Raw genomic sequence first — 72,089 nt, forward strand, 5'->3', positions numbered from 1 at the left:
CCAGGAAACATGGTTATGGAAACTTAACCTTTCTGAGATACGAACACGAGTTAATGCGAGGCTTAGTCGCAGAGCTTTCATTTTCATCTTGAAAGATAAAGTTACGTGATTTATTTTTCGTTTATTCGCAGGTACATATCTGCAGTCGATTTGCTTTGATCCCTCTAGTGGCGTTACTGTCGAGCGGTGATGTTAATGTGTACCATCAAACGAACAAACAAGTTCAATTGGTTCAAATGGCTCTGAGCATTATGGGACTTAACATCTGAGGTCATCGGTCCCCTACACTTAGAACTACTTAAACCTAACTAACGTAAGGACACTAGCTGTATATAATTTATGACTCACCGTCTAATTTCTTATGGTGGGTCGTATGTTGACACTTAGCCGCTGTGACTGGGTCCGGGGTCCGGAGTGACTGAAAGTAGCACCACACCGGCTCCCGTCCCCACTCACACCGTTGCCCGTGTCCTACCACGTGGAGGCGGGCTCTATTTGTTTAGATCCATTTGATATCTTTTTTTGTGCAGCATTAGAAAAACTTATAACTAGTACAAAATCAAGTGAGATATTAATAAACAAAACGAAATTAAATATTTGGGAAGAAGGAAGGAAGAGAATTGAGTAGAGAAGGGATAGGTATAATATTGCGCGTCATCTGGTTGTGGGCGGCGGCCCGGGTCTTGGAATGACCCTCAAGACGCTGGCCGTCGCTCACCATGCCTTTAACATCTACCATCCTAAAAACTAACTTAACTAGAAGAGATTAGGGTACGTTAAAGCTAGAAACTGAGACTAAGACCTCCATGTCCAGCCTGCTAAACTATTTACGATATACAATAGAGAGATAACTGATTTTGTGCTTGGCTCAAAGTTGCTAATGAAAGGGTACTTGTGGTAAGCGTAATAAGGTGATGACGCTAACGGTTTGTGTTGAGCCTACAGGGGTCCTAGTAGAGTACATCAGGCGCAAGCACCTCCCGGCCTCGCCGACAACACGACCTGAACGGTGGTTTTCCCCGATCTAACATAGGTATCCGTCGGGTTGGGCTCAAAAGTGAGGGACTACAATTAAGATCCTTCCATCCACACTGTACGTTGCCTCTTAACGGAAGGCGTAGGTCCCTTGAAGAGGTACCTAGCTTTAAGCTCTTATTGGAGATGCTGTTAACTATTTACATATAAGGTGCAATCTGTTTTTAGGATTGTGTGTGATTTGTGCACCTCTTGTCGGTTGTTCCACTCTGTTCTTTGAAGTTGACTTGGTTGACACTATGGATCATCCGCGCGGGACGCTTCAGTATCTGTGTTGGTGGCCTGCTCTGTATCTGTTTCTTCTTCATCACTCGTGGTGCTAATCATATCTGTGTCCCCCTGGGCATCGTGATGTCTGTCTGGACCGACTTGCCAACGGTAGGGTCTGTTGCGCAAGTATTCTATTTGTTGGATCTTCGAGATTTCGTCAGTTAGTTTGTTGAGTTCAGTCCACCTTTCCGGGTCGCGTATTATGGCATGTAGTTCGTTCTGTGTGTTCAGGCGATTTATGTGTACTGTGTGTCTTATGTTCGTGCGTTGTCCGCATGTTCAGGGGAACCTTCTTCCCCGCATGTGCATCTATAAGTCTGCTGCAGACTCACGCGGTACAGGTGCGTGGGATAAGGGCCATGTCCTGTGATGAAATGTACCATGCCGCGGCTGGGATCGATATGTTTTAGTTTTACCCGGATGTCAGGGAAGAAGTTGTATATACGGCGGCCCTTGTCGCTGTTGGCCCACTCGCTCTGCCAGGTATCCACTCGCCATGTTCTGAGTTGGCGTGTTGTCTCAATCGGTACACCAGTGATCTGCCGAACTTGAGTTGGCGTGTTGTCTCAATCGGTACACCAGTGATCTGCCGAACTTGGTCTATTCTCCCCATCCTAAGCCAGTACATTGCTGCGCGGTACCTGAAGATTCCCATGACGACACACAGTGCGTCATTTGATGTTGTGTTGAATGCCCCTGTTAGTCGAAGTAGAACACTTCTTTGGCCTCGACGTACAATGGTTCTGTTGGTTGAGAGATTTAATCTGTGGGCCCACGTACTGGCAGCAAAGCATAGTACTGACTGGAAGAGAGCGCAATGATATGTTCGTGTCACTGACAGGGGTAGTCTGAATTGTTCCGAATTTAGCCTAGCCAGTTTGTGTAGTATCTTTTCTGCTTTGTTTGTGCATATTCGCATGTGTTCGTGGAAGTTCAATCGTTCATCAATGTATACTCCTAGATGACTGCTAGTCTTTTTATGTTTGTGTCCCCGATTTTGACTACTGGGTTCCTGCGCAGGATACCCTTTAGCAATGTATAAGTTGTTTTGTTTCCTGCTATCTTTAATTTATTATCTGTGCACCATTGGGTTATTGTCTGAAGTGTTCCATTGGCTCTTTCTTCTAGCTGGGCACGGTTGTTTGCTGAAACTACGACGAGTAGATCATTAGCATAAGCGACAACTCCATCTGTCAAGATGTGCTCCTCTAGTAGCTGTAGGAGCGGTTCTATAACTATGTCCCAGAAGATGGGGCCGCAGATCGACCCTTGTGGACAGCCTTTAATTCGTTTAATCACTTTCTGGTTGTCCATTTGCCAAACGGCCGTTCTGTCTTTGCAATAGTCCATGAAACTATTATACAGAGACTCCGGTACCTGCAGGTGTCTGAGCCTCTTGAACAAGGCTGGCCACCAGAGGTTGTCGAAGGCACCTGAAATGTCTATCATAATTGCAAGTGTGTATTTGGAGGGTGTGTCGTGTACTATTTGGAGTGCTCTGTTAATTGCGTCGTCTCTAGATTTCCCTTACCTGAAGCCGTATTGGTGTGGTGTCAGTCCCCGTAGTGTTTGGTGTGCTTGTAGTCTTTTGAAGAGTAGTTTTTCTTGTACTTTACCGATTGTATTGATAAGGCAAATCGGTCTGTATGACTTGGGGTCTGATGGGTCTTTGTCTGGAGCCTTTTTGATGATAACCGCCTTCGAGGCCTTCCACACTGCAGGCACACGGCCCATCCTTAATGCATCGTTTAACAACGTTGTGAGTAACGGGGTGATCTGCGGTGCAATTTGTTTCAGTACCTCAGAGTGGATACCATCCGGTCCAGGCGGCTTTTTGTTTTTGAGTTCTGAGATCGCTGTCGCCACTTCTTCCTGCGCAAATGGACATGTGACGGTTGGTGTGCTGTATACTGTGTCTACTTAGCGTCTCAGTGCTGCATGTTGTGGTGTGTCTGTGTCTGCGATGTCGTCAGGCAGGAGTTTGCTCAGCAGGAACTCCGCTGTGCATCTCCAGCCCTTAGTCATCTCACCATCCTCCTGTCGCAGCGTTCCGAGAACCAGTGGGCTCTTAATTTTCTCTGTCACGATTTTGTATGGTTCCCCCCAAATGTTTAGTTGTGTTTGTGCTGCTACATGGCTATTCCAATGGTCTTTCCTGGTCTTATTCAGCTCAAGTTCATATTTGTCCTTGTCAGTCTGTTGAATGAGTGAGGTGATGGTGGGCAAGTTCGTATCGTGGTGGATAACTGCTTGAGACGAACCAAGGCGCGGCGTCCATAATCCTGTGAATCTTGTTCTGTGGGATATGAATCTTTTTAATTGTATATCTACTGACATTCCCGAGACTTCACAACCATATAACAATGGGAAGAACGGCCGTCTTCCACATGAGTAATTTTCCACTGGTGGCAGTCGATTAGCTTTTAGCAATGGGTAAATGTTATAAATACTACGCGAACCTCGATTACACACATTCAATATGCGGGAGTACCACAGTAGTTCAGAATCAAATTTTAGGCCGAAATATTTGACGCTGTTACACCAGGGGAGGCCCCAATCCTCAGTGATTTGTCGATTGGGCAGTGTCCTCCTGGTTGTAACATGAGTGCACTACATTGGGCTGAATTTACTTTCATTTTCCAAATGTTTCACCATTGTGTTACCTCCCCTAGATGCCTCTGGAGGTGGAAAAAGGTTTGGGTGGATGGAGTAAATTGCATTGTCATCCGCTTTGGGTTGTCATTTGTTAATATAAAGGATAAGCCCCAATACCGAGCCTTGAGGAACTGCTGCTCCAGTTTCTTAAGACTGCTCTTATATCTTAAGCTTACATAGAACTTCCAACTACCTAAGAAGGAAGCCAGGGTTTTGGCGATATGTACAGGACACTCGTGTTGGAGGAGCTTGTACAAGAGGCCGTCATGTCAGACACAATCGAAGGCTATTTTATCTAGAGGAAGACACCCATCCTGTGTGCGACTGCCTTTGCCTTACATATTTGCTCAATTACACGGGTGGCTTGGGATATGGTGCCAAGTCCCGCTCGAAAACCACGCTGTTCGGAAATGGTTATACGTCGGTCAGTAAGGAAAGCTTGGAGTGATTTAAGGGTTAAGCGTCGTAGTATTTTACTTTCGAAACTTTGGAGTAAAATAGGACGGTAGTTTTGTGGAAAAAGGGGTTTTTAGTTAGGTATGGGAATGAAAATAATTTCGGCTATTTTCCAGGAGGATGGGCATGGTGATCGTCCGCAACATCGGCTCCCCTACTGCGCTATGGGCTTCCGAATCATAACACAGTACTATTCGAATATTTTTATGATTTAACATAACCAAACGTTGTGGATTTATACCACTACCTTAATACCATAAAGTAATTAGTTAAGCGAAAGAGAGAACATCCATAAACTCCCATAGTACTTGAAAATGGAAATAAATTTCCGAAATGCGTCTTACTATGCATGGAAGATGGAAAAAAAAGAAAAACTAAGAAACCTGTGTAATATGTCACTGTTTGAATCATTTTGACACAATTGCAGGTTTTCAAAACGTAACATTGATAACGAATGAAATTAAACCACAATTTACCTCTAATTTTCGTATTAGGCATTCAGCAATAATCTCTCTCCCTCTCTCTGGAAGATGAAGTGTGTGCTGCAGCAGAGCAGTGAAGAGCTGCGCCCTTGTCCACTGGAGAGGAGACGAGAGGCGGAAGTAATGCGACTCGGTGCTGTGTTGTGGTGTGGTGGGGCCATTACTGTGCAGGGCGACGGGGTGGGGGGGGGAATCCCCCCAGGCGGCGCTGCTAACGAGCGGCGCGCTGATTGGCGGTGGCTGCTCTGCCGGGCACAAAGGGCGCCGATCGACCCGACAACCCACCTGCGCCCGTCTCAGCCTCTCTGTAAAAGCCTATGTAACAATGCGGCGTGCCGACGCTGGCAGCAAGTTTCCTGTGCTCCTTACAGCCGCGCAGTATCTCAAACGTTACATGTTTTTTTTAATGAATGCTTAGGGTCTTTTCTCTCGGAAACCGCAGCTTAGATACATATTATATAATAACTGAAGTTGAAGAGGGGGGGGGGACGGGAGGGAAAGGAAAGGGACTATTGATGTCAGCTGCATGAAAGATGGAATCAGCGACGACAAGTGAAAATGTGTGACGGACCAGGATTCGAACCCGGAATCTTTTGCTTACTAGGCGCTCGCGCGCCCAGAGAGACACCTCTCTCTCTCTCTCTCTCTCTCTCTCTCTCTCTCTCTCTCTCTCTCTCCCAATCATTGTGCTGCAAAAGGTAACTTACATTCTTCTCCTTTTTCTTCACCTTCATCTTTTCCCGGTTCTCTACGGGGTCGGCATCATTATACGGGGTTTGACAGCGGTAGGGATTGTCGGTGGCGGAATGCCCTTTCTTCTGACGAACCATTCCCCACCCGCCGGGAGGAATACGAAATGTATGTACCCAGTACGTCTGCTGCTAGATGAAATCTCATGTTCAAGTGTGAGAACGTTTCCTGAATGTTTGCGTAGCTTGTATCGGAGCCGGGAAGAAGGTATCAGCCCTTTATTCAGTTAGATGAATGCGAGAGACCATCTAGAAACTACATCCAGGCTGGCCGGCTTTCTTGCCCTCGAAGTTTGTGCGCGAGGCGGATTTGACCCGGAAGCGACATGTGAACGCGCTCGGCTATCCGAAAGCGCCAGGAGGTTCCGTTTATTATGCCTTATCTTATAGTGTCGTCCTGTGCCATTCGCGGATTAGACGTATGAATAATGACTGTTTGTAAGCTTTTGTGCGATCTGGTGTCTGCGTAATTTTATCTGCGCGATATCTACAGGACATAATGTGTTTGCCGGCCGAGGTGGCCGAGCGGTTCTAGGCACTTCACTCCGGAACCGCGCGACTGCTACGGTCGCAGGTTCGAATCGTGTGATGTCCTTAGGTTAGTTAGGATTAAGTAGTTCTAAGTTCTAGGGGACCGATGACCTCAGATGTTTAAGTCCCATAGTGCTCAGAGCCATTTGAACCATTTATGAACATAATGTGTTTCCTCCTGAAGAGTGTTAGTAATATATGTCCTGAAGTATAGTTGTTGGCCGGCCGAAGTGGTGCGGTTAAAGGCGCTGCAGTCTGGAACCGCAAGACCGCTACGGTCGCAGGTTCGAATCCTGCCTCGGGCATGGATGTTTGTGATGTCCTTAGGTTAGTTAGGTTTAAGTAGTTCTAAGTTCTAGGGGACTAATGACCTCAGCAGTTGAGTACCATAGTGCTCAGAGCCATTATAGTTGTTGGATATTTTTTTCCAAGCAAATCTGTCGAGGCATATGGCATCTTTCGTCCAGTGTCCGAAAGTTGGGATAATGTTCTTTTATATTCTTTATTTTTAAGACACTTTTACATGTGGTTTCCACGCTGCATTAATCGTTTTTTCAACCAGTCAGTGGTCATAATGGCTGTCAGTAGATAACAGGAGAGATAAAGAATCGTTATCCAATGTATGAAATCTCCCCAGTAATCTGGCAACGACAAAAAAGAATAAATAAAATCATGCCTAAAAGAATTTGCTGCAAACGATTTCGTTTACCGTGTCAACAATACCGTAGGCAACAGTAGGTATAGGTCAAGGTTTTTTGGGTGGAGATAGATCCCGTGAGTGTATGGAAACTGATTTCACTCCTACGAAACCGCTTGTAACAAATACCTTTAGGAATGATGTTATTTATTCTTTTCTCTCATTACCTAGCAGGTTTTATACATGGTATAATGATTCTTTGTTTCCTATGTTTATCTGTCGACAGTCTTACAAGATCACCAATCGCTGGTCGAAATCGGTTACTGTAGTGTTTAATTCAGAAGGATGTATAGGTTGCAGTAGTTACTCGGAGATGCAGCTTGCACAAGATACAGTAGCATGGGAGCTGCATCAAACCAGTCTGTGGACTGAAAACAACAACAACAGTGTCTAATTGTCATGCGATTGCACCGCAGAAAAAAATTGAACAAAGTTGACCATAATTAATCGTAATTAGATTTAAAAACAGCCGACCAGTTGCACAGGATAAAGTAATCTTTACCTAGGTTTCGATAAGTTTAAACCTATCTTCTTCAGAAGTCGGCACTATTATATTAACATGGAATAACACGTCGTTGCCTACTCCCCTTACTTCGTTCTTTTTCCCCTTGCCGGAAGATGTCGAAGCACCAAGAGTGCCGTCCACATTTACAAGTGTTTTGTAAACAAGCAATCGTCGTCGCCGACGATAACAACGTTATTCGTTGTTATTCCATGTTAATATAATAGTGCCGACTTCTGAAGAAGATAGGTTTAAACTTATCGAAACCTAGGTAAAGATTACTTTATCCTGTGCAACTGGTCGGCTGTTTTTAAATCTAATTACGTGGAACCGTTGCTGTTACGCAGCTATGTTTAAAATAATGAACATAATTAATCGCTTAATCTTCCTGAGCCGTATACCAGTTGCAGACTTTTGTAATATTTGTCTCGCATTTCAAAAACTTCACCGTTGACCGCCAATAGTAGCTGATATAAATTTCTTTATTGCACAACCGGTTTCAGTCCACAAACCAACTGGTACCATAAAATATTTACAAGAGCTTGTTAGGCGATGTAACATCCATGGCGTCAAAGATATATAAAATCCATTATTCGACTCTGTTTTCTGACGGCATTGATTTTATAGTGAACTGTCTGCTGTTGTAAATATTTTGTTATACCTCATGAAACCTTCCCGTCTCCTCTATATATCCTTTGTTAGGCATCCTTCCCTTCTACAATAACCTATGAAACCTCCCCTTAGGATTTCTCTTACTTAATAATAACAAATGAAATCTTCCCTTTGAAATTATTTCTCTTTCTCAATATTAATAAGTGCAATCTTCGCATAAAAATTTAAATGCTACTTATTAAAAGTGATTTGCTGATTATTTCGACGAAACAGAGAATGTGTCGTCCTCGTGGCCCTCGGTCGTTACCTGCAGTAACCCAAAACTGTTCCTTATCATTTTTACTGTTACTGGATCGCCATCTGACTGCTACATTGAACTGCGACATGAATATACTTACTCTGTTTTACTATACTCTACTAGTTGCTGATGGGCTGTCATAATAAGTGGCTGTATTTATTACCAAAGCTAACGGTATTCTTTAATTAATTTGACTGAAGTTACATAATTCATAGGTAAACTTTTTCTTGACAGCAATAAAATTTTGCAAAGTTTTACGTTGATGGTTTTTGGGATGGATTATAATCAGTAATGCAATATTGCTGGCAAAAATTAATTATATTCTGAAAACCATTCTTCTAATATTTACTGTTGGTAATGAAATGATTTTACAAACGTTCAAATGGGACTTACTTTTTACAATAATCTTACAACTAGCATTGCGCAAACATACCTTCAGATGTCTTGAGTTTCTCAAAAAAATAATTCAATAATATTAATTCCTCTTATGATAATGGTTAGGTGATGTCTCTGTACATCCGTTTATAATCTCCTGTAAATCACAGCTAGTGGCTGGCAGGCACACCGCTCCTCTCAACCTCTCGCTTCAGACCTGCTACCGACTCGCTCCGCATCTCGCTTACTACTGACGTCCACGAACGCTAAAGTGCGGTCTCACCCTCCAACAATGCTTTCTGGTGCAGACAATCCCTGCTACCATTACAAAATGTATCAGTGCGCGGTCTTTCCCACTCTTTTCTTAAAACGTATCCGTACGCGGTTACTTTTGTGCAGACATTCCCTGCTACCAGAATTATTTCCAAAGTGACATATTAATTATACCTACTTAATCCTATTAATAAAATATAAACATCTTTCATAAATTGTGGTTTGACAATAGACAAAATAAATGTACACATCTTACACTCGTAATGGCTTGTCGACCGAAATTGGTTGTTTAGTAAAGAAATCCTTTTCAGCAGTTCTTGGCAGTGAATCATGATGCGTTATAAATATTTACGAGGTTTGGGACACCACTTTTTTAAAATGAATTTCTCTAGCGTTCCCTCGCCACAGAAACGAGCCTGTTACCGACACTACGCTCATCTGCGGTCGAAGTGCCCAGTTTTCCGATCTGCCCATACACTAGGGCAGTACTCAAGAATGCGCCTTAAAAGTGTTTCGCATGGCTTTCTCATTCAAACTGCAGCTTACCAGTATCCTACCGATAAATTATAGTCTCTCATTTGCTTCACCTGTAATACGTCCTAAGTAATTGTTAGACTTCGTGTCTCGAAACACTGTTATTCCTAAGTATTTTTATGACATGACTGACTATGGTTGTGACTTATTAATCCGGTAGTTGAACTATACGTTTCGTGGAGCGCATTTGGAAATAGAAAGTGGAAATTTGTAAAACTTATGAGAGATAAGATTACGTTATCCTGGACGGTAAGTTTTTAGTGGAAGTAAACAGTTCATTGTCGCATACATTCATCCGTCCTCTGAGTAAAATGGAGACTGACAAGGAGAAAGGGTGTGAGGGAAGGGTTTTAAGTAGCTAGTTCAAGCAATAAGGGATCCTCGTCCGAATTTTCTACCGTCAAACATCTGCACCTTCCTACGCAGTATACGCTGCAAACACTGTGACATGCATGGTAAAGGATACAACGTGATGGGGTTCCGTCACATATAGTTTCAAACGAAACGTGGTCTCTGTGCGGGCTGTAATTGATTAATTTTTTCACAGTCCCTAGGCGAGTGGCACATTCCAGGATCGTCTAACTGCAAGCGTCTGTAAATTCCGTATGTTCAACATTTCCGTGACGATCTCATGTGAGTCAATCCTGCACCCTTTTGCGCAGCCCTCCTCTGTATACGTTCAGTATCCCGTGTTAAGTCCAGTTTGGTACGCACCCCACTCACGTGAGGAATATTCAAAGATGGATCGCGCAAGTGATTTGTTAAGTCTCTTTTGTAGACTGATTACGTTTTTTCAGTATCCTCTCACAAAATTGAAGTTTACCATTTGCCTTACTTACAAAGTTTTATACTCAACCATTTGTTTGAATTGAGTCATATCACAATACGGTCTTTCGTTTTGTGATGTGCATAATTTTACATTTCTGTAGGTTTAAAGAAGTTGCCTATCTTTGCACTATTCCGAAATATTATCAAGATCTGAGTGAATATTTCTCCAGCTCTTTTAGGAAGGTATTTGATTGTAGTTTACTGCATCATTTGCGAAAAGTCCGAGTTGCAGTTAATGTTGCCAGCAAGATCGTTAATATAAACCATGAACAAGGAGGACCCCAACACACTTGCTTTGGGCACGCCTTTAGTTACTTCATCATCCTGCATCACAGGGTCCCAGGTTAGATTCCCGGCCGGGTTAAGAATTTTCTGCGCCCTTATACTGGGTGTTTTTGTTGTTCTCATCATTTCATCATCATTCATGAAAGTGGCGCGATTGAGCTGAGTACAGACTGGGAATTTGTACGGGCGCTGATGACGGCGCAGTTCGCCCCACAAACCAATCATCATCATCATCATCATCATCATCATCATCATCACTATCAGTTACTTCATCTGTAGATTCCCCGTCAAAGATAACATACTGCGTCGTTCCTCCCAATTTTGTTTGAGACCCCTTAGAATCGGAATCTACTAGAAGGTGTTAGTGAGTTAGCGACTCAGCTGCTTTTCGGAAATAAAGGAATATTGTCATCTACTTGATTCTCTTGATACGTGGCTTTCTGGGTGTCACGTGAGAAGAGAGCAAGTTGGGTTTTACAGGTCATTGTTTCAAGATCAATTACAGTACCGTATAACAAAGGCAATCTGTAGGAGAAAAAATACAACAAAGGAATCTGCAGAACGTGGCTCATTCCACAGCACTGAGACAAACACTGTTCGTGCATGCAAAAAAAGTGCAGAGACATGCCTCTGTAGCCTAGAGTCTTGATTAAATGGGTAACAAATCATTAAACATAGCAAATTTATTAAGACAGTGGTAGACTGTATTTCCTGAGGAACACTTTTTTAATTACATTGTTTTAATTAATAAGGATGTGATTTATAATAAAAACGACGTATAATGAAGTTTTGGTCAGTATTAATCAGGTGGTGCTAAGTAATACAGGGTAAACGTTAGTAAACCGACAAACTGCAGAGGAGGATTCTTCACTGGCAATGAACGAAAGAAGTTCCTATGAACGTATGTCCGGAAATGAAATGTTGCCACGGTAGATGACGATGACGAATGATAGTTCCTCTAACCACGTGCACTGTGTTCCTTGTCTGCTGCAGGCTGTGCGATTGATGTAAGAGTACAGTAACCTGCAGAATGGTCCAGTATCAAGCCGGGATGGCGTTTGTGTACGACCTAAAACACGAAAACGATCGAGAGGCTACACGGCTAAACAAAAACAACTACCCTCACAGACACCAACCACATCGCACATTATTTCAAGCCGTTTTTGGGCGTTTGTGATCAAATGGTTCAAATGGCTCTGAGCATTATCGGACTTAACATCTGAGATCATCAGTCCCCTAGAACTTAGAACTACTTAAACCTAACTAACCTAAGGACATCACACACATCCATGCCCGAGGCAGGATTCGAACCTGCGACCGTAGCAGTCGCGCGGTTTCGATCTGAAGACAATACATCACTTAGTTAAAAACTGGTTTTCTAGAGATACTACTAAAATACTAGCGCCTCAAAAAAGCCAGGAGGCAATTTAGATTTTTTCATGTGTTCTGTAATTGAATACAATATGTAACTAAGTACAATGTACATTTCACAATATTAAATCGTTAATCTGTGACAAAGGTACAGGTTGTAATTGTAAAAGTAATTTATAACTAAAGTACAAGCAGTATAGTTGTAATATTAATTTATTAATGTTCTGTGACGGCGAGGTATGAATGAGTTTACCTCTGCAGCATGAAATACACTCCTGGAAATGGAAAAAAGAACACATTGACACCGGTGTGTCAGACCCACCATACTTGCTCCGGACACTGCGAGAGGGCTGTACAAGCAATGATCACACGCACGGCACAGCGGACACACCAGGAACCGCGGTGTTGGCCGTCGAATGGCGCTAGCTGCGCAGCATTTGTGCACCGCCGCCGTCAGTGTCAGCCAGTTTGCCGTGGCATGCGGAGCTCCATCGCAGTCTTTAACACTGGTAGCATGCCGCGACAGTGTGGACGTGAACCGTATGTGCAGTTGACGGACTTTGAGCGAGGGCGTATAGTGGGCATGCGGGAGGCCGGGTGGACGTACCGCCGAATTGCTCAACACGTGGGGCGTGAGGTCTCCACAGTACATCGATGTTGTCGCCAGTGGTCGGCGGAAGGTGCACGTGCCCGTCGACCTGGGACCGGACCGCAGCGACGCACGGATGCACGCCAAGACCGTAGGATCCTACGCAGTGCCGTAGGGGACCGCACCGCCACTTCCCAGCAAATTAGGGACACTGTTGCTCCTGGGGTATCGGCGAGGACCATTCGCAACCGTCTCCATGAAGCTGGGCTACGGTCCCGCACACCGTTAGGCCGTCTTCCGCTCACGCCCCAACATCGTGCAGCCCGCCTCCAGTGGTGTCGCGACAGGCGTGAATGGAGGGACGAATGGAGACGTGTCGTCTTCAGCGATGAGAGTCGCTTCTGCCTTGGTGCCAATGATGGTCGTATGCGTGTTTGGCGCCGTGCAGGTGAGCACCACAATCAGGACTGCATACGACCGAGGCACGCAGGGCCAACACCCGGCATTATGGTGTGGGGAGCGATCTCCTACACTGGCCGTACACCACTGGTGATCGTCGGGGGGACACTGAATAGTGCACGGTACATCCAAACCGCCTCGAACCCATCGTTCTACCATTCCTAGACCGGCTAGGGAACTTGCTGTTCCAACAGGACAATGCACGTCCGCATGTATCCCGTGCCACCCAACGTGCTCTAGAGGGTGTAAGTCAACTACCCTGGCCAGCAAGATCTCCGGATCTGTCCCCCATTGAGCATGTTTGGGACTGGATGAAGCGTCGTCTCACGCGGTCTGCACGTCCAGCACGAACGCTGGTCCAACTGAGGCGCCAGGTGGAAATGGCATGGCAAGCCGTTCCACAGGACTACATCCAGCATCTCTACGATCGTCTCCATGGGAGAATAGCAGCCTGCATTGCTGCGAAAGGTGGATATACACTGTACTAGTGCCGACATTGTGCATGCTCTGTTGCCTGTGTCTATGTGCCTGTGGTTCTGTCAGTGTGATCATGTGATGTATCTGACCCCTGGAATGTGTCAATAAAGTTTCCCCTTCCTGGGACAATGAATTCACGGTGTTCTTATTTCAATTTCCAGGAGTGTATATATCTCTTTCTCGCTACGCGAACGGGGGAAGGAAAAGAGCGACGCAGAACTTTTTCTCGGCTGGCTTTGTAGCGGGTTTAAAGTTAGCTTTTTAATAGCCTCGCAAAATGTGGCGATTAAGGAAAGCATGTTTCTCATTTTCGATAAAAGGGCTGAGTTACACTGCTGCAGAAAAGTTCCTCTTCGTCTACTTAAATTGGGCCAATTACGAAGTTAATCTCGATGGAGCGCTATTGAAGCTTCCACGACCTACAGAAGAGCAGGCAACTTAAATTGGTTAACGGTAGTTTCTGAGTCCTTGCGCCCTGTAGCACTCAATTCCAGCTCGTTAACCCACGAGACTGTCAGATGTAACACTACTTGTCCAAAAGTTATCTTTTTTTTTTGGTTTTCTTTGCCCTTTTCGTCGATTACTTGTTTTCACATTGTTAAATAAACATGTTTTCGGTTTATTAAGAATTTAGATTACCTGACTGAAACGTAAACTTGAGATGGCTGTAAAAAAAATTAACAAACTCTAGAAGTCCATACCTGAGAGGGCTCAGTACTGGCAGCGTTCACAGTTTATTGTAGTGCAGAAACTGGAACACTGCAATAATTTTATTGCATTCCCAGTGTTTTATGAGTTGGGAGCATAGAGCTGAGGTCTCGGATCAGTAAGGGTATACGGTTCAAAACGTACGTCGAGAATCATAAAACCAAATAAACTGTCCAAAGTTGGAATAAAAGCAATGATAATTACAATACCTTGTCCATGGCATGAACAGTCCGATGAGCACAGAATGTGAACTGAGAATAAGCCAAAGATTGGCGAAAGTATTGAGGAGCAGCAGAAATGAGATAAGCGATAATTTTAATATAAGAAATACGTATTATGTGAGGTAGGACAAATTAATCTATTTTGAAAGCAGAATACCACATGGCGAAATAAGAAGAATACAAGAAATATTAGCACAAGGAAAGAGGGTATTCCTCGTAAAAAAAAAAGCTTATTAATATCATAAATAAGCCTTAATTTGAGAAAGAAATTTGTGAGAATGTACATACTAAGACAAAAGAAACTAAGCACGTCGAAGGAATTATCCGAATGGGACGGAAATCGGTGGTTGTGACGTACGTGTGCAGACGAACAAATGATAAAAGTTTCAGAAAAACTGGATGATTTATTCAAGGGAAAGAGCTTGAAAGTGAGCAAGTAAATAACACGTTGGCGAACATCTGGCTGTTGTGCAAGCAGGTTTTCGTCGTGACATTGATTGACAGAGATTTGTTCGATGTCCTCCTGAATGATATCGTACAAAATTGCCCAATTTTCGCGGTAGATCGTCAAAATCCCGAGCTGGTTGGAGGGTGTTGCCTATAATGCTCCAAACGTAAGCAATTGTGGAGACATCCGGCGACCTTGCTGGCCGAGGTAGGGTTCTGAAAGCACGACGACAAGCATTAGAAACTCTCCCCGCGTGCGGGCGGGCATTATCTTGTTGAAATGTGCGCCCAGGATGGCTTGCCATTTTTTTTTCTATTTATTTACACGTCTCTCTTATAGGACCAAATTGAGGAGCAAATCTCAAAGGTCACGGAACGTGTCACTACATGAAATTACAACATAAAAGTAATAACAGATAAAAATAAAACGTTGATGAACCCAATGAAAGTCAAGTCTAAGTTTAAGTAAACGCAATCAACAATAAAACATAAGAATCAGCATAATTTTTCAAGGAAATCCTCAACAGAATAGAAGGAGTAACAGATCTTACGCTCCTGCTCCTTTCTCAACTTATCTCTGCTACAGATTCTGCATTTCCAGGAGAGGATCTCGCTAGGAGGCCCCTGGCTTCCCCACAGCATTCCCCCCAATTGAAAATACTTTGAAGAAATCCCACACCCTAACTCACTACTCACACAGATACGACAGAGCTCACACTTCTCACTCATATTAAAAGTTTACCGTTGCTGAAACAAAACTATACGTCTACATTACCTAAGTTCAGTTACACCAGTAGAACTATTTATAGAGCTAACAATAGCGGTCTCCAAATTCTCTCTCTACTAAGAAAGCATCAACTTTTATTAAAACTACTAAACCACAACTAATAGCAATACCAACGAAACTTCACAAAATGTTTTAGCTAAAACCAAAAATTCAAGCGGCCACTGGAACACCCAACAAAGTTAAAACAGCGAATGAAAATTTTACTGAAATATTTCACTAGAAACGATAAGGAACGTCAGCTAAAAACTAAAGCACGAAATTTACTAATCGACTTCAACGCACGTTTTTTCTCCAACGCCAGCGATACAGCAGTCGCAGTGTCAAAATTGTGCGGTGAATCTAAACGTTGCAGTTTCTGTTGATAGCGCCGGTTACGTCAGCATTTTCCCTCACATGTGTCCGCCCAATGCTAAGACCCATCTTGTCATTTAGATTTTTGTTCACTATTTTCAGCAACTGTTTTTGAAGAATGCCGGTGTGAAGAAATAGCGCACTAGTTAAGTTAAAAATGGTTTTAACGCAACTTTTGTGATATTTCTTCACATCGGAAATCTTGTTATTTTATTCACAGCGCCATCCCACAGTGCACTCGGACTGTTGTTTTTGTGTCACATACACTTATTTTATTCACAGCGCCATCCCACAGTGCAATCGGACTGTTGTTTTTGTGTCACATACACTTGCTTCACACAGTTAAAGAAAAGACTGGACATGATGAAAGCTCAGAGAGTAGTATCACTCCTTCACATAGCGAAAGTAAAACTACATTCTACTACTATTTCAAAAGAATAACTTCAAATATTTACTGAAAATTGTGAAAAACATAACATAAAATAAAAATATCGTTCTCGATACTATCATTTTGATATCGATATGTCTGGAAAAAATATCGCTGGTTCATATAGATCTCTTTTGGAAGAAACATCGATTTTGGCAAACTGGATTCAGCACTGTGTAACTCTATAATCGCTCACAACTCACGTAAAAGTCCTTCATAAAACGTGTCACATTTTTGAAATTTGTGGGCTTTGTAAAGCACACACCTGTTGCATTACACTGTTACTGTTCTGTTATCTTTCTATGAATTAACTAAATTGCAGGTGAAATTGTAGTTGGTGAAATGAAGAAAAGTTAAGTCAAGCTGAATTCTGTTCGGTAATCAAAATGTTTGTTTGAGCTTTAACGACAGAGTGATTCACATGGTTGATTTTCCAGAGTTATTCAACGAACGCGAATGTTGGAAACGTCTCCAAGTACACTAATTCCTGCAGAAAAACTAAGAGTCCTTAAAAGTTTCGCCTGAAGAATTTCAAACATTTATATCGCTACTGGCACGCCACCACATCACTCGTCTTTGCTCACAGATCTCTCAAAGTCAGCTGACCGTAGCGAACATGGGCGCTACTCTTCAATGGCCTGAATTTTTTGTTCCAAAAACTACCGAAATTACACGTGTAGTTCTTATTACTATAGAGACTACATATTTAAACACTTGACACTATTCGTACTACCACACTCTTTACTTTGAGGTGGTGAAAATGGCAGTTTGATAGTTTTTTTCCGGCAAATTTAACATAATGTCTCTTGTTTGCGTGGGAACATATCGCTACGTCAGATATTACATACTGAGCCATGGGGCCATTGAGTTGTTAGACTGTTCTGGCTGGTGCCACTGGCTCAGGCGTAGTATCGACTATCCCGCTTGCGGTCCAATTGCTATATCTATGAGGATGAGTTGGTACCTGTCCTTGAAATGTCTTTGCTTGCCGAGTTATATATGTGGTTCGCTGGCCCAAAAATGGGTCACGAAGTCTGCGGATTGGCGGTAGCGTCGCGACAAGAGGTGGTCACGAGATCCGAGCGGCCGATGCAACGAACTGCGCAAGGAAGGCTTGTACAGAGCGAAGATAACCGGAGTACTTCACCGGGGTCAGCGTCGACTATAAGGAGCAGGCCGACATTCCGTCGGTTGGTTGGCAACATACGTGTTGGACGACCGCTCGTGGCCTGCTGCTCTCTTCTACGTGTCTTTCATCGACACCACTCAGTAACCGCTGCGACGCACCGTGGATCCATGGAACTGCTTGCTGATAAAGTGCAGTAACATTCTGTAGCCCTCGTAGTGATTTGCCATTGTCTACCTGCCCTCATTAATTTCTAGCGTACCCGACCCTCAAGAGTTTTACTCGGTCGGCTCTTTGGTCGTAAATATAGGCCGTAGTATTGTACTAAAACACTAGTTGTCGTTTGAAAATTTGTCCCGCTGTTAAATTGCCTTTCCTTTCTGGTTTGTACCCGATCATTAATTTCTAATGAATCAGGTCTTGGTCGTAAATACAGCCGGAACAATTGTACTAAGGCACGTTAAACAAAAGAGGGGCTTTGTGGTTAGATTTAGATGTTAACCGGTTCAATACTTCGATTGTAATTGTATTTCTCAGTCATTAGTTACAATCTGAGCAACGTGTCGTACTAAGCTGTTCGTTGCTGTGTTTGATAGACAGGGTCATTATTGGTGTATTTTAGCTGGATCTTGTGGTTCTGCCGAGTGAGTTCTATTGTAATAAGTGTTCTGACCTAATGGTTTTAAGACGTTCCTTCAGAGCGGTCTTAATAACTGACAATCAGTTTAAGTTTCAAAATATTAACAGCCAACTGTCACCAGGGCTTTAGTCAAAATAAAATTGTTAGAAGGGACGGCTTGGGATCCAGTCGAACCGTGGTTGCCGATTGAAATTAAGAGGTTAGTTGGTTTGAAGTAAGCCTTAGCATTGTCATTTGGTTTCCTAATCTGTTTAACCTTTAAGCACACGTGTGCATCTGAACCCCGAACCGTTCGACATACAGCTTTGAAATTAAAAGTTAAGTCATCTGTTTTGAATAGTTGAATCACTCTTGTCATCAGTGGTGCTTACATAGTTTTCATGTGTCGCACAACGGCATTTAATAAGACAGACTGTGTCCAGCGCGGTAGTAACCACCGCTGTTTCACCCGATAACGGGCGGGCTGCAGGTTCGGCAATCTTGTAATCACTGTCATATTGTTTGCTATTTTGCAATACAGCACTTCAGATTTCTTTTGCAAAAGCTTATTCAACTTGGTGATTAAGGTCAAAAGAATTTTGCAGATTTTTCATTTTGTTAAAGAAAATCTTATGGTTATATATTGTTAAATAAACAGGTTGTGTGAAAAGAAAGTTATTTTGGTGGATCTTCCCTTCCACGTTTTCCATAATTCCAGTAAGTACCACGTCGCACATACATGTCGCCGAGCAGTCCCCTATGTGATATCTGGTGTACCAGAACGATAGTTAATCCGGTGTACGAATTAGACTCGTTCTTGCAAGCTAGCTCTGTACTCGTTAGGAGCAGATTGATGTCAGCAAATCAGCTTTCTCGAGCAGTTCCGCAGCGCGCCGTGTACCAGGTAAGCGGTCGATCCTGAATCGGTGTCGTCCGCCTCCGCATGGCACGTAGTGATGCGGCGTCTGCTGTGTTCTTGTGGCGTCTGCCTTTCAGCGCCGTGCCCAACCGTTGTGTAAGCGCGACAGTAATCTCACGCGGCGAAAGCGAGCTGGCTCGGTCTGTCTTTTTGTCCGTGAGAACGAGGCCGTCGCGATTAAAGTCAGTTCTTCTGGAAACACAAGAGCTCTGCTCACTCCCTGGACACCTCGGTAGCTTGTAGTGTAATTTGAGGCACCAGGGCGTTTCACCGTACTCTGTTACACTATGAGTAATGCTCAGCGACCAGCTGTTTTCTCCAGTGATTGCGTGTTTTCGTTCTGAAAGATGAGAGAAGAATAATGCGAATGCAGTAACTGAGTGGTACTATTAATTCAAATCAAACATCCAAAGTAACAGTAAACTGTTTTCCTGCTATTTTCCTTAAGGTAGCTGATTAGCACATTTGCAAATACGCACTTGTTATGGAGCGCCTAACGAATAATATTTATTAGGGTTATGTTACAAAATGTAACTTCGGTACAGTTTGTTGTGTGACTGTCAGAAGTCGAAAACCTAACGCAATGATATCTAACTTAGCTGTGTCTTGGCAGCCTACGACATCACTGGTAGTAATGGTTGCAGACACTCTTTTACAGTCGTTGTTCTCCATAAATAGCGACTACTACGACGGAAGACAGTCTTCAGAGTATCGTACTGAGGTGACTGCAGGCACTGGAGTGAACTGTCCGACGACTGGTTGGTAATTGGCCGAGAGCCCGCGACGCGTAGTGTTTCGAGCCTGGCGGCAGAAGAATATCCACGTCCGTCCCTACAAAGCGGAAGCAATGTAGCCCGCAGTTGACTGCCACCAGAGGGCACCCAATTGTAGCTTGCAATACAGCTGTGTTTGAAATAACTACGTCGAAGAGTGAGAAACAGCGTGCTGTAATCCACCTTCGAATTCGGGTAGTTCTTGCACATATGGAGCACGTTCTCCCTGACAATGACAATGCCAGGCCACCCAGCAGCGCTGCGACATCGACAATCCGATGCCTTGGGTTCGCCGTCGTCCGTCATCCCCCATACACTCCCGAACTGGCGCATTCTGATTTTTCATCTGTTCCCAAAACGTAAAGAACAGCTTCGGGGACTTCGCTTTGATAGTGATGAAGCGGTGCAAGCAGAGGCTAGCTAGTGGGTCCGTCAACAAAGTCAAACATTCCACAGTGACGGTATCAACAAACTGGTCTCTCGTTGACAGTACTATGTTTCGAAATAAATATGTAGACATGAAGCATGATGATGATGATGATGAAGACGACACAACACCACCCAGTCTTCCCGAGGCAGGAAAAATCCCTGACCCCGCCGGGAATCAAAGATGTAGAGTATCAATAAAGTTCGTTTTATTTAAAAAGTTTTGAAGAAGAAACATCTGCCGATCCCTCTGTTTCCAGCTGCTGATTAGAGTTATGTAAGCGTGCAAATAATTTCTCAGAAAAGTGCAGGCTTCTTGTTGCTGACCATGAACGCTTGCCTACGATGTATCTAAGATATTAGAGTTTTTGATCGATTTCTCTATCTTATGCGTGGCTATGACCAGACAAGCGCAGAGTTTCCACACACTGTCTCCTATACAAATTTATCCACGTATGCAGTTCTTCGTGTCTCTGCTCGACGTTATCGCTTTTCTGGAGGGGAAAGAAAGCACAGCAGAAAAACACGCTTCCATTACAACAAAATTTTTTTTTTTTTTTTTTTTCCTCACTCCATGGCTCAGCCAGTTTCTCTAGGTCGTTTTCAGTTCAGTAGCAAGAATCCTTGACTGATGTGCCCCACAGTGTCAGAGAACGGAATCACATGACCATCTTCAAAAGGCAGGTAACGGTCTTTCTTCTAAAACAAGAACGATGTTTACACTTCATTCTGAACGTGTTCTTTCCACCATTACAAGTAAGTCCCGTCCTTTCCCACCAGACCTTTCTCAGTTCCTAAGATCCGTACTGGGGGCAGTTCACCTAACTTACTCATTTTTTCTGAAAAAGAAAGAAATTTGTTAACGGCTAACATGCGTTCAAGTGTTACGTCTTCCATGAAGTTAATTGCCCGGAGCGTAGCCTTGTACAGAAGTGAAAAGTTAAAGATAAGCAGTTCACCCAAGAAGAGAATAAAAGCTTGTTGAATGTGATAATCCAGAAGAATTCTGAAGATTAAATGAGTATATCAAAAACAATTTAATCGTGGCATAACTAAAGCCCGGCCTAAGTTGATACGACACATCTTGAGGCATCAAGGAATCGTCGATTTGGTATTTACCTGATACTGATGTAGAGTGCAGTAGTTGTGCAGAGCCTTCAGCGCAGGATAGACTAGGGCTGAGAGCTGCATAAAACCAGCGTTCTTTCGGCAGACGAAGACAGGAAAAGTAACAGCTTTATAGAATAAAATCCGCTTCAGTTGCCAATGATTAGTTTAATTTATTCCACGACCCGTTTCGAAGCTTAAAGCATCATCTTCAGATGCCACCAAATGATTATGGGAACATACAGTGATATAATTATTCGGACACTCATTAATGACTATCCTTTTGCGACACACTGTCTATATGGTCCCAAGAAAATTGTGTGTACATAAACTAGTTGTATCGCTTCTCGACAGTCAACACCATGTAAAATGTTTACTTTTTGGTAACATTCGAAGGTTGTTAACGAGCGTCAGCAATGTTATTCGGACACGCTCAGTTGTCCTGCAGAGGACGTGTGTAGAGCAGCCACTGGCAGTGTGAACGTCAGCGAAGTAGTTCGCTCTTTACAGCTAAAGTAACGATGGGCCGCAGAGGAAGAGAGCACATTCAAGCAGCGGCAGCTAGTAATTTTTCGCCATACTAGAGGTAAAAGTTGTCGCAAAATAAATGAAAGGTTATAACTGAAGCAAAGTACAGTTTCCAATATAATCAGAAGATTCCGGGAGGAAGATAGGATTGACAGTCGACAGCATAAGGGACGTCTAAGAGGGTTTTCTATGGAGAAGAATGTTATATCAACAGGAAAACTAAAAAGTACCACAATTTAAGTGCTCCAAAACTCACTATTGAGAGTGCCAAAGACACCGGAAAGGTAGTGCATCCCGAAACAATGAGGAGAGTGCTCAGAAGAGGTGTAACTTCCACGGCTATATTGCCAGGCAGAAGCCCTTGAAAAGTAAAATAAATCAAAGAAAGAGAATGCTGTTTGCCAAAGAGCGTGTTAGAGACGACCAATATGTAATGGAATGATGTTATATTTGTTGTCGAGAGTAAATTTAAAATACTTCAATCTGATGGGAGCATAACGGTTTGGCGGCGACCTAATACTGACCTGCAAGGGAAATCTCAAAGCAGCTGTGAATTATGGCGGTGGACGTGTAATGGTATGGGGCTGCATTTTGGCGAGTGGAGTTAGGTTGATACTGAGGGTAAAATGGACCAATTTCAGTACCTCAGAATACTGAGGGACAATTCGCAAAAGAGCCCCGAAACATGGGGATGGAAACAAATTTTAAATTTTACCAAGGTAAACCGAAATATATGGCCTGGAATGCGAGGAAATGGTTATTTTGTAACTGTCGAAAGGTGCTACATCCGCTCCGTCAGTCATCAGACCTCAGTGACAGATCTTTAGGACAAACTAGATACATAAATAATCTAGAGAATAGCTGAAAAACAGACTCAAGAAAAATGACAGAAAATATCTCCCTTGTACACGCCGAAATAAGAGCAGAGTATTCCAAGTAGTCTCATTAAAGTAGTCATAATTAAAAGAGTGCCTATCAGCTGCTAACTTACGGAACATAACTAGAAATAAAAATGTCGGAATAATTTTGTGCAATGTTGGTTTTGTTTTTGATTGTGTTTATTAATTCTTATGTTTGAATGTCCATAGTACTTCTAAAGAACACCACAAGTGCAGTTCTTTTATCCCTTACAGGAACTTGTATTTATTCTATATCAGTGCTTTATTATTACTGGGCTCACTAATACGCAGGGAAATGTAATATATCACGTGTGCCGAATAATCATGTGAGTCACAGTAAATGTGTAGCGGTCGGGCCGTTCAGTCACTTGGGATCACAACCACGTCAGACAAACGCATGGGACATCTTCTACTTCTGTAGTCCTGTCTTCCTCAATTGCGTGTAATATTACGGTATATTGATTATTTTTACTTATGGACCGTCTGACAGCAACTGAATAAAACACAATTTTAGTGCCATACGCGTTTCGCCTTTATTTTCTGCAAGGCATCATCAGTGGCCTAGAATATGTACATATGTTAGCTATTTAATTTACATTTTTGTCACAGTGCCTATAGGTTATAAACAGTTCTGGTGGTTGGTATTTCCTATTAAGTAGTAATGTTTTGAACTGTACTTACAGGTTGCGTGGACAATTTCTTACATATTACGCTCCTGTTGCATTTTTGGTGGTGTTCTTCTTCTTATGAATGCCAATTTGCTGTTTTTTCCCGCATTCCACAGCACTATGAACTGAACTCTTGTTTCAATGCAATGTTTTGGTTTCTGTTGCCGACTGTCAATCGTTTTTGCCAAAGATCGAATGTTATTGCCAAAATTTCGAGTGTAATTATTGAAGTATCTATGATCTGTTCGTGTGTGCATTTGTGTGTGTGCGCTTGTGTGCGTGCTTTTTTCTCTCTCTCTCTCTCTCTCTCTCTCTCTCTGTGTGTGTGTGTGTGTGTGTGTGTGTGTGTGTGTGTGTGTGTGTGTGTGTGTGTGTGTCCAGATGGTGTGGGAGGAATTTTTTTTTATTTTATGTTGTTGTTGTGGTCTTCAGTACTGAGACTGGTTTGATGCAGCTCTCCATGCTACTCTATCCTGTGCAAGCATCTTCATCTCCCAGTACCTACTGCAACCTACATCCTTCTGAATCTGCTTAGTGTATTCACCTCTTGGTCTCCCTCTACAATTTTTACCCTCCACGCTGCCCTCCAGTATTAAATTGGTGATCCCTGGATGTCTCAGAATATGTCCTGCCAACCGATCTCTTCTTCTAGTCGTGCCACAAACACCTCTTCTCCCCAATTCTATTCAATACCTCCTCATTAGTTATGTGATCTACCCATCTAATCTTCAGCATTCTTCTGCAGCACCACATTTCGAAGGCTTTCTATTCTCTTCTTGTCTAAACTATTTATCGTCCATGTTTCACTTCCATACATGGCTACACTCCATACAAATACTTTCAGAAACGACTTCCTGACACTTAAATCAATACTCGATGTTAACAAATTTCTCTTCTTATTTTATGTTATCATTTCCTTTATTAAGTGTAGTAGGGAGCCTGTGCTGATGTGTGTTTGTTCATCTATCACATGTTTGTTTTCTGCTATGGCTTTCTGGATGTGAAAGTTTTCTTGCGTTTGTATAAGATGTTTGTCATGGTTGCTTATTCTCATTATTTTCATTTCTTGTTCCATGTTTGTAGGATGATTGTTATGGTGTTTTAAATGCTCTGCAAATGTGGAATGGTTTGTTTCAAACTTCGTGCATGTCATGCCTATGTATACTGCATATGCCTATGTATACTGCATCACAACTTTGACATTCAAGTTCATATATTACTGATTGTTGGAATTTGTCCCTCTTGGTAGCTGGCTGGCTTAGGTGTGATTGGAGTCATTGGAGTGTAGGACGTACAACCTCAGTGCCGGCTTAGACAGCAGGACACGGACGTTACTAGTTGCTGATCTTGCGCTCCCGTGCGTATATTTCACGTGGTGACTGAATAGCCCGACCGCCACACATTTATTTATGTTCCAACAATTATTTGATGGCACCTGAAGATCAAGCTTGAAGCTTCGAAACCCGGTCGTAGAATAAATTAAGAAAATCACTGGCAACTGAAGCGGATTTTTGTTGTATAAAGGTATACCTTAGTTGATGTTCACCTGATCAAATATTTTGTCACAACAAAGGCGCTCTATATCGTAAATTACTTTTGTACCATTGAGCTTATGGAATTACATTTTCCTGGAGACATATTGAGCTTCAGTATTAACTTCGATGAGGATAGAAGCTGAAGTAATCCTATTGCAATATCGGAGAACCTCGGCAATACTGACGATTTAAGAAAGGGAAAATCAAGGTGGGCTGAGGTGTGAACTGAAGTTTGTGTTAGAGAGGTCACTGGACTAGGGTAGTCCGTGAAGTTGTGAGTTAGCCACAATGCCAGGAGTCCTGGGTTCAAGTCCCGATATTGGCACAGATTTTATTTCATTACTTCAGCTTTCAGCCTTATGAGTTTTGTACATCAACAAATATATTTTGCGTATTCTAATGTCGCTGATGCTGCTGCTGCTGTGGTTGTTACTGTTATTTCTTAGTGAGTACTGTTACTGTTTTTCTAAATTACCTTAGATACATCCAGATGTTGTTTCAGTATTGTAATTCTTTAGGTTACTGCGGTGTAAAAAGAACTGTGTACATAAGAGCATGATGTAAGAGAGAAGCAGATGACCATAATTTGATCAAGGAGCATAAATAAAAAGTACAATGTTGGTGCGGTACAGGTTTTTTCCCGCCACGTGAGACTAACTGCTGCTATGAGACAAGACGTGTGTGTGTGTGTGTGTGTGTGTGTGTGTGTGTGTGTTTGTTTGAGAGAGAGATACGCTCCATGACAATACGGTCACTGTTGCCCTCGCTGAATGCACCGTCTGATGCTCTGTTTGTTTGCTTGTTGCAGGTGAGTGTGACGCCACGCAGTGTGCCTACTCGCTGCCCTGGTAAGCCACAACTGCGCTTCATTCACCTTACGCCTGACGTAACGCGCTAGCTCTGCCCTTGTTTGTGATTCACAACCTCACGAATAATCACTTTGTGGCTCCGCGAGTTTCACAGTTGCAACCTAGCCTTATTGCCGTCGCTTGGAAGTTGTTGTTTCACATGTTACATCTCATTCTTGGTGATTACTCAACTCAGGCACATTGCTGAACTGTACCAATTTGTCGACTAATAGCCAAGACAATGTCAGCCGCGTGACTGATTCAAAGCTTTTTTTTTTGTCATTTCCAGGCAGCATTTTACATCCTCTCTCCGTGGGTCATCGACAGTTATTTTCGTGTCCAAATAGCAAAACTCTGAGGCAAGCTACAGCCCACCTCGGCAAGGGGTGGGGCTCTTTCAGTACGCGGCTGTAATAGGACAGTGTCGCTACAGGACTTCGTAACCATCACTCTACAGTGTACGGTGACTTTAGGATTAAAGCAGACGGAATCGCATGAAACTACGTTGCGTTGTAAACATTTGTACGAGTTAGTCGTTTCAGAAGCAACGCTAAGAGTTACTTACTGCTTATTGTCCACTCCACTGTTCGAAAAAAAAAAAAGGTTGCAACTTTTCGGTTTTTTAGCCATATGCATACTTAAATTATATTCTAAACTAAGTCTGACATGTAACTTAAAAACCAAAAATAGTCAGTCAGTCAGTCATAGGGAGTCCATGGTTTATTACAAAACACTGTAGAATTGATTCCACATTAATATGACTACGCGGCAGATAATAAGGATTTCGTGTGAATCGCGCAGGGTACTTGGGGTGGCAGCATCATTTCTCACCTTTGCTATTCCATTCCTGAATGGTGTGCGGGCAGACCAACTGTTGGTAAGTTTGCCATGTATTCCCTTTACTCTGAGTTTTGCCATCATAGCCATCACGCGGTGAGTGTGTGTGTGTGTGTGGGGGGGGGGGGGGGCTGAAATCCCGAGAGAGTGATGCCCCTCTTGTAGCATCTGCCCCTGCAGTTTGATGGAGCATCTTCATTGCGCTCCCGTGATTACTAAACGAACCCATGACATAACGAGGCGCTCGTGTATGGTTATGTTTCCTGTGATTTATCGCCATTGGTTAGAGCTAGAAATACAGAGGTCTTTGCAATTATTTCCCCGCATTCCGTTATAATTATGAGTGTGTCATCAGGGTCAACTACCAGTCGCTGCAGCTCTATGTGGGTCACCGCTAAAGTCTTCTGGTGTTGCAACTTCACAATAGACACCATCATCCGCGAACACTCGTGGAAGTTCGAAGAGTATCCAATAGATGATGTACTTTCCTAGGATATTTTCACAGTTTCTTACATACCTCAAGGTTTCCCCACTTTAAGAACGACGTGCTGTGTTCTGTATACTAAGAAGTCAATGATCCATTCAAAAACTAGGTCAGGTATACTATAGTATCGTATTTTGCTCGTTAGGCGCAATCCGGAACTGCCATGAATGCTTTTGGGCACTGAGGGAACGCAGCATTGTGCTGGGCTCAGAGTTCTGCTGCTGTCAGGGCTCACAGGCGACAAGAGCGAATTGAGTTTCGCAGAAGTCTATGTTTGTGGAATCCATGTTGATTCGGCACACTAGATCGAAATGGTCTAGGAACCCCCTTAAAATAGTGGTCGACGAATTTAATAAATCGTCCAAATATCTCAGCGCAGAAGGGCTGGAGTACGCTGTGAAATGGAATGATGAGGGTACTTTTGCCTCAGGAGGAGTAAACAGCTACGGTACGCGAGAATTATAAGCGGGTCCTGACTAAGCATCGGAGTCTTGAAAGGGAACAAATGTTTACTCGCGGGGAATGCGCCGACTCACTGCAGGCACTCACAACACGCCTCTCGCTCCGTACGTCGCAACTGAATAGCGGCGCGCGAGTTTTTCTTAATGGTACGCCGTCGTTACCTCTGGAAACCTCACGAGGGCTTCTTTTAGTTCCATTTTCGTGGATGCAGTTGCCTAAGTGCAAGTTCTGTCCACATGTTGCCTACAGTTATGAGTTTAGTGTGAGAACATTTCTTTTCATTCACCTTGGCAATGAGCAACTGTTGTTTATGCTGCAGGAAATACCGGGTGGTTATAATAAAGTTCAATTACACACAGATGTCCAATATGGGACGTTATTATCGCAAGGCAGCAAATCTTTCTAGATATTTCAGTGCGTTAACGCCAACCGATTTACACTGGAAAAAAGCAGTTCTAGTTTTCAGAATGAGATTTTCACTCTGCAGGGGAGTGCGCGCTGATATGAAACTTGGAAGTTTGGAAAGTAGGAGACGAGGTACTGGCAAAAGTAAAGCTGAGAGGACGAGGCGTGAGTCGTGCTTGGGTAGCTCAGATGGTAGAGCACTTGCCCGCGAAAGTCAAAGGTCCCGAGTTCGAGTCTCGGTCTGGCACACAGGTTTAATCTGCCAGGAAGTTTCAGTTCTGGTTTTGGTCACCAGGTGCAAATCTGGCTATGTGAATGCAGTAAAGATACATAGAAATGTTCCCGTATGTAATGGATTAGAAAAGGTCAAACAAGTGAGAAAGGCATAATGTTGACGTTATTATTAACCACTGCTTACACAATTTGTTCAATATGAACTCCGCAGACGTCAACAAGATGCTGTACAGTGCCAGAATTGCACCTGGTGGCCAAAATTGGAACGAATTTTTTTCCAGCATAAACTGATTCCGCATTAAAATCTTAGCATATCCATCAAGTTTCGCTGTCGGACGATAATCACAGCACTCCGCGAGTAGCTGAGCTTTAATCATACCTACCCGGTATAAGTCCATCTTACGGATGCTGGCGTCCATTGAGCACCGTTGCGAGTGAGATTGTTGCAGATAGGTTAAACGTATATCATTTATTAAAACAATATTATCAGTTGCGGCTGCAGCAGTCACGGGCCCTCCGCAGCTGCAGCATAGAAGCAAATAGGATACAGGACTTCGTTGCAGATCGAACTCAAGAACGTCATTCTGTGTATCAAGGAGAGGTCTACTTTTAAAAATTCCGAGAACGTAGGTTCCCGGAAGTTTCGGGCAATATATTACTTCCTCCCACATGCCGCTCGTGAAATGACCAATACGAGAAAATCAGAGGAATTGCAGCTCAGCTAATGCGAAGTATTACCGGCAGTTACTCTAATAGCGTTCCATTAGCGAACGGAAGAGCAAAAGGGAAGTGTTAAAGTGGTCCAGAAATACGCACCGCAACAGACCATAATGTGACTGAGCGAGGTGGCGCAGTGGTTAGCACACAGGACTCGCATTCGGGAGGATGACGGTTCAAACACGCGTCCAGCCACCCAAATTTCCATGATTTCTGTAAATCGTTCCAGGCAAATGCCAGGATGGTTCCTTTGAAAGGACACGTTTCATTTTCTTCCCTATCCTTGACACCGTCCGAGGTTGTGTTCAGATTCTAATGACCTCGATATCGAAGGGGCGTTATACCCAATCTTCCTTCCTTCCTTGCTGTATTGTGGCTTGCGAAATGAACGTGTGGATGTAAATGTAAGAAGAAGAGTGTATTACAGTCGCACCAAAAGTATCGGCACACGTGCGTATTTATCGTTGCTGGTTACAAACGCTGCATCCTCCGGTACACAGCACACGTACGTGCTACCCTCACATACTAGACATTAAAATTCTGCCCACAGTGCCTACCATTAACAAAGAATTGCAATGTTAAGGGCAAACATGTATCTCCTCTGCACACAAAAAGTATTGGCACAGATCGTGGCTTCTCGGTATATTGCTGGGTTTTCAGGCACCGGAACGCCATCTGCTCACGCAATAGACACTGCGTGTTGTTGACGGCCCAGTCGCTAGTATTTTGTTGTACTGCGCGATAGTGGTCAGCATGGCGCCGCAGAAGAAGGAACATTCAGTGCCGTCGCGTGAGAAGTGGTATTGCTCCATTCACAAGGGAGAAGCTATTGACAAATCTGAGCAGAGGTGTCTGTCAGCTACACCACGGTACGAGCCATCATTCATAAATATAAAGAGACTGGAACAACAGTGAATAAGTATCGTCCTGGACGTCCAAAAGTGCTTACAACCCGAGAGCGTCGCCCTATCATCGCATTTGCTCGGAAGGAACCTGCTACAAGTGCACCAACTATTGCTGAGGTTGTTCAGACAATGTCCGACAAGACGGTTAGTGTTCAAACTGTACGAAATGTGTTAAATGAGGCTGACCTGCATGGACGTTCTCCCAGGAAAAAGCCATACATTTTGAAATTAACCGGCAGAAACGCCTGCAGCTTGCCAAGGACTACATCAGCAAGCCGATGGAGATTTGGAACACGGTGACATTTAGCGACGAATCGAAGTTCAATGTTTTCGGATTTGATGCCAGAAAGAAAGTTTGGCGCGAGCCGAATATGCACCTCGACATCAAACACATGCATCCCACAGTCAAACACGGTGGGGGCATATCATGGTCTGGGGCTGTATAGCGGCGTTCGGCGTTGGAAATCTAGCTGTAAATCACGGTACAATGGATCATATGAGATACATCGCCCCTTATTGGGGTGTTTCATTTCCAGCAAGACAACGACCCAAAACATACCGCCATGAAAACCCGTTAGTGGTTACTGTACGATGCCCCCAGAAGGGTTCTAACACCACCTCAGAGCCCTGATTTGTGTGTGTGAAATCTTATGGGACTTAACTGCTAAGGTCATCAGTCCCTAAGCTTACACACTACTTAACCTAAATTATCCCAAGGACACACACACACATACACACACACACACACACACACACACACACACACACACACACACACACACACACGAGGGAGGACTCGAACCTCCGCCGGGATCAGCCGCACAGTCCATGACTGCAGCGCCTGAGACCGCTCGGCTAATCCCGCGCGGCTGCCCTGATTTGAACCCCATTGAGAACCTGTGGGCTCATCTTGACACACAAGTCAGAAAAAGGCGTCCATCCGGTAAAAACGACTTAGAGAAAGTGCTCCTGGAGGAATGGTCGAAAATTACCCCTGATACCACAGCATTCCTAGGCGTTTTCGTGCTGTTATGGATGCACACTAGCTATTAGAAGGTGAACATCAATGAAGAATACGAACCCATTTTTAAGTAATTGTAAGTCTCGAGGACTGATGACCTCCGATGTTAAGTCCCATAGTGCTTAGAGCCATTGTGAACGAAAATACTGTCCGATTCATACGCGTGTGCCAATACTTCTTTGGATGCAGAAGAGCGATGTTTATTTTCGTAACACTGTATGTTACTTTACGGACAGGTGATTTAGACATATTTGTAACCTATGTAACGTAAGGTGGCAAGTGTCTGAGTTCTGTTCTGAAATATATGTTTCGTTTAACATACGACCACTAAAATGTAACTGTCCCAATACTTTTAGGTGCGATTGTATGTCCTATACTTGAATGCTGCTCAAGTGTATGTATTATGCCCATGAGGAGAGCGTAAATTCCAAATATAAAATGTCACCCAGCCAAACATCCAGTGAGAAAGCCTACATTAACTAGTATAAGTTATACGGTTCGGGCCGTATTCACACAGCCACAGCAGTTGGAAAGCACGATATTGTTTTACAGGGCTGTACATTTACGTGCAGTATTTCACACGGCCTTCTGATTGGCCCTGTTTGGCGGCTGCAGGACTCTGTTCAGTGACAGGCGGAGCGTGGTAAATCTCTTGCCTCGTGCTGAGGCACAGGTGCGCGCCAGATGTGGCGCCGGTTGCCATGGAGACAGTCCCAGGGGCCAGGGGGAGACCGACGCTCCCCAGGTCTGTCTCGCCCTCCGCAAATTGCACAACCTGCTGCGCGCTTCCACCCTCCCAACCCAGGGCAGCCATCTTCTCCCCAGGCTCACAGCTTCCTGCTAGCCGCCAAACGCGCACCTTATGTCACGCACTTGTTACGGCAGGTGGACCCTTTGTGTTGGGGCATTGGAGCGTCAGTGGTAAGGCTGTTAACTGGGTCATACAACATATTCTCTTTCACATCATTTTCTCTGTGACATGGCGCTTTTTAACTTATCGAAGGTTGGGACGTCAATAGTTGCGACACTGCCTGGGACCCCTCACACGCGCCGTATTGCGCAGTATTGCCGATTTGAGCAATACATTGAAGGAGATTGGAGAGCTTTAAAAACAGCCGCTCGCTCAATATATTGTGAAATATATATTGTACTATGTAAAGATAGTATTGCTCAATAAACGGCAGTTTCTGTTGAGACTGAGAGAAACTCAGTTCGCTCCGAACGAATTTCGCGAAGAACTGAAAATGTAAGAGACAGATAGGGATTGTGTTGGAGAGCTTATATTAAATCACCATGCGACTCCAGAATGAAATTTTCGCTCTGCAGCGGAGTGTGCGCTGATATGAAACTTCCTGGCAGATGAAAACAATGTGCCGGACCGAGACTCGAACTCCGGTCCTTTGCCTTTCGCGGGAAAGTGCTCTACCATTTTTTTAACATTTTCATTTTGTTCGCTTTTGTTCGTTGCATCTGCTCGAGGCGGACGTCGTAAGACATCCGCTGAAGTTCGATGTTGATCGTTTTTTATTACAGAGGGCAGCTAACCTCCTACCGAACACGCTGAGCTACCGATCCAGCTTTTAGAAATTTTTGGAAATTTCTGGTAAGGACTAGGGGACCCTAGGATTGCGCACTACTTAATCTAACTTACCCTAAGGACAACACACACACACACACACACACACACACACACACACACACACACACACACACACACATGCCCGAGGGAGGACTCGAACCTCAGTCGGGGAGAGCCGCGCGAACCATGACAAGACGCCTTAGACCGCACGGCGTTAAAATTTTACAGTTCAGGCGAGTTTTGAACTCACGACCCCCCCATGCAACAGTCTAGTATCATAACCGCTACACCACAGTGACTGCTGCCATCTGAGCTACCCAAGCACGACTCACGACCCGTCCTCACAGCTTCAATTCTGCCAGTACCTCGTCCCCTACTTTCCACCATGCGATACTTCGAGAAATGAATTTCCTGAAAGTTTAAGAAACGCCAGATACCTCATCGTCCACAACAGCAGAGGACGCTGTAGACCATGTTGACATGATAGTAAGCAGAAATGTTTATTTTACTTGTAGCATTGTCAGAACTGGCAAATAAGATCTGGTTAGCTGTTCAGTGAGCATACCTGTTGTTGTTTTTCGATAATTATCATACCACGGGACGTGCAGGATGACGCAAAAAGTCCGTTAACATTTGAAAATTCAATGCGTCAGTGAATAATGCAGGTGGAGAGATAAAATTGACATACATGCCTGAAATGACAAGATTTTTTTTTTAAACCAAACAAGTGCACAAAATGACTAACAGATGACGCTTCATATTCTACAAAAGCAAAAAGCAATAATTAGTGTAACAATTGATTTTTTAGCAAAGACTATGTTGTTTACAACAAATGCTTATCATATCGGCCGTCTTTCATGAACAGTACCTGTAGTCGAGGGGCAATGTTGTGAACAGCACTGCACAGCATATGGGTAGGTATGGTGAAAAACCACCGTCGCACCTTGTGTTTTTGCATCCTTAATGAGGTCGGACGATCGCGGTCGACTTGCGACTTCAGGTAACTCATTAACCAATAATCACACGATTTGAGGCCTGGGGACACGGGAAGCAAAGGGTGGCGGAAGTGGCAGCTTCAGCACGTGATCCTCAACAACGGATGTGCGCAGTAGATTTTTCACAAATGTAGCAATATGGGGTGGAGTGCCATCGTGCGTAAGTCGTGCCTTCCAGCAAGAGTTTATCAGCCAGGCTAGGGATGATGCGCTTTTGTAAGATACCGGAATACCTCGCACTCCGCCACATCACTCCAGCGCAATCTGTTAGCCATTATTTGCACTCGTTTTTGGTTTCAGTAAAACGCCATGTCATTTTACTTGTCATTTTAGGCATGTCTGTCAGTATTACTTCTCTACCTACATTATTCCGTGAAATAGTGCATTTTCAAATGTTAACGGACTTCAGAGTCACCCTGTTTATAAGAGCATGTAAGTTTTCAATAGGTAATCAGTAAATATTTGTTTTATTTCATTTGAAACTGTAGTTGTAGTACTAATATACCCAGAAAGCAGCACATGTACGCGATAAATTACCCAGTTCACATCTTTAATTTGTAATTGGTTGTTACTGTGGTTTAGGACTCTAAACCGCAGTGAATAAACCCCTCGTCCACAGATACGTTTACTGGAAGCTTTTCAGGCTTCGTCCGTACTGCATAATTTCTGTTTGTGTTTTGCAAAGTAAGCAATTTGTTCGCAGTACATCCATCGTCGAACGCAGACACGTTCGCAACTGAGAGTTCTAATTGACGCGTCCCAGGCATAAATGTTCTGCAATAATATTGTGCTTTTCTTGACCTTCTACTTACGTGCGCAGTATATTGGCGCAATATTATTTCGCAGTAAATATTGAACGTTTGAGGGCCCTTTCAAGGACACAACGCAAAGCAGTGAAATGATGCAGGTTGTACTGGTCAGTGATTGACGCCAAACGATTTGTGAGTTGACACGATGGACAAGATTAGTGCATACGATTGTACCACACATGCTGAAGGATCGCCTCGGCATGATAAAAACCGTCACGATGAGTTCCACACGACTCGACTGAAATGCAGAAATGGCTGCGACAGGACTTTGCTCTTAGCTACTTGGGATGCTGTGAACACGAAGGACAGACTGTCTTACACCGCTTGCGATAGATGAGACATGGACGAAAAAGTACTAACCACGCCTGAGACGGCAGTCAAACGAATTGCGTCCTTATACGCCACCACGACAATCGAAGGTTCCGTCAGACCCCAGCAACGTCACGGATACGGCGATTCTCGTGTACGACGTAATGAAATGGAACACCGACAACCTTGCGTTATATGTTATTTATTATATGGCTACCAGTTACGGTGATTCACTGCTCCATCTCAGGCTTAACTGACGCTGAGGTGTTAACTCCAATTGTATATACGATCCAATCTGGCCAACACCTGTGAAATGGTTCCTGTAGGCTGTGTAGTTGATAGCTGAAGACACAACATCGTTGTTGCAGTCTACGGAAACCAGTTAATGGACGTTGGCCGCTGATGAGATCGTATATACGATTGGAGTTAACAACTCGGCGTCAGTTAAGCCTGAGATGATGTACTCAATCACCGAAACTGGTAGCCATATAATACATAACATGAAGAACGCGGCTGTACGTGTTCCATTTTATTCCATAAAGTGAACGACCGAAGTCTCTCAAGCCTTCAGTCAGAAGGATGGACATACAAAAAATGTAACGGTATTATCCTAACGCACAACCGTTTTGCTTCGACAGAACATCAATGTGCTGTGTTGCTATTCATTTTTGGAACACAACCCGAGATCAGATGTGTGAAAGAAAAGACGACGGATTTTGAAGGACTATGCTCGGGCGCATACAGCACGAACTGTGACTGATTTGTTCGATCGATAGGGCTTGGGAAGTGCAGTACCAGTCACTGCACTCTCAGAGACTTAAGCTTTTGTCTCTTCGACTTTATTTCTGAGATGAAGGGACCATTCCGTGACATTTGCTTAGGAACTGTTACGGAAATTCGTCGGAAAATTGACTGCTCCGTTTGAACAATAAACAAAACTGGCGCTGCTTAAAGTAGCCTAAGGTTTTGATTTTATCCATTATGGATATGAGAGGTCGTGTTTCAGGGTGGTTACAGGTAAAGCAGGTGACAGTCACGGAACTTCGCAGGAAATATTTGTTGTCTATAAAAAGTTGGTTCCGTGCTTCTGATTGTTCGCTTACACAACCACGTAGATGCGTCGGCGACGTGACACTTTTTTAAACTTAACTCTTGCTTGCTTGCGAGTTGAGGGTGTGGAACTGAATGCACGATAGATTTTTTTACAAGTTTTTGTCCCGTGTGTATTGGTCTAGGTACGATAGTACATTGGTGCAAAGTAGTGTTCGAATGGAACATAAAATTTATAAAGTTTGCTGCATGAGATTATGAAATGTTAGTAGAAATTATTTCGTGTGACTATGTGACATACAGGGCTTGAGTTTGAACTCTTCTTGTTAATCAAATATTCACATGTTTAGTGGCAAATTGGACACTGCGTTCAGCAAATAGCAGTCGTCACCAGTAAGTGAAGAAGACTCAAATACTATCCTATCACGTTTCGTGATAAGTTGTGAAACAGCTTAGCGAGCACCTATAATTTCGAACGTAACTAAATCTATTAACTTAAATTGGAAGGAACACACAGAAAACGTTGTGGGGAAGGCTAACTAAAGACTAAGTTTTATTGGCAGGATATTTAGAAAATGTAACAGATCAACTAAGGAGACTGCATACACTACGCTTGTCCGTCCTCTTTTAGAATACTGCTGCGCGGTGTGGGATCTTTACTAGATAGGACTGACGCAGTACATCGAAAAAGTTCAAAGAAGGGAAGTATGTTTTGTATATCGCGAAATATGGGAGAGACTGTCACAGAAATGATACAGGATTTGGGCTGGACATCATTAAAAGAAAGGCGTTTTTCGTTGCGACGGAATCGTCTCACGAAATTTCAATCACCAGCTTTCTCCTCCTAATGCGAAAATATTTTGTTGACACCGGCCTACATAGGGAGAAACGATCACCACCATAAAATATGGGAAATCAGCACTCGTACGGAAAGATGCAGGTGTTCGTTCTTTCGGCGCGCTATACGAGATTGGAATAATAGAGAATTGTGAAGGTGATTCGATGAACCCTCTGCCAGGCACTTAAATGTGATTTTCAGAGTATTCGTGTAGCTGTAGGTGAACTAAATCGAAAGTCTTCACTGTGCCACGACCTAGTTGCAAACGCTTTTTACTTTGACCAAAAACAGAGAGAGAGAGAGAGAGAGAGAGAGAGAGAGAGAGAGAGAGAGAGAGAGAGAGATCTTCCTTCGACGTGTCCGAAAGACAACTCGTGCTCTGATATCTTAACCCATCACAGTGTCCTGGCTTCCGTCTGATTGCAACTTAATCATTTGTGACGCCAGACGCTACAAATACACGATATTACTATCAAGCCAGTAGGCCGATTTAAAATTAAAATAAACTTTACTAGATGGCCGTTAATGCGTTGGTCATTTTGATATACAGCATAACTACGTTAAGTTAGCTAAATTCTTACTTCAGAATTGATAAACTTAATACTTATAATTTTGCGTCATTTCGGTTAACGACCTTTACTTCTGTAAAAATCATCCTGGAAATATAATACATTATTTCATATTTTTTTTCTTCATTGCCTTTGGTCTGCTGCTAACTAAACTTTTATTTGCTACTTAACTATTCAGGATAATGAGCGTTAACAGAAACTTTTCTCCACGTAATAAGTCCGGTAGAAGCAGATTTAAATCATTGTTGGTTTCATATTAACGTTACGCACAATGGGCGCGATAAAAGTGGCTTGGAAAATACTTACAATAAGAGTGACGCTGGACTGGCTCTTTGCAAATAGTGGAGAGTTTATTCGCTACAGAGCCTGTTTAGGCCCATTTTATCACGAAGTTTTGCGTTGCCGACTTTCTGGCAAACAGTTCGGCGCACATTTTCCACGGATTGTGTTTCGCATAACGCTCCATAATGAGCGCGTGCAGTTTTATCGTGAGCACCACTTTTTGTTGCGTTCAACTAGTCGCCGAACACGTGTCCTCCTCTCACTCATTCAAACGTAACGACACAGCGGAATACAGGACAGAGCGTGCGGGAGACGAACATGCGCAGACAGATGACAGCAACTGACTGGTGCAGCCAAATGAGCGATTCCAGCATCTTCTGGGATGGCCAGTTCTCCTGTTCATTAAAAACGGTCGGTTCTGCGCCGGTATTACAAATTTTTGCTGGGCCAGCTTCGTTTTGCCCACCTTGTATATCACTGTTGAGAAGGTAAGTGTGCCGTGAAGTTAGTTTTAGTGTGTGCTGCTTGTCACAGGGAAACACTCACACCTGCCAGGCAGATAACTGAGCAGGAACACCTCTTCAGTTTGCTAACTCCCCCCCACCCCCACCCCCTCCCCTCATTTTCCCCATCGCCCGGATCTCATTCCCTTTGAAAGCATGTAGCCTGTTTGTCATCGCTGAGCTCATCTGTTGAACTTTCCATGCTGAAACCACAACTACCTTGAAAGTGTAACACTTCGAAACATGTTGCAGTATTATAATACACTACTGGCCATTAAAATTGCTACACCACGAAGATGAAGTGCTACAGACGCGAAATTTAACCGACAGGAAGAACATGCTGTGATGTGCAAATGATCAGGTTCTCAGAGCATTCACGCAAGGTTAGCGCCGGTGGCGACACCTACAACGTGCTGACAAGAGGAAAGTTTCCAACCGATTTCTCATACACAAACAGTAGTTGACCGGCGTTGCCTGGTGAAACGCTGTTGTGATGCTTCGTGTAAGGAGGAGAAATGCCTACCATCGCGTTTCCGACTGATAAAGGTCGGATTGTAGCGTATCGCGATTGCGGTTTATCGTATCGCGACATTGCTGCTCGCGTTGGTCGAGATCCAATGACTGTTAGCAGAATATGGAATCGGTGGGTTCATGAGGGTAATACGGAACGCCGTGCTGGATCCCAACGGCCTCGTATCACTAGCAGTCGAGATGACAGGCATCTTATCCGCATGGCTGTAACGGATCGTGCAGCCACATCTCGATCCCTGAGTCAACAGATGGGGACGTTTGCAAGACGACAACCATCTGCACGAACAGTTCGACGACGTTTGCAGCAGCATGGACTATCAGCTCGGAGACCATGGGTACGGTTACCCTTGACGCTGCATCGTAGACAGGAGCGCCTGCGATGGTGCACTGAACGACGAACCTGGGTGCACGAATGGCTAAACGTCATTTTTTCGGATGAATCCAGGTTCTGTTTACAGCATCATGATGGTCACATCCGTGTTTGGCGACATCGCGGTGAACGCACATTGGAAGCGTGTATTTGTCATTTCCATACTGGCGTATCACCCGGCGTGATGGTATGGGGTGCCATTGGTTACACGTCTCGGTCACCTTTTGTTCACATTGACGTCACTTTGAACAGTGGACGCTACATTTCAGATGTGTTACGATCCGTGGCTCTACCCTTCATTCGATCCGTGCTAAACCCTACATTTCAGCAGGATAACGCACGACAGCATGTTGCAGCTCCTGTACGGGCCTTTCTGGATATAGAAAATGTTCGACTGTGGCCCTGGCCAGCACATTCTCCAGATCTCTCACCAACTGAAAACGTCTGGTCAATGGTGACCGAGCAACTGGCTCGTCACAATACGCCAATCACTACTCTTGATGAACTGTGCTATCGTGTTGAAGCTGCATGGGCAACTGTACCTGTACCCACCATCCAAGCGCTGTTTGACTCAATGCCCAGGCGTATGAAGGCCGTTATTACAGCCAGAGGTGGTTGATTTCTCAGGGTCTATGCACCCAAACTGCGTGAAAATGTAATCACGTGTCAGTTCTAGTATAATATATTCGTCCAATGAATACCCGTTTATCATCTGCATTTCTTCTTGGTGTAGCAATTTTTATGGCCAGTAGTGTAATTAAAGCGGGTTGACCAGTAATGTGTGACTGATGGTTGCCTCTGAACACCTGTAATAAACAGTTGCAATTGCCCGCCTCGACACAGCTTGTAGCTATGCGCAGAGTCGAGATGTAAGCAGGGAACACTCGCCCTCTCCGCCACCCGTGTGGTACGTTACGATATGATGCGCTACCGCGCTTCGTCAGTGTACAGGCACGCCGGTGTGTGTGACGCACGGCCAGTGTACTGGATAAAGCGCTGCAGTGCCGCGCCGACCCCCACGCTTCCGGGCCCAAAGCGGGACACTCGTCACGGCAGGAATGTGTGCCGGCGCCGCCCACGTCACAGCCAGCTGGACGCAGAAGGACCTTCCCTGCTCTGGTCACCTCGCGGCGCCTCCTGCTGTTACGGCCTTCCGACGTAACAACTGTCGCGCTCTTACGCTTCATCGCAAGGAATACGTTAATAAGGCCTGGCCGGGCAGAACGCGGCCTGTGGCCTTGAGCCGCGACGGCCAGGCCCAGTTACTGAAGTGCTCTTTTACTGCATAGGGTCGGTCAGTGAGAGAGCGATTTGAACGCGTCGGCACCCCGCCTGCAGCAACGGACGGTGCCAGGTTGTCACAAAATTCGTCGCTGTGGCCGGTGGCTGTCTGCATAGTAATGGATTAGCTTTTAAGGTAATTTTACAAAAACTTCCGGTTACTCTCTTAGAGTCTGTTGATCGTTAATTAGGTACTTGTTGTATGTTAACCGGGGACCTAGAAACGACGGAGAGGCTTCGTCCCCGCCGCTGCCGCAGTGGTCCACAACCCCACGACGACTACCGCAGTCCACTTCACCCCTCCGCCGCGCCACACCGAACCCAGGGTTATTGTGCGGTTCGGCCCCCGGTGGACCCCCCAGGGAACGTCTCACACCAGACGAGTGTATCCCCTAAGTTTGCGTGGTAGAGTAATGGTGGTGTACGCTTACGTGGAGAACTTGTTTGCGCAGCAATCAGCCAACGTACTGTGGCTGAGGCGGAATAAGGGCAACCAGCCCGCATTCGCCGAGGCAGATGGAAAACCGCCTAAAAACCATCCACAGACTCGCCGGCTCACCGGACCTCGACACAAGTCCGCCGGGCGGATTCGTGCCGGGGACCAGGTGCTCCTTCCCGCTCCGGAAAGACATGCGTTAGACCGATCGGCTAACCGGGAGGGATTAATTAGATATTCACTATTTGTGTCGGAAATGACACCACGCTTGCAGCGGGAATCATGTTCTCACAAATTCCGTTCGTGTAGATGTGTGTACGCCGGGGTGCATGCAATTGATGTAAACAATCGAATGCGAGCAAGAATAACTGGGTGTTGGCTGTTGATTATTCGTTTGTTTAGTTATAGTGGCTCTGAGCGCTATGGGCTTTAACATCTGAGGTCATCAGTCCCCTAGAACTTAGAACTACTTGAACCTAACTAACCTAAGGACATCACACACATCCATGCCCGAGGCAGGATTCGAACCTGCGACCGTAGCAGCTGCGCGGTTCCGAACTGAAGGGCCTAGAACCGCTCGGTCACAGCGGCCGGCCGTTTATTGAGTTGGCATTAACTGCTACTTACTGGATGGAGTAGGAAACTAAATCGTGGATTCGGATAACAGTCTAAAGAGAAGCCTAGTAGTACCACATCTGTAAAAAGTAAAGCCCGGGGTCTAGTCAAAACGTGGCTAGACATGAAATCAGAAGACTCATTCTGCGATGCGGTATTTGTTGGGGAATAGGTTTTATCAAATTTGTTTACTGAATATAATACCCCTTCGAAGTGAAACGTGGACGATAAATAGTTTAGACAAGAAGAGAATAGAAGCTTTCGAAATGTGGTGCTACAGAAGAATGCTGAAGATTAGATTGGTAGATCACGTAACTAATGAGGAGGTATTGAGTAGAATTGGGGAGAAGAGAAATTTGTGGCACAACTTGACTAGAAGAAGGGATCGCTTGGTAGAACATATTCTGAGGCATCAAGGGATCACCAATGTAGTATTGGAGGGCAGCGTGGATGGTAAAAATCGTAGAGGGAGACCAAGAGATGAATACACTAAACAGATTCAGAAGGATGTAGGTTGCAGTAGGTACCGGGAGATGAAGAAGCTTGCACAGAATAGGGTAGCATGGAGGTCTGCATCAAACCAGACTCTGGACTGAGGAAACCACCACCACCACCACCACCATCAACAACAACAACAACAACAACACCTCCCCCTATACCCTAAATTGTTACAGTCAGTCGATTTGTTTTCTGTGGGTACAGACATTTTTTCTCCTAAATGGGCTTCGCTCTCGGATGAATACGTCAACATGTTGCTATTCATGGAGGAAAATAAGCACTTTGTCAGATACTATCTGATTCTCCTGTATTTTGATTCTCCCGTGATTTAACACGGATAACTAAAAAATTATAAAACTAACTGATTAAATGATTTGTTGTTTGTTTATCTACGATGTGCTACCTGAACTTTCCAACCAAACCATTTTCATTGAAGCGATGGTAGAACTTGCTCATTGTACTACACCGACAGCATAAAGTTTACAGTTGAAAGTTAACAATCAACTTCAATGCCCAATGAAACTCTTATGAAAGTTTAACGAAGTTAACATTTTCTGTCACGGATTAAAAATTAGGAGGAAAACATTTTTTATTAACTTTGCACGGCTGTGGCTTGTGTGCCCCTGCTGACCCATTTAAGTTCAGTTTTCTCATACTGACGGCTGCTCGTGGGAGCGAGATACGTTGTTTCGCACTCCACTTGCTAGCTAATAATAAGAATTCAGCCGCTTCCACATTGTGGCAGCTGACACACCAACAGCAGTCGCTTCGCAACTCCTATAACCCCAGTCAACGGAGGAAAAATAAGGGGGAAAATTTGAGTACTCCCAAATTTTTGCACAGTGCTAGGACGGAGTACCACGTACAACATACTAAAAATCCTGGGTTTGAGCGATGGTGTGGTGGGTCGTTTACAGGTCACGTTTTTATGTTTCTCTCTGGAAAAACTCGTTAAACCCCGACTTCTAGCGAAAATGTTGAACAGTACACAATTAAAATACATTAAACTTCCTACAGAAAGATACTGTACATCTTTTCTCCAGCGCTAATCGCAGTTACTAAAAATGTTGTTTTAGCGTTATGAAACTAATGTTATCTTTAAATTAAGTGTCTTAAGAACAAATATTAAGTGTGTGTGTGTATCAAGTCTATGTGCAGTAGAGCCTTATTATGGGGTAAATTTTGTTCGTTCGGTGTAACAGGGTGAAAAGGAGGGGGTGGGGGGTGAGGTTAGGTAGTCAGATGGTGTTCATGCACTACGCTCCTTCATAAGTCAGCAAACTGAAGGTCGACCAAGTGATTGCCCACTACGTCACAAAAAGGAATTGCAGTGTGTTTCAAAAGTTTACCTACCTCCGTAGCGCACCTTATGAATCACTGGCGACGCAGCGTGTAGACATGCCGTGGGTGGGAGGCAATGCTTTAACAGTACGTGAAATAAAATTAATGTAAGATAGGCATATGGACAGAATTTACGTAAATCTCTGCGCACTGTTGTCCACCGCTAGAGGGGAAATTCTCAGTTGGTGTTCTTACGGAAAAGGCAACTTCCTCCATCACAAGCGCGGCCTGATTTTCAGTTCATTTACTGTCTAGTAAGTACTTTTTTGCAATTATGTGATCTTATATGTAAAATACGTTCCTGTAAACAATCACTGAGAAGTGTTTAATTTTGGACTATGACGTTGTGAGTGACCTACGTAGTATTGGTGGGAAAAGTGTTGGATTGGTGTATCTAGCACCTTGCTGCTGTCTATCGTTGACGGTGTATTGTAAAGCCGTGTAATTGTTATAGTCACTTGGAGATTAATTACTGATTGACCAGAAAGTTAATATAGTTCTCTCACCAGTGGGAGGACTGCCCCTGGAACATTGCGAAACACCAAAATACTTAGGCGTCACCTTGGATAGAGCACTCACCTATAAAAAGTACTGCATGAACACTAAACACAAAGTAGCCGCGAGAAACAACATTGTGCGCAAACTAACGGGCACTACATGGGGGGGGGGGGGCACAGCCTGTAATAGTGAGAACCACAGCTCTTGCTTTGTGCTATTAACAGCGGAGTATGCGTGCCCAGTGTGGTACAATTCTAGCCACGCCAAGCAAGTGGAGATACCGCTTAATGAATCCTGCCGCATCATCACAGGCTGTCTGAGACCAACCCCGACTGATGAACTGTACTGCCTGGCAGACGTGGCCCCACCAGATATTAGAAGGAAAGTAGCGGCCAGGAAGGAAAAGACAAAGGCGTTGACCTCACCAGCCCACCCGCTGTACAAATACCAGCCAGCCCGCCGTCGGTTAAAATCTAGAAAAAGCTTCCTGCACACAGCAGAAAACATCGTCGGGATACCGCAGCAAGTGAGGCTGGCAATGTGGCGTGAAGAAAACGCGCACATTGCGGAATGGTTAGTCGCAAACGAAGAACTCCCTCCCGGCCATATGGAAAGACCGACGACATGGAAATCTCTTAATAGGCTGCGCTCTGGTGTCACACGATCCAAAGAGAATATTCGCAAATGGGGCCTCTCAAATGAACCGGCGCTGAGTGACTGTGGACACACTCAAACCACCATCCACCTCACGCAGTGTTTGCAGTGCCCAAGCACCTGCACCATGAAGGATTTGATGAATGCCACCCCGCAAGCGCTGGACGTGGCCAGGTTCTGGTCCAAGATTTCATAAAATAAAAAACAACTTGACCCTGCTTATATATCTGTATACTTTAATACTCTTTTTGTATTTGTTATATACTTGATATGTATGTGTTAATTATTCTGATTTTATGTACGATGCTTCTGACACGATCAAATAATAAATACCAGTGCGATAATGGTGAACTGCATAAATCTTTCCCATTCAGAAACAGTTGGCACCCAGTAGGATGGGCTGCTGTTACCGCACATCTGGGATGTACCTTCCAAAATGGTTGTGGATATATCTGACGGAATGGGGCTGGCCATGTTCAAGTCTAGGGCAGTAATTTTCCGTAAAGCATTGCTCGACTTAAAATATGTGAAGTTCCAGAACTCCTACGTGACATCTTTTCGTTGTAGAGGGAGACGATTTAAGCTTCTCGTCAGAGATTGGCAGAACTGAGGCTTGTGTCATGCATCTGATATGCTGTGAAAATTATTGAATACAGTGACAGTGAAGACAATAAATGGACGTTTTAGAATATATATTGGTAGCATGAGACACTTGGGTCAGGCTCTTAAGTGACGTAGTCAGTTGACAGCTCCAGCTGTTTATTATTTTCACACAGCAGAGCACTTACAAACGGCCATAAATATTCAAGTAATAATCTGAAAATAAATCCATCGTATAAAAACGAGGTTAGTGAAGATATTCCGTCTACTCACATAAGAGAACTGGACGGGAAATCATGTCGATATATGGTCTATCTGTAAACTGAAAAGCAATTAGTGCTCGTGATGGGGGAAATTGCCTTTCCCGGAAGAACGCTCCAGCTGCCGTGAAGTTCGACTGAGAATCAATTTCCCCTATAGTAGTGCAGAACAGTGCACAGAGATTTACGTAGATTCTGTCCACAAGGGTTTCTCGCGTTAGTGTTATTAGTAACTCATACCTTCATTCCACGTAGCGTGAACGCGTTTTGTGGAAATTAAACTTGCCGGGCGTGTGTGCACACAGTGCCATAGGGCGAGCTGCGGAAGGTCGGTGTAAATTTGTGAAGCTCTATGTAGCTGCTTTTTGCGACGTAGCGATTAGTGGAGAATCAACTGCCCGATCTTAAGTTTGCAGACGTATGAAGGAGGGAAGTAGGTGAACAGGATCCATCGACCTACATTGTCTCTGTTTCCATCCAACACAGACTCCTTCTCCCACGCCCACCTCCACCCTGTTAAATCCACGTAACACAATTTATCCCTTAATGTGTCTTTTTAAAATACCTCTTTTAAGGGTAGACATTAATTTCACACCGATGAAACAATTTTTTTAAGAATCTGCGATTTTTTCCATCCCTTAGTCGTAGAAGAGTCACCCAGTATATGATTTTTTTCCTAATAACTCGCGAAAAGACCATGAAGGTAAAATTAGAGAGAGATTCGAGCTCGCACAGAGGCTTACAAAAAATTGTTTTTCCCGCGGGACACTGCGGAAGGGAACAGTAAAGGGAGGAAGTACACTGCGTACCCCCCGCCGCTCACTATAAGATAGCCTCCGAAGTAATAGATGAAGCTGATTTAATAGCCAAGCTTTAACCAGTAAACTACCTAGAAAATTCGCGTTCAATGTAACTAATCATGGATAGGAATTTAAAATTTGCCAATTTTGTCTGTTCAACAGAAAAAACTACCTTTAGGTAATTTAATTAGTAACTGCAGTCTTTAGCATGACGTTTATTAGCTGGAGAAAGTTAGGAGTAGTCACACACACACACACACACACACACACACACACACACACACACACGCACGCACGCACACGTCGCTGATGGGCTGTCGTTTTTTGGCCATAGCTTCACAAGCTTTCTTTTACGACCTATGTCATTAGGAAAATATTGCTTGATTCGACATCCCATACCCTGCTCTGACCTTAACGTCAGGTAGTGTCTCCACCTTGTACACGCCGCGTGCCACTTCGCTCCGCTGTGCGTGACGGAGCGCACTGGACAGATTGCTTCACTGAAACTGCACTAGACTTGCCGTATATGCGACCATCAAACACAACGCTCTTACTGCCAACCAACGGCTACCCAAGCCGGTCTTCGAATGCTTCCTGTAGGAACGCTGTGCGTTGTGGTGCTCAATGTTGTTCTCCGTTGTAACGAGCATTGTCTTGTCGATGGTTCACAGGGCTCCGGACGGCGCTGGTGTAGCGGCGCTCCCGCCGTAGGGATGGGAAAAACTGGCCGGTAAAACTCATACCGGTGTCTCAGTTCTACATAACTGATATTTCTCGGTATTTGTGCGATGTCGATTATAACTTTTTCTTCCTAATGACCGGGCAAAGGAGGAGTATATCAATTAGTCATAGCAGTGGAGCCAACATTTTTTATATTTAAATAATTATTAAAGCGAATAAAACATTAGATGGTTATAGCAAATGGGAAAAGCTGTCAGTTATTTCAATAATAGTCCCAGATGTTAGAAACGAGCAAGAAACAAATGACATTAGACTCGGTACTGGACTGTTGAGATAGAAATGTACCTGTTGTCCTTTACTATACAGTAGCTATGATCTTTCCGTTTTTTGGAGAAGGAAGGTGTATGCCATCCTTGTAATTTGCAGCCCAAAAATATTTATCGTTGGTGAGAAGTTCTGTGGCTTCTGAAGGATTGTGTCCTCTTCGAATGATATTTTTTTCTCAAAGGGGTAAATTTAGAGAGCAAAACTTTGCGGAACGAGTATTTATCAACACATTAGACAATAAATATTGACCAGTGGATTAATTCGTTATTGAAATTTTAACTATTATGAAATAATTGAGCCTGATAAATATTATGTTTTGCCTACCATCTAAACTGGTCATTCGAATTTTTTGAGAGCATTTTCAGTTTTGTCATAAGTAATAATTGTAGTCAAATTCCTGTACGAAAGCAAACAAAAATATTGATCTGTGTATGTGTTTTCATTCAAACTAATGGAAGTACACGAATGGCTACAGTAATAGAGTAAAAATTTTACAATTCATTTATTATCTATAATAGAAATATAAAGTAGCTGATCGGGCCTCTGTGTACATATGTACCTTTATTTGTTTGCAGCCCTTCGAAATGGGCAAATTAACACGAAAAACAAAGTTCTCCAACCTAAGCTTTCATCCTTTATCATTTTATTGTATTAAACCGGGGACCTAGAAACGATGGAGAGCCTTCGTCCCGCCATAGCCCTTCAGTGGTTCACAACCCCACAACAGGCGACAGCAGTCCACCCACCCCACTGCCGCCCCACACCGAACCCAGGGTCATTGTGCGGTTCGGCCTCTAGTAGAACACCCCCACCCCCCTCAAAGATCGTCTCATACGACACGAGTGTAACCCAAAATGTTGGCCTGGTAGAGTAGTTACGATATACGCATATGTGGAAACTGTGCTTACGCAGCAATCGCCGACACGATGTAGCTGAGGCGGAATAAGGGGAACCAGTCCGCATTCGCCGAGGCAGATGGAAAACCGCCTTGAAAGTTATCCACAGGCTGGCCGGCACACCGGACCTCGACACATCCTTTAACATTGTTAAAAAGTTCTGTGATCCTGCATTACAACATGATTATTGAGCATACTTTCAAAAAATTATACTCAATTGGAGAACAATAGTTATTTCATGTGTTATTCAACCCTTCATTACTTTTCGAGAAAAGCATTGAACAGCATACAGTCCAAATTTTTACTTATATATTTTGAGTCTGGGTATGCTGAAATGTATAATGAAAAAGTGTGAGAGACAGAATGTTTGTCTTTTTTTCTGTTTCTACGGTAATTACCGGAAATACTGCAACAAGATTCCCATAATCAATTATTTCACAAACCAGTTATTTTGAGCGGCCAGGTTAAACCGGAGATAAAAAAACCGTACAACCGGAAACCAATTGCCTTCGGCAGTAATCGTCATCCCTATCCCCCTGATTCCGACATTTGCCCGGAGTAGTTTTGGGAACTCACGGATAAATTAAATCTGGGTAGGCCATGTTGTTGTGGTATTTAGTCTAGAGATTGGTTGGATGCAGCTCTCCATGCTATAACCTGTGCAAGCTACTCCACCTCCGAGTAACTAGTGCAACGTACCTCCTTCTGAATCTGTTTAGTGTATTCATGTCTCCCTCTACGATTTTTACCCTCCGCGCTTCCCTCCAATACTAAACTGATGATCCTTTGATGCCTCACAACATCTCCTAAGTACCGATCCCTCCTTCGAGTCAAGTTCTGCCACAAATTTCTCTTCTCCCCAATTCTGTTCAGTACCTCCTCGTTAGTTACGTGATCTACCCGTCTCATCTTCAGCATCCTTCTGAAGCACCACATTTCGAAGGCTTCTATTCTCTTCTTGTCTAAACTATTTATCGTTCATGTTTCACTTCCATATATGACCACACTCCATACAAATACTTTCTCAAAAGACTTCCTGACGCTTAAATCTGTACTCGATGTTAACAAATTTCTCTTCTTCAGAAACGCTTTCCTTGCCATTGCCAGTCTACATTTTACATCCTCTCTAATTCTACCATCGTCAGATATTTTACTCCCCCAACAGCAGAACTCATCTACTACCTTGTAAGTGTCTTATTTCTTATTCTAATTCACTCAGGATCACCTGATTTAATTCGAGTGCATTCCATTTATCCTCGTTTTGCTTTTGTTGATGTTCATCTTATATCCTCCTTTCAAGACACTATCCGTTCGGTTCAACTGTTCTTCTAGGTCTTTTGATGTCTGACAGAATTACAGTGTCATCGGCAAACCTTAAAATTTTTATTTATTGTCCATGGATTTTAATTCCTGTTCCAAATTATTCTTTCACTTCCTTTACTGCTTGCTCGATATACAGATTGAATAACACTGGGGATAGGCTACAACCTTGTCTCACTCCCTTCCCAGCCACTGCTTCCCTTTCAGGCACCTTTATAACTGCCATCTGGTTTCTGTACAAATTATAAATAGCCTTTCGCTCCCTGTATTTGACCCTTGCCACCTTCAGAATTTGAAAGAGTATTCAGGTCAACATTGTCAAAAGCTTTCTCTAAGTCTCTAAATGCGAGAAACGTAGGTTTGCCTTTCCTTAATCTCTCTTCTTTGCGAAGTCGTAGGGTCAGTATTGCCTCACGTGTTCCACCTGATCCAAACTGATCTTCCCCGAGGTCGGCTTCTACCAGTTTTTCCATTCGTCGGTAAAGAATTCGTGTTACTATTTTGCAGCCGTGACTTATTAAAGTGATAGTTCGGTAATTTTCACATCTGTCAACACCTGCTTTCTTTGGGAATGGAACTGTTATATTCTTCTTGAAGTCTGAGGCTATTTTGACTGTCTCGTATATCTTGCTCACCAGTCGGTAGACTTTTGTGAGGACTGGCTCTCCCGAGACTATCAGAAGTTCTAAAGTAATGTTGTCTACTCCCGGGGCCTGGTTTCGACTTAGTCTTTCAGTGCCCTGTCAAATTCTTCACCCGCAGTATCGCATGTACCATCTCATCTTCACCTACGTCCTCTTCCATTTCCGTAATATTACCCTCAAGTGTATCGCCCTTATATAGACACGCTATATACTCCTTCCACCTTTCTGCCTTCCCTTCATTGCCTAGGACTGGTTTTCCGTCTGAGCTCTTGATATTCATATCAGTGGTTCTCTTTTCTCCAAAGGTCTCTTTAATTTTCCTGTAGGCAGTATGTATCTTGCCCCCTAGTGATATATGCCTCTACATCCTTACATTTGTCATCTAGCCGTTTTGCACTTCCTGTCGATCTCATTTTTGAGACGTTTGTAATCCTTTTTGCGTGCTCTATTTACTGAATTTTTATACTTTCTCCTTTCATCAGTTAAATTCAACATCTCTTCTGTTACCCAAGGATTTCTGTTAACCATCGTCTTGTTACCTAATTGATCCTCTCCAGTTTGTCAAACGCTGCGCCGCCTCCTCGACGTAGAAGAACGTAGGTAGTAACAATAGCCAGGTCGTCATGTAACATTTGTACCGCCATGAAATCAAAATAAAATAACAAAATAGACATTAAGAAGACACAAAAGTACGATTTCAATTACTCTTATCAGGAGGAGCGCAACATAAATAGACTGACGGGAAAAAAAAGTCGCTCCACAAAGGAGGAGTTTTGCGAAATAAACGAAAGTTGGTAGACGTTTTTCTACATCTGAAAGATGATGCGTGTTAAATTTCGGCGCCAATCGCATAAGAGTGGCGTTAGTAGCGTCACTATGAGGGTGCCAATCACCTTTGCTTTAAATACGCACTGTAAAGGTCCTGAGCGTTAGTTATCTTAGAGATTGGGCGTGGTGACTTGATGTTAGTGAAGAAAGTCTTTAAGACGACAGAGACGCCATTATCAAAAACTCACTGAATTTGAACGAGGTCGTTTACTAGGGCTAGAGAAGATAGATGTTCCTCTGCGATACTGGGGAAAGACCTGGCAGGAATGTAGCCACTGTACATCGTTGTTGGCAGCGGTGGTCACGATAATGTACGGTCGGACTGCCTTTGGGAAGACCATCGTATGGCTCTGGTGCACCGTACTGCATCTGTAGCAGCAATCTGAGCAGCAGTGAGCACCACAGTGACACAACGAACTGTTACAAATTGGTTACTTAAAGGAGAACAACGAGCCAGACGCCCTGTACCACGCATTCCACTGACCCCAAGCCACCTCCATTTGCAACTTACGTGGTGTCAGACTAGAGCTCATTGTAGGGTAGGGTGGAGGTCTCTGGCGTTTCCTAAGAAAGCTAGTTGTGCCTCGGTGACATCTGCGTGTTCTAGACAATGAACCTGCACTCCTTTGTTCTTGCAGCCCAGTCGTATTCCACCCAGTCCTTTCATTCCTTGTCGCCACTCTTTGATCACTTTATCGAGGGCACAAAGAGCGAAGGGGAGAGTCCGTCTCCCTGCCTCACCCCAGTTTCGATCTTAAAGGCCTCAGACAGCTTTCCTCTGAACTTGACTTTGACTGTTGTGTTGCTTAGGGTCTGTTTAACCGGTTTACTGGATTATCTATCCAAACTCATCTCCTCTAAAATTTGGAACAGTGTGTGTCTGTCTACAGAATAATAGGCTTTTATGAAGTCTGTTAATGTAAGCTCCTCTGTTTTTGATGAGCAATTATCAGTTTTAGATTCAGGATCTGTTCTGCGCATGATCTCTCCTTTCTGAAGCCCACTTCGTACTCATCAAATTGTGGATTTACTTGTTCTTCCACTCTGTTTAGAAGTGCTTTTGTGAATACTTCATAGGTCACAGGTATTAAAGAAATTTCCCTGTAGTTCCCAAGTTCCGCCTTCTCGCTTTTCTTGTCTATAGGATATATTAGTGCCGATGTCCAACCTTCTGGAAGCTGCTCTACTTCCCAGATTTTTCGTTTAACTTGTGATAGTTCTAGGAACACATTCTCGTTCTCATACTTTAAGAGTCCTGCCATGATCCTGTTTTCCGCAGGTGTTTTTTATTTTTCAAGGTTCTTATAATGTTCTTAACCTCTTCTACAGTTGGTGGTTCCGAGTTAGTGTTTGGTTCTTCCTCATTGTAATTGAATGTATCGGATGGTGGTTTATAATTCAGCAGGTCTTCAAAGTATTCCGCCAAGATCTGACTGTTTTCCATGTCTCCATACACTATCTTTCCCTCCTTTTCTTAAAGCTGAGGTTTGGAGGATCATGTTTACTTAAGTTGGTCTTCAATGTTCTCTGTAAGTCTCGCGTGGTGTCCTTCCGGCGGCTACAATCATTATGAAATACTTGAAATCTTATCTCAGCTGCAAATGCGAAAAACCATCAACTGTATAAGGGAATGACGACAGTGAAAATTTGTGCCGAGTCCCCGAACTCGGATTTCCCGCTTTATGCAAGCGATCCCCTTAACTGCTTTAGCTATCCGTGTACGGTTTACGGCCAGACGCAAACTTCCATAATCGTCGTTCTGTGTCACAACCTCGATTAGTATACACATTATGTAATTCTCGTACAGGGGAGGACATTTTAAGTGAAGTCGGTGCCTAGTATCGACGGATAAATGCGAAATTGCAGTGCCTATATTAAGAAGATCGATGCAAGGTTCTTTCAGACATGCATTTTCGCTGTCGTTATTCCGTCATACAGCACGAGTCGTACAGCCGCTTGATGATGGTGGAGTTGTTTGGTGCATCCCTACCATACTTTTCTGTGGAGGCATTCTGAGTCGTAGCACAACTGGAACGTTTCACGTACTTCGTTGCAATGAATGCTGTAATGATCAACCCATTCCTTCCTATTAAACAAGATTCATACCTGCAACAAAAAGAAATATTCTTCCGTAGAGCTGCGTCATCTTTTGAAGTCATTACTTCTATACAGAACAGAGTTTCTGACAGGAGTACATATTTGCTGAGTCAGTTCCAGCTTGTTATCCAGTGGACCAGTAGGCTGCACACAGTGCTACGGTGAGCTCGGATTCCGGCTGGTTTTCGCGCTGTCTGCAGAGCAGGCAGCGGAATCGTGTCTTCCGCCCCCACCCAAGCCGTCACCCCTTCCCTGCTTATTAAATTCCGCCTCCGTTTCTGCGCAACTGCGTCTGGCATTCCCCAGACAGGGGGAGACATACCTTTCCGTTCCCTCTATAGGAATGCCCGGCGTCTCGACCCAACACGAAAATCATCTGCAGACAACAAAATCTCGTAACGGAAATATTCAGTTTCCGTGGTGTAACCCCTCCCTCCCACCGTTCTCTCTCTCCCTCTCTCTCTCTCTCCCTCTATTTCTCTCTCTCTCTCTCTCTCTCTCTCTCTCTCTCATTTGTGACGTCAATATTCGTCGTTATCCTACTTTTTGTACGATTTCCGTGATATTTACGAGCATGGAGTCATTCTGCCACATATGAAATTTTTCAGAATAATAGGAGCTACAGAATATTCAGGGAGACGACACCCAGCAACAAACACTGTGCAAAAAACCTGTATTTCATTGCCAGAATTGGATTCGGACTACCGTGCCCGCCTTCGCTTGGCTACACTGGTTGTATTACACTGTCAGTATCTTAGCATATGTAAAAATACACTCCTGGAAATGGAAAAAAGAACACATTGACACTGGTGTGTCAGACCCACCATACTTGCTCCGGGCACTGCGAGAGGGCTGTACAAGCAATGATCACACGCACGGCACAGCGGACACACCAGGAACCGCGCTGTTGGCCGTCGAATGGCGCTAGCTGCGCAGCATTTGTGCACCACCGCCGTCAGTGTCAGCCAGTTTGCCGTGGCATACGGAGCTCCATCGCAGTCTTTAACACTGGTAGCATGCCGCGACAGCGTGGACGTGAACCGTATGTGCAGTTGACGGACTTTGAGCGAGGGCGTATAGTGGGCATGCGGGAGGCCGGATGGACGTACCGCCGAATTGCTCAACACGTGGGGCGTGAGGTCTCCACAGTACATCGATGTTGTCGCCAGTGGTCGGCGGAAGGTGCACGTGCCCGTCGACCTGGGACCGGACCGCAGCGACGCACGGATGCACGCCAAGACCGTAGGATCCTACGCAGTGCCGTAGGGGACTGCACCGCCACTTCCCAGCAAATTAGGGACACTGTTGCTCCTGGGGTATCGGCGAGGACCATTCGCAACCGTCTCCATGAAGCTGGGCTACGGTCCCGCACACCGTTAGGCCGTCTTCCGCTCACGCCCCAACATCGTGCAGCCCGCCTCCAGTGGTGTCGCGACAGGCGTGAATGGAGGGACGAATGGAGACGTGTCGTCTTCAGCGATGAGAGTCGCTTCTGCCTTGGTGCCAATGATGGTCGTATGCGTGTTTGGCGCCATGCAGGTGAGCGCCACAATCAGGACTGCATACGACCGAGGCACACAGGGCCAACACCCGGCATCATGGTGTGGAGAGCGATCTCCTACACTGGCCGTACACCACTGGTGATCGTCGAGGGGACACTGAATAGTGCACGGTACATCCAAACCTCATCGAACCCATCGTTCTACCATTCCTAGACCGGCAAGGGAACTTGCTGTTCCAACAGGACAATGCACGTCCGCATGTATCCCGTGCCACCCAACGTGCTCTAGAAGGTGTAAGTCAACTACCCTGGCCAGCAAGATCTCCGGATCTGTCCCCCAATGAGCATGTTTGGGACTGGATGAAGCGTCGTCTCACGCGGTCTGCACGTCCAGCACGAACGCTGGTCCAACTGAGGCGCCAGGTGGAAATGGCATGGCAAGCCGTTCCACAGGACTACATCCAGCATCTCTACGATCGTCTCCATGGGAGAATAGCAGCCTGCATTGCTGCGAAAGGTGGATATACACTGTACTAGTGCCGACATTGTGCATGCTCTGTTGCCTGTGTCTATGTGCCTGTGGTTCTGTCAGTGTGATCATGTGATGTATCTGACCCCAGGAATGTGTCAATAAAGTTTCCCCTTCCTGGGACAATGAATTCACGGTGTTCTTATTTCAATTTCCAGGAGTGTATGCTAATGTGCATGCAGTTAAAATCACGTGATGTTAGAGTTGTGCACTGTCAGTTTTGTTTTTTCTTCTTTTTTTTCCCCTGTAAACTGATGGTGGAGGGGAATGGGATGAAGGGAAGGGGAAGTGAAGCAATCGATGATATCAGCGGCAATGAGTAAAAATGTGTGCCAGACCAGGACTCGAACCCGGGATCTGCTGCTTTCTAGGAAATTGCGTTAACCACTGCGCCATCCGGACACAGTGTTCCCCGCACATGCGCGTAGTACTTCGGCACGCTCCCCGGCCGACTCACGTTCCCAGCCAGCGCCACATGTCCGTAGTCCCTGTCCATGTCCTCCATGCTAGCTAATTTTAGATTCCCGCCGGAAGTCGATCGCAGAAGTGTATCAGCACTGAAGGTGGTGTATTCAGTGCCTATAGAGGCGAATCAATTTTATGAATTAATGGACTGACGCATCCATATACAGGGTGGCGCACGAAATGAGTTAGCATTTTGTTTTTGAATATAAACTTTGTCAATACAATCGGAAAGGAACATGTACTACAATGAAGAGCCGTCCATGGAGATTTGTGCTAACTCAGCACATGCTCAGTATGTCCACCATTGCGCTTCCTAACTTCCTTCAAACGAACACTGAAGTTAGTGATTATCCTACGGCACATGTCTTCCGTAATTTCACTGCAAGCTTGAAGAATAAGTCTTCTAAGCTCCATTAAATCACGTGGGCGTTTCGGGAAAATTTTTTCCTTTAGGTACCCCCAAAGAAAAAAGTCACATGGATTGAGGTCTGGACTATTGGGGGCGCCAATTTTGTCCGTCATTGAAGCGACCTGGAAACCTGAGTGAAATGATCCGCATGTCGAAATGCTCGTGTATAAACTCCAACACAGTGGCCTTGCTCCATCTTGCATGAACCACTGCTTGTTGAAGGGCAAGACAGTAGCAACAAGCTGTGGAATTTAATGGAGCTCGGAAGACTTACTCTTCAGACTTGCAGTGAAATTACGGAAGACATGTGCCGCAGGGTAATCACTAACTTCAGTGTTCGTTTGAAGGAAGTTAGGAAACGCAGTGGTGGACATATTGAGCATGTGCTCAGTTAGAACAAATCTCCATGAACGGCTCTTCATTGTAGTATATGTTCCTTTCAGATAGTATTGACAATAAAGTTTATATTCAAAAACAAAATGCTAACACATTTCGTGCGCCACCCTGTAATTTTTCCCGAAAGAACAGACACCATACATTCATATGATTTTTTTTTTCTCATCATTTGTTCTTTTGAATTATTGGACTAAGCGGGAAACATTTAAACGTAAAAAACTTTCGCAGAGTGGGCATTCGACTGTGGCACACCAACACCTGAAAACAGCAGGAGCGATAGACCGGTGCTTTACAAATAGTCTTTTTGTTTACAAGGAATTAAACCTACCTTTTATGTGCTGCGAAATGAAATGTTTAAGAGGGTTTCTTTTGGAGAGGGGTGGGGTGGAGAGATTATTTCGTGGACTGACTTCCAGTGTGTTTTTGACATATCATCATAGAAACTTAGAGCATCGGTAATGGTAATGGAATAATATTGATAACATAACACTAATAGAAGCTGTTTACTAAAACATCTAAAGCTTCCGTGAACTATTTAATGGTACTGGTGTCAGTCGACAGTTTTTTGTAACATTAAAGATTTCTGACCATCTCTACATGCAGCTAAATAAATTCGGGTTGCGTTTAGCAGATGATTTTTTTCATCAGCTGACTAAGGCATCTTCAGGATAGTGAATTACATACCCATTTTCACTTCAATGCAGGGTTTTTAATTCCCATATTTTTTTAAATACACGTGCCGAGGATGGATAAAATACTTTTCTGTATTGTGTCATTGTGCCATTGACAAACAGCTGTGGCCCTGGTACAATCTTACTAAACCATAGGTTTTATCACTTAACAACGTGTGTTTGTCTTGTTATCTCTGTTTTGGTTTATGTTGCCAACTAATATATACTAATATTTACCCCAGTAGTTAGATTTTGTTTACTTGGGTTTTGTCATTCAGTTGCTTGCTATTGCCATGCTATTGAATACGACACTTGTCTTACATTGGCAGGACATATTTATTGTGACTATTTGTTCTGTCTGCTGTTCATTCCTACATAATACACTGCATAGCACTATAAAGCAGTCATCGGTGTTACTGTCAGTCATTCATAAACTTCGGGATGGTTAAGTATATCAAAGCAGATCACTTTAGAAAAAGGCGATGTCTCAGAAATTGACATTTAGGTACATAGGCAGTGTGTGTGTGTGTGTGTGTGTGTGTGTGTGTGTGTGTGTGTGTGTGTTGTTTGTTTTTTGTTTTTTGCGCACGCGAAATCAACATGTGATTGCGGTTTTTTCACTTTACATGTGAGCTTGACATCTGTGATAGTTCTGTTCGTGCCAGCTATGGTGGTGTTGAAACCGTTCTGGACGCCATGACATGTTGCTTTTTCCCCTCACGGATATGTTCAGTACAACATACTGTAAGCCTGTTGTTGTCATCTTCACTTCAGAGACTGAGTTAATCCAACTCTAAATGCTACAGCAGAGCTACATGTCGCCTGGAAATATGACGAGTGTAATTTCCTCTTTGCTCTCAGCCTTTACAAGTACCAATACATGAAGGCATTATGACGAATGTTTAAAGTCCAGATCAGTGAGTCATCCAGACTGTTTCAGTAGCAGCTACTGAAAAGGCTTCTGCCCGTCTTCAGGGACGATATATTTGTCTGGCCCGGTTGCACCTACGGTGTGGCTATTTGTATCGTTGAGGCACGCAAGCTACCACACCTTGGCAAGATCCTTGGTTGTTGGTAGACGGGTTGTCTGTAGTCGTAATAATTTTATGTAACTCCATGATGTCCAAGGGTGTGAAATAAGCCAGTTGCCAGATAATGAAACAAAATATTTCGAATTAATGGAAATTCCTACAAGAAATAATTTTTTTTACATTTATGAGGGGCGATGAAAAAGTTCTGTTTCGAAGGCCATACAGTCCAGAATCGGTGTGCCAATCAGGTAAAATTGCTGCGGTCATTGAGGCAATCATCCCGTCGACGCACCAGGCCGACGCGAAACCCGTTTGGTAAAACACTGTGCCCTGCTTTGTGAAGATGTTCGTAACTGCTTGCTGCATATACTCGTCAGACATTGATCTTGGACCCTGCAAGGCCCTTCTTAAGGGTCCGGTAGTAGCATGGGGAGAGATCAGCAAGATAGGGCGGGTGCTCGAGTTCAGCTAGCTTAACTGTTGCGTTAACGACATTTTTGATGTGCGGACGTGCGTTCTCCTGAAACAGCACCTCTTGCCGCTCAGCAGTCCTCAATGATTGTTTTCGACAGACATGCTGCCCGTACACATTGTCTGCTCGCCAGTGAATGTCTGCCGGTGTTTGTCGTTCTGCAGCCAAGAAAAGAGTAACCTCATGTTGATCCTGTTTGGACGCTTTTGATATTAATGTCGCCACAGTGCACTTTTCCGCACTTTCCGCACGCACATCTGAAAGACAGAAATCCACACTAACCCTTTGCCTACATGCCGGTGCTTATACACACGCATAGCATTCGCGCTACGTCGCATATACGCCGCAGCAACGCCCTCAAACGAAAACTTGATCACCCCCTTATAACGTATTGATGATCCATCACCTGTCCAACTGAATGGAGAGATTTCTGCATTACACTTTTTTTTTTTACAAGTTGTACAGAAGACATTTTTATTGTGTGTCTGTATATAAAAGGAAATGTACTGACTGACTCATCATTGCCAGCAAAACTGCTAAGGATGCAAACGTTGAAATTTGGAGATGGTGTGGGTTTGTACTTTAGGCATAGTTTAAGAAGGGATTTTCAAAATTCCAGCCGTAAGATGGTAAAATAGGAGAAAAGGTTTTTTGAAAATATGTCGCTATGAAGATAATCTTGAAGCTAAAACTAGGAAAATTATTTGGTTTCTCGGTCAGAAATAAATACGTGTTTCAGCATTTTTAGAAATTTGACCCCTATGAGGTGAAATGGTGAGTGAAATTTTTTTGGAAGCGAATGATCATTGAAGAACCACTGAAGCATTTTTAAAGCTGCATCTATGGAAATTGCTTTTGACTCTCGGTTAGAAAGAAAACATACATGTTTTAATGATTTGGTAATTCAGCGCATGAGGGGGCGAAAAGATGACGAAAATCTCTTATGAAAATACTTCATTATAAAAGCATGTGGATAGCTAAATCTATGAAAATTAGTATTTGATTTCTCGGTTAGAAAATTTAAAAGAATGTATTTCACTGTTTTAGAGAATTAATGCCCTAAGGGGGTGAAATAGGGCCTGATTTATTCACTGACTTGCCCTCCCCCAGCTCAAACCGCTAAGGATAGAAGCTTGAAATTTGGGGAGGGCGTTAATATTAGAAATTACACTCCTAAGAGGGTGAAATAGGGGGGTGAAACGGTATTTGAACTACGAAAATTTGTATTTGGTTTATCAGTTAGAAATTTAAAAAAAATACGGGTTCCGCTGTTTTTGGAAATTAAATCCCTAAAAGGGAGAAATAAGGGGATGAAAAGTTTTAAAAAAATTTTCGCAACATTGAAACAGTTTTAAAGCCAAATCTGTTGAAAAATCGGTATTTCAGTTCTCGGTTATAGTAAAGAAATATTTGGTGGAAGATGAAAGTTTCTGTGGAAATATCATTGCAAGAACTCAAAGGGTAGGATTAACAAAAACCTCCCAACTCCAGTTACCAGACTCGCCTTTGGCCCGAAGCACATTCGGAAAAGACCATGCTTATGCGGCTGTAATTATCTTGGCACAACACAGAAATTCAATTACAGAAAAAAAAATTGTGCAGACTAGACGATTTTACAATTGCATATATATTCAGAAAGTAAAGTTAGATTGAGAAATTTGAATGTAACTTAAGATTGTTATTAGGAACGAAGAGCAAAGGAAAGTTGGATAAAAATTCTAATATTCCACCACAAGCGTCGTTCTAAATGCAAGGGTTTCGTTGGACACTAAGAGCCATTCACCTCTCTATGGCGTACTGATTCCGTATGCTATTGTTAACGAAGGTACAAAAATACGGAATATGTTCCCAGGTATGTGAGTGGCTCGAAGACTCCTTAAGTAACAGAACCAAGTATGTTATCCTTGACGGCGGTATTCATCAGAGACAAGGAGTGCCCCAGGGAAGTGTGATTGGACCGCTGTTGTTTTCGGTAAACGTAAATAATCTGACAGACAGAATGAGCAGCATTCTGCGACTGTTTGTCGATGGCGCTGTGGTGAATGGGATCGTGTCACCGTTGAACGACTGTAGGAGGATGCAAGACGACTTGGATAAATTTCCTAGTTAGTGCGATGGGTGGCAGCTAGCGCTAAATGTAGAAAAATGTAAGTTAATGCAGATAGTAGGAGAAACAGACCCATCATGTTAAAATACAGTATTAGTAGTGTGCTGCTCGACATTCACGTCTATGAAATGGAATGAACATATAGGGATTGTAATAGGGAAGGGGTGACATAAAGAATAACCAAACTCTTCATTATTAAATCATTGATTAATGTTTGGTGTTTTGATCCATAATTCTTTTATGCTGTAGCATAAACGAATGTGAATTTTACATGGGTGCGTATGTGCAGCCCTACAAAGATGTTTATAGGCCTCTGGAGGTATTGTCTTGTTAGATGGGACATTGCATAAGACTATCGAAAGACAGAGGTGAATGCATTATCTCTGTGGAGTCTGACGCGTAAAGAACCAATGTACCCTCGAAGACAGTGCTTAAAATTGCCACCACCAGAGTCAACACAACCTTGCGAAAATTTCTCCACACTTCCTAGCATTTCAGAGGAAATTACACTGCAAGCAGCAGTAATACGTGGTTTCGTATCATGTATAATTGTTTGAAGATGTTGACGTCTATTGGCATATCTTCCGGCGTACACGAGATACGAAACGAAAGTTATACTTCCTACATTCGCTTCAACCTGTGATCATGTCCACTCTTTTCGCTTTGGTAAATACCATCTGCCAAGCATCCTACTACGTCCAACACCACACAATAAGTGACAGGAGAGGGGTTTATTGGGAGATTTTTGCAAAAGTATGGCTCATGTGTATACGAGACCGCATATGCGACACTAGTGCTATGCGTTGTTGGGTGCTGTTGGAATTTTTGGGATCCGCACCGGGTCGAATTAGAGGAAGACACAGAAACAATCCAGAGGTGGGCTGCTAGTTTTGTTACCGGTAGGTTCGAACAACACGCAGATATTACGCAGGCGCTTTGGGAGCTCATATGGGAATTCCTGGAGGAAAGGCGACGTTCTTTCCGAGGAGCACCACTGAGAAGATTTAATGAACTGGTATTTGGGGCTGACTGCAGAGCAATTCTACTGCCCCCAATATACATTCCGAGTTACGACCACAATAAAAAATTAGAGAGATTAGGGCTCTTACGGAGCCATATAGGTAGTCGTTTTTCCTTCGCTCTGTTTGCGAGTGGAACAGAAAAGGAAATTAGTAGTAGTGGTACAGGGCACCCTCCGCCATGCACCATACAGTGGATTGCGGAGAATGTATGTAGATGTAGTGATTCACTGAGTATAGGGAAGCACCTCCGGATGAATGTGGAGTCGCTGCCGTAAGTCTGTCTCCTATTGTATTCTGCTTACTATTCTACGAGGGTAATCCCAAAAGTAAGGTCTCCTATTTTTTTTATAAGTACATAGACCTGTTTATTCCTACAATGGTTTACATCACTTTATAGCTTCAACATATAGCTTTTTTTTGACATAATCACCATTTCTGTCTACGCATTTTTGTAGGCGCTGTGTCAGTTTTTGTATGCCCATGTCATACCAGCTCGCCGCCATGCTGTTCAGAAAGTTATGAACCTCTTCTTTCACCTCGTGAGCTGAATCGCTTTCCGGCCATATGTTCTTTTAACCTAGGGAACAGGTGATAGTCAGTGGGTGCCAAGTCAGGACTATAGGGTGGGTGGGTGATTATGTTCCACTGAAACTGTTGCAGGAGAGCAAAGGTTTGCCGAGCGATGTGTGGGCGAGCGTTGTCGTGGAGAATGTGTACGCCCTTGCTCAACATTCCTCTTCTCCAGTTCTGAGTTGCCCGTTTGAGTTTTTTCAGAGTCTCACAGTATCTGTCAGCGTTAACTGTGGTCTCAGCGATTCAGCTCCGACGACGAGGTGAAAGAAGAGGTTCATAATGTTCTTAACAGCATGGCGGCAAGCTGGTATGACATGGGCATACAAAAACTGCCACAGCGTCTACAAAAGTGCATCGACAGAAATTGTGATTCAGTCGAAAAGTAGCTAAATGTTCAAGCTGTAAACTGATGTAAACCATTGTAGAAATAAACAGGTATATGTACTTATAAAAAAATAGGAGACCTTACTTTTGGGATTACCCTCGTATTGCAGTTTGCTTCTTGAATGTAACTGCCCAGTGAAGGTGTTACTTTGTATTTAAACTCTTAGTCTTCTATCAGTCTTGCGCCACACGTTATCGTTTCGTTAATGACACCATAAGAGCGCAAAGCCATGACTAGATGTTTTCGGTCGGTTTCTCAATGACGACAGTCAAGGTGTGGTCTGATTCGGTGTGTAACGAAGCCGCTGGGGAAGGTTGTTAAGTTCTGAAGACGTGTGGAATGCGTGGCACGGCGTGTGGCCGCTAAGTATAGCGGGAAACACAGCACACCACCGCTCACCTAGAAGCTGCGCCGGCGAGGCACCTGCCCCTGTCTCACACGACGTGTGGGCGCAGGTCCTCAGCGAAGGCGCATCGGCAGGTAGACCGTCACTGCCGTCTAGATGCCCACGCCACAGTATGCCACGAAAGTGGAGAAAGTATACACACACACACACACACACACACACACACACACACACACACAGGTCTTTCAGATAGCGTGTTCTTCTCAGTAACTTAACAAATTAGATAGGTATACGTAAGAAGTGCTACTCGTTCTGTGGTGCTATAAACATAGTCTGTTAGTTATTTTGCAGAGAATTACAGCAACGAGCTATAATTTTTGAATAGAACATTATTTTTTTCTATCAAACAACTGTGCCCGAATCAATTTAAAACGATTATAAATGATTATAACCCTTTACAGCCTGAGAGGAAATCTCTTAAAATTTTACCTGATATGTACCAATTACCATGCATTATTACTTGTAGAAGCAGGTAAAAATACTGAAAAAATTCACATAGTGATAGTTTGTTCTAGAAGTCACCAGCCTTACCGTGCTACTGAAAATTCAAACATGTATAAAACGCAAGTAGCTTTTCATGGAAGTGTCTAGACACCTTACACACCTTAAGTGAAAGATTCTCAGTCTAAAATGATACAGGAACTTCCTTAAACTAATGAAATGTAGGAAAACAGAATGCATTTATCTCGGTAACGCATGGCTTTGTCTTGTCGTTGAAGTTTTAAATGATCTGTTGTACTCTGGTGGTCACGGAAGCTGGGTGCTCGCACCATCGCTGCAGTCTGGAGTGACGCAGAAACGTAATGTAGCTGAAACACGAAAAATTTATAATCGAACCCGCACGATTGTGCGAGCCAGAGTGGAAAGGCATATAGAATCCGCCTCGGTTGCAAATAGAAAGCGGATGTTGACCTAGGTTTCGGCGCGGATAACCACGCCTTCTTTGGAACACACTGAAACTACAAACTGCCTAAAGAGGCGTGGTCAAACATTAATACAGAACGTCCAAAAGGGCCAAAGACTCGCGTAAAATGTAAAATAAACGGTACGTGTGAACCATGTCAATAGCTGTACTTGGCTCAAACGTTAGAAATGTCAAATAATGTAACGGGCTTAATATACATGCGTGAAAGGACGTATATTAAGCCCGTTACATTATTTGTCCTTTCTCGTCAACAGCTATTAGAACATAAAGGTAGTTTGTCTGTTCCACGCTATATGCGTTCACAGACCTCACTTGCTTAAGTTTCATGGTTCAGTACCTCAAGTACCCGATTTTAAGAAACTAGTCTAGCCTTAGGTTCTTTTTGCACTGTTTTGGTACATATCCGATAGCATTATTCAAAATGACCTCTGTCGGTCATTAGATATTAAGGGCGATGAAGGCGACGTCGCACGTGCGTTCACACAATTACATTAAGGCTGTCATACTAATTTGACACTTTTCTGGTCGATAGCGCTTAGAATTTAATATAGTAGCTTTACACGCTTATCGAAGCGTGGTCATCAAATATGGGTTATTCATCCCCCATATTTTTAGCCTGCTTCTAGCTGATGGTATTTTGTCTGTCCTGCGTGCATGCGTTTTGACCATCCGTGGAATTTGCTATCCCACATATATAGTTTCAGCCTATCCACGTTCTTCGAGCTAGGACATTATACATACACACGCATTAACTTCCTGCGCCTTCGACCCGGTCATCGGATCACTTTCGTAACACATTATTTTCCAATCATATGGAAGAAGACGATTTCTCAACTTGCGCATGCGCGTTCCTTTCCGGCATTCTCACATCCTAGCTGCCGGCGCCACCTCAGTTTACCTGAGAGCCCGCGGCCCACCGAACGTTGGCTGAGGTGATGAAGCACGCTTCTGACGTTTGAGCGAAGTACAGCTATTGACATGGTACACACGTACCGTTTATTTTACATTTTACGAGCGTCTTTTGCCCTTTTGGGCGTTCTGTATTAATGTTCGACCATGCCTCTTTAGGCAGTTTGTAATTTTAGTTTGTTCCGAAGAAGGCGTGGTTATCCGCGCCGAAACCTAGGTCAACATCCGGTTTCTATTTGCAATGGAGGCGGATTCTTTATAATCATTAAATTATTCACGATTGACGACGACGGCGTCCTAACCTCCTCCCAGGAAATATATTGTTCGATTCTTGGACATCATCACGCAACAAAGGGTCTTTGTGCCTGCGGTGTCTACACTGACATTTTTCAAGGACAGCACCTAAACAGTTCACCGTAAAAGATCGACACAACTCACCTGTCAAGAGTACCCGCGAAGAAGTGTGGATCGACGATTTCATGTGAACGGATTCCACACCACAAGTAGAGGACCACCTCCATTGTCGAGTGATACGACATATCCACTTAGGGCAGTCATGCGTATTACAACGGTTCCTTGATCCATAATTTGTGAACGTGGATTCATCGGAGAACGTAACACTTTCAAAGGCGTCCAGAGTGAAATTATTCAGGATCCATTCGCAGGAAGTAACTCTCCGATTGAAATCGTGCCTATGGAGCTCCTTTGTCAATGGCAGGTGGTAGGTGCGAGTTCTACTCGTCACACCGCAGTCAAGTTCATACCAGTAACTAAAGCAACTTCTCGTAAGCTTACATGCAGGGCATGGTGCATTGCAGCTAAAGACTTCTATAGCCTGCCCTCACCTCATGCTGCCATTCGCCTATTATTGCTGGCCCTTCTCAAACTACTTATTTCTCAACGTTGTCATTCAGCATGAAAGAACGTAATGGCCGGTGCGAGCTCTTCGAGCAGGGTAGCTCACGAGACGAGCCACGGTATCGGTAACATGTCAGCATTCGCCGAGCATCAGCATATCAACGTGCTCGTTGGATGCGTACGTCACATTTATTCCACGTCAATATACGTTACAGGGCCAACCCCATTTGTTAGTGCATTCCCACCTGCCTTGTTTACGGCAGTGTAAGGATACAGGCCAACTGAACATGACTTTAGAGCGTTGCGAAGGCTAGTCGCTGCGTGATTTCATGTACAGCATATTGCATAAACCCCTTAATCTCATGACGCCCCAAAAGGGTGAAACGCGTCATTGACAGTAAATGATTTCGCAACCAAGACTGTTTTTATACTGAAATAATTCCAAATTGGTTGCTGTGGCACCCTGCCATAATGGAATCGAATAATTTTTAGCTTATACTTGCTTTGCTGTGCAGAACGTACGTACTCTTGTCATATACGTAACAAATTGTCTAACCAGTGAGGTAGGACGTTGCATCAGAAGCTCCGTGGCGAGCCGCCTACCTGCGGGCGCCCGTCGTTACGCGAGCGCATTCTCCTCTGAGATGCAGTGTTGCGCAAGCCGACGCCGCTGCGCGCATCAGCAGCGAGCTGTGAGCGGGAGAGGGCCGTCCGTGTAACGGGAGAGGAGACAAGCGACACACAGGCCGTCCCCTCACCCACGGCCGCCACGTCTGTCCGCTACGTACTCTCGGTCAGCTAGCAGACGCGTGGACATCACGCTCAGGTGACAAAAGTCTTCGCCCACCAGCGGACACACGGTTCTTTCGTGGGTTCGTGCTTGGCGTACGCAGTGCCCCGAGCTATTGCAGCCCATTCTCCCTTCCCTGCCTGCGTTTCCTTCACTGTGCTCCTCCCTCCCTATCATCGCTCCCTCGCTGCTGTCCCCTCCTTACCCCGTCTCGGTATTCTGATTCATGTCGACCCTATCCACCTGGTTCCCTTGTATGGCTTGCAATTTTGTTCCTCCTGCCTTTTCTCTTTCATTCTTTTTGGTGTTCAGGTCCACGCTTGGGGTTTGATCACCACTACTAAATTCTATGTTTTTAGAGTGAGCCATGTGAAGAATTCACTTCCTAGCGTCTACGGCGTGGATTGCTCTTCCCCTTCCTTCCCCACCGTAAGCCCTGTGGTGTGCGTACTGTAAGACCTTCAGTACACACACCATCAGATTATTTGACTTGTCGCTCTAACGAAGTAGGCGAGTGTCAGCAATATGTCTCGTGGTCTTATCATGGCGTGTTTATCTTCTGCCGTTGTTGTTTTCAGTCCTGAGACTGGTTTGATGCAGCTCTCCATGCTACTCTATCCTGTGCAAGCTTCTTCATATCCCAGTACTTACTGCAACCTACATCATTCTGAATCTTCTTAGTGTATTCATCTCTTGATCTCCTTCTACGATTTTTACCCTCCACGCTGCCCTCCAATGCTAAATTTGTGATCCCTTGATGCCTCAGAACATGTCCTACCAACCGGTCCCTTCTTCTTGTCAAGTTGTGCCACAAACTCCTCTTATCCCCCAATTCTATTCAATACCTCCTCATTAGTTATGTTATGCCGTTAGGTCAGACGATAGAAATGCCGTTAGCTCAGACGATTGAAATGCCACTTGCACGCTTAGAGTAGCAGATTGACGGTGACTAACTTTAAACAGAACTTGGTTAATTTTCACACACATTTATTAAAATAATAACAAGCATATAAATTATTTAACTTGGTTCTGGATGCTATTTACAATTGACAATCTGAAGTTCCTTTGGTATTGGTACATTAATCTTCTCCTCACATTTATCTCTGATACTTGACAAAACTGTCTGTACATTTATCTTCAGGGCTATGTACAGGAATATGGTAATCTTATCAGGCGCAGACTGAAACTTGACTATAGACTGGTACAGACAAATGTAGAACTCGTACAGACTGGTGCAGACAAATGCAGACTGCCTAATCGGAGGTCTCTGTACACACGTTATAATACCTCGCGCGTTCATGTATCACTGCGCGAGTGTGATCCGCGAGGAGAAAAGGTTCTACGTTAGCAGCAATCTCACTGGCTGCGTTACATATTAATACGCGGATCGGCGGAAGCAGAATTTGGTCCGTCTCTATGGCAGAGCCATCTCGTTGTGCGGAGACGGACGAGCGCTGCGCCTGCGCTGTTGTGCTTAGCGGGGCGCGCTCTAGTGGGGAAGTTGTGTATTCGCTGACTACGCGGAACTACACTCCTGGAAATGGAAAAAAGAACACATTGACACCGGTGTGTCAGACCCACCATACTTGCTCCGGACACTGCGAGAGGGCTGTACAAGCAATGATCACACGCACGGCACAGCGGACACACCAGGAACCGCGGTGTTGGCCGTCGAATGGCGCTAGCTGCACAGCATTTGTGCACCGCCGCCATCAGTGTCAGCCAGTTTGCCGTGGCATACGGAGCTCCATCGCAGTCTTTAACACTGGTAGCATGCCGCGACAGCGTGGACGTGAACCGTATGTGCAGTTGACGGACTTTGAGCGAGGGCGTATAGTGGGCATGCGGGAGGCCGGGTGGACGTACCGCCGAATTGCTCAACACGTGGGGCGTGAGGTCTCCACAGTACATCGATGTTGTCGCCAGTGGTCGGCGCAAGGTGCACGTGCCCGTCGACCTGGGACCGGACCGCAGCGACGCACCGATGCACGCCAAGACCGTAGGATCCTACGCAGTGCCGTAGGGGACCGCACCGCCACTTCCCAGCAAATTAGGGACACTGTTGCTCGTTGGGTATCGGCGAGGACCATTCGCAACCGTCTCCATGAAGCTGGGCTACGGTCCCGCACACCGTTAGCCCGTCTTCCGCTCACGCCCCAACATCGTGCAGCCCGCCTCCAGTGGTGTCGCGACAGGCGTGAATGGAGGGACGAATGGAGACGTGTCGTCTTCAGCGATGAGAGTCGCTTCTGCCTTGATGCCAATGATGGTCGTATGCGTGTTTGGCGCCGTGCAGGTGAGCGCCACAGTCAGGACTGCATACGACCGAGGCACACAGGGCCAACACCCGGCATCATGGTGTGGGGAGCGATCTCCTACACTGGCCGTACACCACTGGTGATCGTCGAGGGGACACTGAATAGTGCACGGTACATCCAAACCGTCATCGAAACCATCGTTCTACCATTCCTAGACCGGCAAGGGAACTTGCTGTTCCAACAGGACAATGCACGTCCGCATGTATCCCGTGCCACCCAACGTGCTCTAGAAGGTGTAAGTCAACTACCCTGGCCAGCAAGATCTCCGGATCTGTCCCCCATTGAGCATGTTTGGGACTGGATGAAGCGTCGTCTCACGCGGTCTGCACGTCCAGCACGAACGCTGGTCCAACTGAGGCGCCAGGTGGAAATGGCATGGCAAGCCGTTCCACAGGACTACATCCAGCATCTCTACGATCGTCTCCATGGGAGAATAGCAGCCTGCATTGCTGCGAAAGGTGGATATACACTGTACTAGTGCCGACATTGTGCATGCTCTGTTGCCTGTGTCTATGTGCCTGTGGTTCTGTCAGTGTGATCATGTGATGTATCTGACCCCAGGAATGTGTCAATAAAGTTTCCCCTTCCTGGGACAATGAATTCACGGTGTTCTTATTTCAATTTCCAGGAGTGTATGTACACAAGCCCCCTCCACCCCGCTAGGTCACCAGCGTGTGTAGCCAGTCCATGTGGTGGGGCCAGCCACTGTGCACCCGGACGTGCCATCTCTCGCCCTGCAACCTGAGACTGACATTTATGGATGTCACCCCATCATTGTCGGCGACTACCGACTGAGTCGTCTTCTTTATATCTAACCTGGGTTCTCACCACACGACAATCCAGTGGAATTGCAATAGATATTATCGTCACCTGCGGGAAATACAACAACATGTTTCCTATTATTCTGCTTTCTGTCATCCTCTTCAAGAAACGCACTTCCGTGTGTTATTGGACGTTTCGTCGAAACCGGTCTGCCCCGACATAGCATCTGGAGGGGTCTGCACTTTGGATCCCCATTCGTACCAACCTGGAAGCAATAGCGGTTAGAGTCCACCTTAACACAGAAGCTCTCGCCGTCGTGTCTCCTCCTCTGGGACTTCCCTGTGTAATCCCTGACACAGTACTCGTTAAAGCCTGTGCTATGGTAAGTGAGCGGGCTTCACATTATGAGAAAGGATTTTCGCGTAGATATCAACCGCGTGTACCTGAATGGTGGCAAATCAGACTTACATCCAATCCGTAATAACAATGATCCGTCAAGTAAGTTCGAAATGCAATTACACGTGGGGATAGACCAAAAGCAAACCAGAAGATGCTACCAATGTGACAATAATACGGTCGCCAGCCTAATTAGGCATTAACTGAGTTGCTTCCCTGTACAAGTTGGTATATATTCATGCAAAACAAGAAGTTGTAACACTGCATAATATAGTAGAATTTTAGAACCAGAAAATCTGTTGAACTGATAGCTTCACGTTCTGTACTGATATGGAAAATCATGAATACATAACACTACACTATAATGTTTACTACAAAACTTTATACTGTCTATTAATCTGATTAAAACCGGGTATAGGTTACCCTAGAAATTGTACTTTCATGCCACAAACGAAATGTCAATTTTGATAAAGAGAAAACACTGATAAATTTTGACTTTTATATTGACTTTAACTTTTGCTGGTCAAACCAATTTAGAACACTTCAGAATTCAAATGTATGATGGGGGGGGGGGGGAGACCCTAAAACTGTTATGATCGCTGTATTTAGAAAAAATGATTACTGAATTTATTATTCATTCAAGATTTCCAGTTTATAAGTTACTACTCTTTTCATCTTATTTACTGCTTATTTAAATGCCTTTAAATCTGTCTGTATTGTGCCACTGACAAACAGCTGTGGCCCTGGTACTATATCAATACTAAAGTTATCTTTCGACTTCGTTAGACCTTCGCTATTCATTTACTGGTTCATTAACAAAACATTTCTTTAAACACTATTCAAATATAGTTAGTTCTGCAAATAATTGTTATTAACACTATTTTTAATTTTCATTTCGGGACACTCGGATTGCATAACGCTTGGAAAGGACCCTTCTAGGTTAGTTGTGAGGATAATTGAATGATGGAAAAGTTCTGGTAAAATTTAAGTTATTATTGCACCAAACAAACATAGTTCACTCTCTGATCCATACGAATACAGTACTAAAAGTTTCAACCTGGTAGTACCGATGCGGCGGTTGGCGGGCGGCAAGATTAACATAATGGCATGAAACAAAAAGAAATGAAATGAAAACATCAATTACACAAGTTAATCGTAAAATCAGATGAAAAGAATTACTTATATGTACAATAGTACAGTGTCGTTGTTGTGACAAGTGCACATCACCTCCTGTGGGGAAGTGTCACTTCGACGGGTATGGGTCTTCTAATTGACAAACTTATTACAGACACATTTGTGTCTACTCAATGACGGCTCTCCTGCCCTCTTTAATGCCATTCACGGCTCCTTTACTGGTATAGATCTCACGATCTCCTCTCTGGCTCTCGTGTTCTACATTGGTCAACCAGTTACGATCTTTGTGACAGTGACCACTTTCCAGTTACTCTATCGTTCCCCTGCCGCCGCCAGGCAGACAAGCCCCACGTTGGGCATTCCATAGGGTCAATTGGCCTTAACGTGCGCCTACTGGGCATTTCGACTTCGACACCTCTCTGTCGAATTGCACTGATGCGGTCGTGCAAGAAGTCTCTGCCACCATTCTTCATCCTGCTGTCACTGCTGTCCCCCTATCCACAGGGTCGACCGTGGTGGACCAAGGAAGTAGCAGTCGCTGTCCAGGACCGACGACTGGCGCTGCAGCAATTTAAATGACACGCTTCACTGACAACTCTCTCAGCTTTTAAGCGTCTCCGCGATAAGGCTCGCTACCTTATTAAAGGAATCCTGTGAGCGCTATGTTTCCTCTCTGGGGACGTATGCCTCTTCACCGTAGGTTTGGTCGAAGCTCCGTAGCCTTCTGGGCCGCCAGCGACAATCAGCTGTCCAGGGTCTGATCCTCCAGGCTGCTCTGTGTACTGATCCACTGGTCTTCGCAGAACACCTCGCGACGCACTTTGCGACAGCATCATCGTCCACTTCCTATCTCACTACCTTTCTCTGGCAGCAACACCGAGTTGAACAGGCTCCCTCTGTTTCAACGTGCACCAAGCTGAACCCTGTAATGAATCCTTCGTTGAATGAGAATTCTTGCAGGCTCTTACCACTTCATATTATACAGCCCGACGCCCGGGTTCCATGGCTATTTTTGGCCCACATTTACAAGAAAGTCTTCTGCACACTCTTTTAAACATTTCTCATTAGAAAGACCATGTCCTAAACGACCTATAAAACTACATTTGGTATTGCAATGAGTGCATTAAAGACCGTGAAAAAAGAACAAGGTCGGGTCCCATTGAAAATGGGTCCGTATTCCGATAGTACTCAAATCTGACATCTTTTATTTTGTTCTACAGTTGTTCAGTATTTTCTGTGGAAGATAATAGCAAAAGTCCTGATGACTAGGAAATGAGCTCAAGTCAGAAAAAACGGCAAGTAAGTAGTCTCTTTCCTTTTTTAGGCATCGATATAGCATTCGTCTCAACAAATCCCTTTTTATAAAAGAAAATAAGCGCAATAATGAGCCCAGTAAAAACAATAGTTTTCTCATTTTTGTGGTTCTAATAATTTTAGGTAATCACATTTGTAAAGTGTAATTTTGGGGTTTTTGTCTTACCAATAGT

Source organism: Schistocerca serialis, chromosome 1 (assembly GCF_023864345.2).
Source record: "Schistocerca serialis cubense isolate TAMUIC-IGC-003099 chromosome 1, iqSchSeri2.2, whole genome shotgun sequence".
Lineage (NCBI taxonomy): Eukaryota > Metazoa > Arthropoda > Insecta > Orthoptera > Acrididae > Schistocerca > Schistocerca serialis.